Here is a 72,089-nt window from a genome sequence, read left to right as displayed (position 1 = left end):
ATGGTGACCATCCCAACAAGTTCTGCTAAAATTATGGAAAATAGGAGAAAAACATTTCAGAGGATATTGCTTTGACATTGACATATGATTCAATTTTTTTTCTGGATGGCATAGACCTTTAAGTCAAGCTCATTACCCCTTTCCAACAGGCTTTTTCGATTTAATACGAAAAAAATCCAATGGGAGATAATGTGTGGTCTAAGACTGCTTCGATCTTCTTAATTACTGTGGTTTCATTAATTTTCGTGGGTATCAATTTTCGTGTATTTTCTTAGACCCACAGTTTCAAGGATACATAATTTTGTGGCCAATGATCCAATCAATACAAAATGTTTAACTTCAAAGAACATTTAATTTCGTGGATCAACTTAACAACGAAATCCACGAAAATTGGTATTTAACAAATATTGATGAAACCACATTATTACAAGTAACTTGGTACATGTATAAGGTCGCTGCCAACCCTTTACTTCAATGCTTCGTTTTTGTTAAGTATGACAAAGATTGGCAAGAGAGGGAGGGGAAAATTTCATCGAGAAAAAAAACTGCATTGTTTGATTTGACCTTGACCTACAAACATCATTTAGTTAAGTATGAGCCAGATTTAATCAAGGGGAGATAATATATGATCCGGGCAAGGATTTTTCTGATGAATCTGCTATGACGTTAATCTTAGTCTTAGAAACGTGGTTAAAGAGCAATGCATACCTGGAGTTTATCGGATGGACAGTTGGACGGACGGACAGACATCACAATATGATGCTTCCTAAAATTTGTGACGATATATGTTGAAGTTCTACAAAAGATAACTCTTCTTTCCCAGACCCCAATTTAATATGAATTTAGTTTACATTTTCTTACAGTTTGTTTATTTCCAGACTTGGCTGAAATACATGAATAGTGTAAAAATACCCTTTCTGGGCCAGATACTTTAATACACCGAGACATGTCTCTACCTGTGATATTTAAACATGTTTTTACCTGTAGTATTTCGGTCGAGAAAATCTCCATTTAAATGCTTTTTCACTGACACTTTTTTTCCCTTTGTTGTATACACCTTTTATCGATTAAACGAAAGGGCTTTACTGTTAACGTCATGGAAAACTCTCATTAGGGGCTGCAAGAATCCCCTTTAGACATATTTAAGTGATAATTGTTTAAACAAACAAAAGACTGTGGGAGGGGGGTGGCACCAAAAGAACAGAAAGTTAAGAAGGCAGGATTAAAAAATAGAACAAACTTGATTGGATGCAATAAACACGGGTCAATGGATGAAAATATACGTGCTTTAGAATTCCCCTTTCTTTAAAATCTACGCAAGAAAGACCACACGTAATGTTTGGTTCTAAATACACTCCGCTTCCCCAGGAGGTAAACTGTTTTCACCTAAAAATTAAATACCACCTAACTAAAATGTGCAATATATTTAAATGCTGCCATTAACGGTAGGTTTTTTTAGCTTATGACAACACGGATGCATTGTGTATAAACGACTGATTTGATCTGTCGTTTTAAATCCTTTCATAATAAATGCATGTAACAAGCTATACAGATGGGTTTTAAATATAGTTATGATGAGTTAGGCATTTAAAAGAAAATGCCTAACTGGAGGGATCATAGTTAAAAATAGAACCAACCAAACAGAAAATAGCGAAACATTAGATTTAACCTATCGGACCATAGTTACAAGAAGATAGAGACATATTTTGATTTCTTTCAACGTCTGTGAAAGTAAAGTAAGTACTTACTGAGAAACAGAGCTATATGCAGTTACATGTAACATGGTCTTTGCTTTTAAAACAAAGATTATAATGACAATTTATGAAACTCATATGTTAATGTTCCTCACCAACTTCCGACGGAACTTATCAGAGTTTAAATTGCTTGTGTAAACGCCACAGTTAAAACGTTCAGAAAAACACAGCAAACAACATAGAAGTATCAATGGTTTTTAGCTAATTACATTGTATGTTTCAAAGAATCAATTGCATACAATCACAGGCATCTGACGTTATAAATTGATCTCATAGTAAAAATAAATACCCTTTATCTAATGATAATATTAGCTGCAAGTTTTAATTGAAACTCATCGGTCAAATTATTTTGCGATCCTCCCCATCTCCCGTTCAATCATTCAACATCTAAAGTGAGTTTTAAGCAAAATGTCCATCTTATGTGAGGGTTTGAAATAATTCCAATACAGTGGCAATGGTTACGTTGTGTAATGGTCGATTTAGGGTATTTACATGTATTATTATTATAAGAAAAATATCTAACGTCAGGTGCCTGTGCACAAAAGGATGAAAAACAAATTCATTAATTAATTTCCATTGTTTTTACCTTCCCGGAAACGTCCATTGATGCGTGTTTTGACATGCTGTCTTCTCTAAATAAATTTTTTTTAAAGTTTTAAATTACGCTGGTTTGATATCAGGACACCCCGTTGCTGTAACATTAAAACAAGACTGTTTTTTTTACAGTTTCATATAAAAACAACTTATGAACAGATAAACAATGAATACATACTAACTCTGTTATGTGTATCACTAGCATATTCCAGTCCTGTCTGATAGTCCATCAATACGCGACCATTGTCCAGAGTTTTCATATCACTTTGGAATACACTGATTATCTTACTGATATAAATAGAGCAAGTAAATTGCTCACGCTCTCTATAAACTTCAAATATAATTAACCTCCATGGACACTGAATTACAAGCTTAAAGAAACGTCTGCTACCCAAGACAAACCTGGCATCTCATTAGCAACTATTGGTCAACTGACCAGAGCAATGGGGTTCCGTATAGGAGTGTATTTAAAACCAATTATCAACATATCATAACATTTAAAGATAGAAAAAATAACGTCGACATTGATTGTAACACTTCAGAAACCAATAAATAAATAAACAAATGGATTTATTAGGTATATATTTTTTTTTATTGATTTCCATCATGAGAGTTTCACATTAGCCCTTGATAATATATATGATATCAAAAATATTTTTAAGACAAGAGGCCCATAGGCCACATCGCTCACCTGAGGAACAATAGGTATGATAAAATCAGCTCAATGGAGTCATAATACAAACTATCTGGACAATGTACAATAATTCATGTAAATCCTGTATAAGTAAATTCCATTTTCCCCTGGATATTCTTATGTTTATAATCATTAGTCCCTTTCTAACAGGATGATTTTATAGTCATATCATATGTTGAGTATTGCAGTTCAAAAAAAGATCCCTAACAATAGTTTATATATGGGATATAAACGTACATCAAACTCTGAACCTTCTCGTGAGGCCAAAGAATTGTCCTGGGGCCAAAGTCTTAACAATTATAAAGAATCATCTGGCTGATTAGTTTCTGAGAAGATTTTTAAAGATTAACCCTATATATTCCTTTGTTAAACTTTGACCCCCCCCCCCCCCATTGTGGCCCACCCTACCCCTGGGGATCATTATTTTCACAACTTTGAATCTACACTACCTGAGGATGCTTTCACACAAGTTTCAGCTTTCCTGGCTGATTAGTTTCTGAGAAGAAGATTTTTAAAGAATAACTCTGTTTATTCCTATGTAAAACATCGACCTCCCATTGTGGCCCAAACCTACCCCCAGGGGTCATGATTTTCACAAATGTGAATCTACACTACCTGAGGATGCTTCCACACAAGTTCCAGCTTTGCCGGCGAATTAGTTTCAGAGAATAAGATTTTAAAAGATTTACTGTATATATTCCTGTTAAACTTCGATCCCCCATTGTGGCCCCATCCTACCCCCGATGGTCATGATTTTCACAACTTTGAATTAACACTACCTGAGGATGCTTCCACACAAGTTCCAGCTTTGCCGGCGAATTAGTTTCAGAGAATAAGATTTTAAAAGATTTACTGTATATATTCCTGTTAAACTTCGATCCCCCATTGTGGCCCCATCCTACCCCCGATGGTCATGATTTTCACAACTTTGAATTAACACTACCTGAGGATGCATCCACACAAGTGTAAGCTTTCCTGGCTGATTAGTGTCTGAGAAGAAGATTTTTAAAGATTTACTGTATATATTCCTATGTAAAACGTCGATCCCCCATTGTGGCCCCACCCTACCCCCGGGGGTCATGATTTTCACAAATTTGAATCTTCACTACCTAAGGATGCATCTATACAAGTGTCAGCTTTCCTGGCCGATTAGTTTCTGAGAAGAAGATTTTTAAAGATTTACTTTTTATATTCATATGTTAAACTTCGACCCCCCCATTGTGGCCCCACCCTACCCCCGGGGGTCATGATTTTCACAAATTTGAATCTTCACTACCTAAGGATGCATCCACACAAGTGTCAGTTTTCCTGGCTGATTAGTTTCTGAGAATAAGATGTTTAAAGATTTACTTTTTATATTCATATGTTCAACCTCGACCCTCCATTGTGGCCCTACCCTCAGGCGAGCTAAAAAGGTTAAGTTTACAATTCAATAAGTTGGTTTCTGGAAGAACAGATTTTGAAAATTTTCGTAATAAATATTGACATTTTATTTTACTTTTTTAATCTTTAGCTTTTAAGATCTGTGTACAAACATAGAATTGTGAGCAAATCTCTGTACCTTGCTTATAATTCGAAGCTTAACACTCAAATATGGTTAGTAAATAGAAATTGTAAACAATTAAACACAAGAAACATGCACTACATGTATAACAAATAAAGAACACAATTTATTTTTTCGAAATGAATCATATATATATACATGTACATGTATATACCTACATATTTCCGTAAGCGATATCAAACTCTATTTAAACTGAATAAACTAGAGAAAATGCCGAGCATCTCAACAAAACCTATTGCATTAATCTACCATTACGCAAAAGATAATGCCGAATTACCGATAGAATGAATTGTATTTCAGTACCCCTACATCAGATTTTGCTTAATGTGCGCAGGTAAACAGTTAAGGTAACTGTTTGATTTACCGAAGTCTCTGTGTGATTTGATACGTAAAAATCACGAAATACAGACGATAGTTTCCAGGTTACAAAGCATAAATAATGAAAACGAAACGAAAATCAAAACAAGCTAACACCAACGTCATGTGTGAAAACTGTCAACGCATTGAAATATTTAGCCTCAATTTACTTCACAAAATCGGCACCAATATATTTTTCATGTTTCAAAATTTCCCTTCATACGCGAACAGTTGCACAACAAGCAAATTCATCATAGTCAGATCGACCCTTTTTCGTATAATGTCAGGGCTGCTTTAAACAAAGAACCTCGTTTTAGAAGTATGGAATACGAGTCTAGGTAAAATGGGTATGCAAACCCGGGCCGTGGCAAAATAAATGCCGGGGCAGATCGGCAATCGTCAATTCCAAATACGCATTATTTTGCAGCAATATCTACAGCGAATACAAATATACTAGTCCATCAAATATCCTGAAATTTTAATGAGATTGGCAGATTAATAACTGCCAATCTTTTGTTTTGCCCAGGCCAAGTCTTGCATACCCATTTTACCGGATGCCGAGCCCGAAGCTATTAAACTGATTGAAACACGCCTTTCCTTTATTATTATTTTCGTAATAACTTAGATTTGAAACAAAATTACCCCTTAATTATTGCAATTTATATTTTCCTTCCCATAAGGATAATTTATGCTAAACTACGTTGAATTTGTCTCGGTAGTTCTTGAGAAGAAGATTTTTGAAAATGCACCCCCCTTTTTCTGCAGTTTCAAGGTTTTCTCCGCTTTGAATACAGATCGGACTTTTTTTTTTTTGCAATTTATATTCGCCCTTCCATAAGGATGCTTTGTGGCAAATTTGGTTGAAATTGGATAAGCAGTTTTAGAGTAGAAGTTCAAAATGTAAAAAGTTTACAGACGGACAGACAGACGGACGACGGACAAAATGTGATCAGAATAGCTCACTTGAGCTTTCAGCTCAGGTGAGCTAAAAAAGGAAGCATTTTAGGAAACATAAAATATTATGATATTTTAATGGTGTAGTTATCGGACCTATTTTTGTTTTCTTATGAAGCAGAATTTCTTCAAAAACATGTACGTGAGAAAAATAAATCACTCGCTATGGCCTTCAGCTCAACATTCAGGTACTGTAGACGTACTTTTGTCCGCGTGGTATTAATTTACGCTATGAACGCGCACAAATTTTCCGCGGAATTTTTTCCCAGTGTACTTAAAGTGCATTTTGGAATGAAATTTGAAATTGCATTACATGAATAAGGATAATCGGAAGTTACTTCGTTATATTAAACTTGCATATACGTGTACCCAATGTATATCATTTTTATCTATGCAAGCTGTCAAACAAATTTGTATTGAGAATTTACATAATAAATAATTTAATCTCCTAAAGATTTGAATTTTCTGTAAATTTACTTGTATAAAATTTAAACTTTTCCCAGCTTGAGATAACGGCACGTGTCAGACGCGCCAAGCGGCTCTGTCTTTCAATGACCCAATTAACTACACGCTAAGACCCGTGTTTTTACTGCAATTTTTAGATCCCTTTGTGCTCTGACTTATAATTAATAAAACTGATCAACTCATAATTTAAACGACATGTGAACCCCTAGATTGACAGTTAATGAAGATCACAAGACGATTTTAGCCAGCGTCGGAACATCTTGACGGCTAACTAATGACTACCGACCAGTGCACAACCGATAATTCCTGTTCTCTGTGAACAGTTCTTACAATTTAAGTCCAAAGTTGGACAAATTCTAGGTAATGAAAATCGCTCAGAACTAAATTTAATAATAATTATTCAAATGATTTTTTTTTCATTCAAAGAATCCGCGTAAATTTTTACCCGCGGATTGAATTGATATTGTGATTCTGCGGAATTATGACCCCGTGGAAAAAAATACGTCTACAGTATATCGACGACGTATTATTAATTAACAATTGTTTTTTCCTTACTTACGTACATCGACTCGATATATCCCAGCGAACTTGAAATAAAAGATGCCACAGATTCTGCGTCTCCTGTTTCATATTTGGATATTTTACTGGAAATTGACATTGATGGTAACCTAACAACAAAATTTAATGATAAACCCGATGATATCATTTTTCTTTAGTCAACGTTCCTTACTTATGTAGCAATATACATTCATCACGAGTTTTTTTTTTTTTTTTTTTTTATAATTTATTCACAAACTATGCATGTACAATCGTAACAAAAAGATGAATGAAATTTGAAACTCAAGTAACTAATATTTTTGAGATGATCCGCCAACTATCCTTGACCTCATTTTCTTTTCGTATGTTCAATGAATGGGAAGAGTAGATGTCAACATATCTAAAACATTTAATATATTCGAACAGTGATTTTGTAGAGGGTAAAATATATTTACATCTGTTAATATAAATAAACCTTTTTGCTAACAATATCAATAGATTAAGTGCTCTATACAATACAGGTATGGCATGTTTACATCCAAAAATTACTGTTTGTTCATTAAAACACACATCGATATTGCACAGGTTCTTTAGTTTTTCCTGTATTGTAATCCAAATGTTTCGTGCATGCAGACAACCATAAAAAAAAATGACTTATTGACTCCTTAGTTTCATGGCAAAATGAACTAATTTCGGTATCTAATATTTTGAATATAAATAAACGAGAGTTAGTGCACAGAATTCTATGTAAAATTTGGAATTGGAAACTTATCAATTTTGTGTTCATTGTGACATTATGAGGAATCATAAAATATTGCTCCCACTCGTTTTCTACAATATCTATAGACATTCTTTCTTCCCATTTGTGTTTTACATTTACAGGGGTTTCGGCGACAGATGATAAAAATATAGGGTAAAAAAGTTGTGATACCTTTTGCGCCTTTCTTAATTTTTCTATATTGCAATCAGATATTTCTTCTCTCGGGGCATTCTTTATCAATTCTTTCCAATGTTTTGGGATGGCTGATATTAACCCATTATAAGTTAAAAAATTAGTATGAACATTGAATTTGTCTTGAAAGTTTTCGAGAGAAAGAAAACTGCCGTTGTCATTGATAAGATCATTGATAAAGAATATCCCCTTTTTGATCCAGTGAGATTTACAAACACGTTGTTTATTAATTAATATTTCATTATTGTGCCATAGTAGCTGGCGTAGTATTTCTGATGGGGCTGTGGTAGGATGCTGCATAATTTCGCTCCAGGCTTGCATTACGCTTTGCCAAAAATTATTAAAAACTTGCATGGCAGTCGACAAGCCTTCTCTCCGAAGTCGCCATATATTTGAGTATCCCCACTTCTCAAGTTTATCCGCTTTTAAAATTTTCCACGAGGATTTACATTGTGGATCCAAGCATTTTTTGACCCACGTAAGTTTAAGACTTTTTGGGAAAGAAAGAATATGTGGAACTTTCAACCCCCCCTTATGTTTGTCACTAATCATAATATTTCGGCGGATTTTATCAATTTTACCGTCCCAGATAAAATTAAAAATAATTGTTTGGATTTCTTCAAATTGTTTTGATTTTGGGTCCGGTAGGACAGATAAACACTGTACTAATATCGGTAATGCAAGTGTTTTGACAACAGTAATCTTACCAAAAATTGTTAGGTTTCTAAAAGCCCAGTCATGCAGCAGCTTTTTCATAGAGCTGATTTTTTCTGTAAGATTATCTTCAGTAAAATCAACTTTTCGTAAATCATATATGATACCTAGCAGCTTAAATTTTCCTTCGTGATTCCAATATAGCTGATGGTTAGTTTGGTATTCCTCTCCACAGCCCCTTTTTACCCCAATCCATAATGCTTGTGTTTTATTAAAATTTGCTCTAAGACCTGAACATTGCGCAAAAGAATCTATACAGTCAAGAGCGGCATTTAAACTATCTGGATCATCAGCCAACGTTAATGCTGAGTCATCTGCGTATTGGCTGATTAAATATTCGGTGTTATTTATATTTATCCCTTTTATGTTAGTGTTGTTTTTAATTGAAGCGCTGAGGAGTTCCACCATTAAAATAAAAATATAGGGCGAAAGTGGGTCCCCTTGGCGAACTCCTCTGCTAATCTTAAAAAAATCAGTAAAAAAGCCATTATTTAAGACTGTGGATGATATATCCGTGTATAATATAGTGAACCAATGAATAAATGATGGACCAAATCCAAAAAATTCTAATGTATTTACGATGAAATTCCACTCTAAAGAATCGAACGCTTTCTCAAAGTCTAAGAGAATAAGTAATCCGGGTATATTATCGGCGTTCGCTCGTTCAATTAAATCGTAAATAAATCTGGTGTTTTCTCCTATGGAACGGCCTTTTAAAAAACCGGTTTGCGTTTCGCTTATAAGTTTATCTAGAATGTGTTTCATTCTATTTGCTAAACACGCAGATGCAATTTTATAATCAACATTTAAAAGTGAAATCGGACGCCAATTTTTTATAAACTCTTTTTGTTTTCCCTCTTTCGGTAAGCATGTTATTACACCTTGTCTCTGGGTAATCGAGAAAGATCCAGACTGATATGCAAAATTTAGAGAGTTAAGTAAAAACGGGTGCAAGTCTGACCAAAAAAATTTATAAAACTCCGCGGTGTACCCATCAAGTCCTGGCGATTTTCCGTTTTTGAGATTTCGAAGCGCTGATAAGCATTCATCTTTCGTGATTATTCCCTCGAGATTCATCACGAGTTAATTCGATAAGCAAGGGCATGCTCTTCATATATAAACAGTTTCTAAGGCGAAGTAAGCTACTGGCAAACAAGTTGATAAAACATGACTATAAAAAGTATCGTTTGAAGTCATCTTTTTGTAAGTTCTATGGTCGATTCGACGACCTTGTCAGCAAATACAATCTTCAACTGGGTCACACGCTGACTGACGTTTTTCATACTAATGGTTAGACCATAATTAATCACCTAGTTATCTACCATAATTAATCACCTAATTGTTTCCCCGATTACGACAAAGAACACACGGCGGTTGTGACCGGTCAGCAGAGGAAGCTCACTCCTCCTAGGCACCTGATCCTACCTTTATCTTTTTGGAGATCCGTGTTGTTCTGCTTTTAATTTGTATTTCGTTCCATGGATTTGTAAGCTGGTTGAAAGTTTGTTAAATTGTTATTGGTATTTTTTTTTATTCTAAACACAAAAAGTATTTATGAAATGTTTTATAATTGACATAACATTCAATATTTCTACTATATTGTGGAATTAGGCTCAAACGAAAATAGACTTTAAGCCAAAGAGAGGACATTCAAACTAAATATTTCAGATTTTGTTTTCCGCTAAAACATTTTTGGCAGTACTTTAATATCATAAGTTAAGATTTGATATTTTTGTCTATATAATTTTGCATATTTTCTGTTGGTTTTACCTTACTTGTTCATTGAAATATTCGTATGGCACGAGTTGCAAAAATATTGAAAAATGCTTTAAAACGATAAAAGACACCATACCGGTAACACCAAATTTTGATCATTAACCTCATATAATTTTTCCAGGCCGAACATTGTGATAGCTAATGATAAACCCAATTTCACTGGTTAATATTCCTGATGGTCAAATCAGAATCATTTTTTCTCGAAGACCTCAATATGGCTGGCCCTGCAAGGAGTCAATGTAGTTGCAGAATTGAGAGTATTTAAGGAATTTTATCGGAGTTTTTGTGTGTAAGTAGTGTGTGTTTGATGTGAGTGTGTAAGTCGTGTGTGTTTGATGTGAGGATTAAAACAATTTGTGCGAATGTTTCTCCATTTGTCGAGATACTGTTGCTGTCTTAGACAAAAAATCATAGGGAGCTCTTGGCCGTGTAATGTCCAAGTAAAAATAAACTAGCGACGTATAAGTGTATATCAGAAATCACTTTTTTGAAAACTACATGCTATATATATTGCAAATATTTTTAATCAAAGTACTGAAGAACTGACGGGAGTTGATTTTGTCGATGTTTATTTATTTTAAAATCATTGATATGTTATTTTGCAAGACAAGTACATGTATACGTAGTTTCTAATTTGAATTACGCATATTTTTATTATATGAATTTTTTCGACTAGAATGCCGAGAAACCTCCATATGAATCATGTTAAATAATATTTAAAGATAAAATTAATTTAAATCAAACTATGTATCAGTGGTAGAAATATTTCTCGAAAATTGTATGGATCCAAGCAATATTGGACTCTAGTCTCGTTCAATCAAACGCTCGGCTGACACCGTAAATCTCCAACAAGGGTTTACAGAGACAGCCGAGCGTCGAGTTGAACGAGACTATATTGAACTCTAGCGTAGGAATACAAACGACTAAAAAAATATTTAAATTGTTCGTACCATTTAAAATCTGACTATTTTTAAGGTATTTGTCAATAAGTTTCCTTGAAAAACAATGCTTTAGCATACATTACATCGAATTCATCAATTATTTTCAAGAAATAAGTCTTGTCAGGAGCAATGATTTGTGCTGAGGTCCAAACACTGTTTCACTTTCGGTTTGTCCGAGTGACTGCATAGGAGAGTTGATTAAAAATCAACTCCCAAAAATTATTTATTTTTAGGCTTTTGAAGCGAGCTGGTAATTATTAATTTTTTTTTTATCTGGGTCAGAGTTCGACCCCATTCCTTATTTATGGTTACATTGAAATTTATGTTAAAACGGGCTTTGTCCCTGTGGTTTATCGTTTGCTTTCTTATCTATGGCATATCTGAGTTTGTTAAAATGTCGATTAGGGAGGGACTTCTACAGGGGTTGGAAGTATAAAATCGAATTCAGTAGTACATGTAAATAACGCCTTAATGATTCTTTCGAATAAGTTAACATTTTAGGGGGTAGTTTTTAGATGGAAGCTTGTATACAACTGTATAACTGTATACAAATATAGTTAGTACAAATATTGTTTTATGTTTAATGCATTAAGTATAGAGCTACAGATATTTAGTGTTGATTTAACATCTGCTAGATTAGGAATCTGATAAGATATACACAGGTTATGAAAAAGGGAACAATACTCACTTCTTAGTTATTTTTAAAGATGACATTCAAATAAAAAATGATGTTTATCCTCAACGAAAGTATGACAGTTAATACAGTATTTTTCATCTCTTGGTATAAAAAAAAATACTAAATTTACCATCCTTTTTCTGTAATTTCTAGGTACTTATTCTAAATTGAGTAAAAAAAAAACAACGCATTTTGCACTTGGAAAAAAATTAAGTAGTGGTGAATTATTTTAAGTTTTTTTTTTTTTTTCAGATTTTGTGCACTTATTAATTGGCCGTTGAATTTCAATTTTCCCTTTTGTTTGTTTAAAAATATTATTAATGTATCGGAAAAAAAAAATTCAAAATACTTTTTTAAAATTATATGTATTTTTTAAAATCAATAATAGATACTGTATCATCATATGAACCAACAATATCGTTAAGTATTCTTCGTACATACTGGTTTTTACCATTTCCTGCAAGTTTTTTATCCTAAAATTTATTGTAAAAGCAAGTTTGAGGTTATGAATGAAAAAAAAAAACCCAATGACAAACAGTCAACCATCTCAAAAATCTATAAAACGAAATACAAATTCAAACCAAAGCAACAAGGACCTCCATTACATTGAAAGTAGGATCAGGTGCCTAGGAGGAGTGAGCATCCTCTGCTGATTGGTCATAAGTTATATATCCTGAAAATAATGATTTTTGGTATTTATCGTAATCAACAATGTACTCTTAAATATTTAAGATTATAAAAGCTGTGATGTCATGTATGTGAACTATTTTGTTGTTTGTCTTATGCGTTTAGTTGTTTTATTAATTTGAACATATTTCAATAACAAAATCAATGGGATTTGATAAAAAAAATATAACTTATTGATTTTTCTCCAGCAATTTGGTTGTTTAGTTCTATACGTTAATAGAATTTTTTTAAAAATGTGACACTAGGGTGAAATGTTATGTCAACAAAGTTGCAGATAAAATATAAAACTCAAAGAAACAAAATAAAAAGAGAAAAATTTCAAAATTAGGATCCCAGTTGTCTTAATATGAAGAATGTTTTTGATCGGAAATTCACTTGAATAACAAGTTGCTTGCAATATAAGTTTATTTCAGATCAATGTTTACTACTCAAAACTGACAGTTTCTTTACATTTAGTAATATATAATTATCGATTGAATTTAGACTAGTTTTATGTTATTTCTTGTGAAATGAATGATAGAACACGTTTTGTTTTATGATTTAGAATAAAAGGACTGTGCTACGGAATAAACTAAGATAAAGATGGCATCATCATTGTCAAACAAGCAGCTGAATTTCGCTCGCTTAGCCATCGCGTGTTTGGATGTTATTAAACTGCCACTAATAGACATATTACATTTAAATGTCAAGGCCGACGAATTGTCAGACAAAATTAAAAATAATCAAACTCTAAAGAAGGGAAGATTTAGACTTAATTCAAAAGAAAAAGCGAAATGCTGCATTCAGCCACCCGATATACCTGATTATAGTCAGTTTGACGTAACCTTACTATGCAAACTGATTAGTCATCTTTGCCCTTCCATACAACCACGACAGGGGTGGGGTGTAGAGCCAAGCGATGATGACGAAGGACTTGGCGATGACATTGTGCGAATTAGAGTGCTCAGAAACGAAGTTTTCGCACATGCTGCCTCAGCAGAAATCGATGACGAAAAGTTTGAGAAAATCTGCGATGATATAGAGCGGGTGCTTACAAGAATTCAAACATCTATACCTGATTGCAAATCAGTTGATTATGTGGTGAAATTGCAAACAGTCAAAGGACTGCCAAAAGACAGCGAAGAATGCGCAACTATTAAACCAAGATTGAGAGGTAAATAAATGTATTTGAAAATAAATGATAAATTATTAAAAATTTCACACAAAAAAATTAAATTTTGACCATCGTTTAAAAGTTAAACAAACAATAAGCTGTGTTCAATTCGTTTCACTTCACTTTCACGTTATTTTAACTTTGATCAATAACGATATAAAACGGGGTTCATATTCCAAAAACTACCTAACGACAACGGGAGAACATATCAAAATTTAATCATAGAAATATTGGTTGATCTTTCTTTTCTTTACAGAGGAATTACAAAGGATAGCAGAGGATATTACTATTGAGGTCAAAGGTAAATACAAACCCGATATGTTTCAATTTTTTAAACAAAAAACTTTATCAAAGAATTTAAGTTGAAGATCAATATGGCCAAATATGAAATGGGGTTCATTTAAGAAATAGACAACGTTATTTAGTGAACATGGCGTTATGAATAGCAATTGCTCTGTTGGCATATTCCATGATGCGCGCTAGCGCATCATGGAAAATATGCCAGCAGAGCAGTTGCTATTCATAACGCCATGTTCACTAAATAATCGTTGTTTATTACTTATATTTGCATTTTACCACTCGCAAATACCCTGTATTAGCCTAGCCCTTGACATTTAGCTATTACATCAAAAGTAAACATTCAGACTGTAATGTATCTTTTTAATTCACATAGATTTGTTTACAGAATCAATGATATGTTATAACAGTAATTCGATCCTTTAAAATGTTATCAACAACATGTTTTAATATTACATGTAAATACGTCAATTTTAATGGAGTTGGAGAAAAACACATGATGTATCGTATAGTGGTTTAAATCTATAACGTCATGGAAAAGTATATATAACGTTACACCTTTATGACGTCATAGTATACTGACAGAGCAATTGCGATTATAGAGAAATAATTGCAGCTCCTCTGTATGGGCTTACAGTGGGAAAGAACAATGGAAATGCAAATATACTCAAATACTTATCTTACAGCAGAAAAATATATAAAATTTTATTTATTATTCAAAGAGCGGTGTATACAAATTCTTTGTTTTGTACAGGAAAATTAAGAAGGATGAAAAGGGATCTTACCACGGCTGTCAGAGGTAAAGTCAAACCTACAGGAAAATTAAAAAGGATGAAAAGGGATCTTACCACGGCTGTCAGAGGTAAAGTCAAACCTATCAAAAAATTACAGTTAAATATTAACGTAACGAACAAATACTTAGTTGTAGCAAATATGTTTATTACTGTAAAAAATACTTTATATGAGCCCATATCTTGTTATGCATGTATCACTTGACTTTCAAACACGTTGACCTAAAAATAATAGGATTTTTTTTCAATAATATATATTCTTTATAATTTTATTGCTTTGTGATATATTATTATTTAATCATATACCAAATACTAAATTTTTTTTTCGGAAATAAGTTTTAAAATTACGTCGTTTAATTAAATTTATTTTATTTGCCTTCATACCAGACCTTTAAAATCATTATAGTTAATGGTTTCAAGATAAACATTTGACATGACAGAAGATAAGTAGTTATGAAATTTTCACCAAAAAATCTGTTTGTCGAAAATTAAACATTAAAACTTTTAGATTATGTTTTTGTTTTTTTAATGAAGTATATGTTAACAATCTAATTATATTTTTTACTAGACGGATCACGGAAGATAAGAGATAAACGGGATTATCTGGATAATTAAGGTAGTTTAACACGGCTTTTATCTCATCAACAACAAAGTTTCTTTAGAGGTTACTCTAGTGACCTATTGTCGTTGGTCTTCCGCCGTCGTTGTGCGTCGTCCCTCAACAGTTTTACAATTTTAAATTAATTTCTTAAAGATTGTTACTATTGTTTGTTTTAAAAATCTTCAAAATAAAAACAAAACTTAATGTTTAAAGGTATTACATTATCATCCTGAGGCATCAAAGGCAGAATATGAGAAAAAAATCAAATTCTTAAAAATCTTAGCAGAGCCAAATGACCATTAAGTGGAAATGTACCAATCTTGTTTTTCCTCTCTATATGTACTTCTACAGTAGTGGGGATAACTAAATGCATGATTTAGAGGCTCAAGAAGCATTATATCAATACCTATTTTCTAAGTCGTTATAGTGTGATCTAATATATAATTTCTTTTGTTTTCCTACTTATAAACAGACTTTGCATTTAATATACTCAAGCATGTTTGTTTTAATTTTGAAAACTTTTATTTTACTCACTGACAAGTGACCATTAAAGACGTGCATGTCTTTTTGGGCAAACAGTTTATATTGTTTTACCCATTGTTCTAGTGTATGATATTTCTCCTACTCTTGTGTCTTGCTTTATAAATTGGAGTTTGAAAACTTCAAATGATAAAAGTGGGGGTAACAGTCAACGGAGTTTGGGTTTTAACTTCAAAATGAAGCTTAAAATACAAACATTACACTCCCTATAAGTACCATCTACAAACTGTAGTACTCAGGTGATCGGCAAGGTCTGTGGGCCCCTTGTTTATGTCCCCGCCATTAAATGATCCGGGCACATAGAGTTGCATTGTTCCTCCATTCCTTCATCGTTCACATTTCTATCATTATCTTAATAACCGTTGCACACTTCAAATGTGATATATAGATGTGTTATATGAATACATAGGTTAAGGTCGAATTTGGTTCTGTTTCACTGATTTTTTTTTTTTTTTTTACAAAGTTCTGCCTCCTGAACCTATAAAAAATGATTAATTCACTTTCCGATCACTTTCTCAACAAACGTTGCACACATTTAATTCAAATTTGATATATAGTTGTATCATATATAGGTTGAGTTTGAATTTGATTCCCCGCTCCAATGGGTAATTCTTTGTTTCCGCTTTCTAAACTTTGAAAAAATGAATGTATATTGTAAAACCGACTTACAATTCATAGGAGAATGATAACATATTTTCATTGCGATTTTTCTTAATTCAAGTTCTTCAGACATATGAGAGGACTCCAGAAGAATCTAAACTAGAGGAAGTTAGCAAGTATATTGGGCCAAGCTTCCCTTGGAGCAGGTTTGGGGTTGCAAAATATCCAGTGTTTTGTGATGTCATGCTTTTTTGTAAGACTTTGAATTCTTTCAAATTTGTACAAGATAGTTTAATATATTTCATGTGAATAGAATCACGTAGAAGTGAGTAGAATTACTGTTTAGTTCAAGATATTTTCGCAGCTTGATTTTATTCTTAATTTCCAATTTTTTATACATTATATCTATGCTAAAGGGAAATAACACTTTTCTGACTTTTCTCTCAGTTCTCTCTCTAAATGATATAGTGTTTCTTATCCCAACAATTAATTTTAAAATATGTTTATAGATTAAGTTTTCTGATAAAGTTGACAATAAAATAAAACAAGATAAACAAATTTCTGCCTACAAAAGTTTTACTTTTAACAAAAAATACGGTTTTCTGATGTTTGAATATGCTTTAGTTTACGTTTATCTGACTTCTAAAAAAGTGTGATGACATGTATATTTTTTCTTACAATTGATGAAATTTAAGTCTATTAAGTTGAAATCAGTACAGTTTTCCGACTTTCATCAGAGAATTTTACGAGTATGGAGTTACCTTTAACATGATTACATATTTTCACTAACATTTCACGTTATCACAAATTAAAATGTTCATATTTCTGTACATTTATGAACACATTTCTAAAATTAGGAAAAAATACACTAAACTCAAGATTTATTAAAAAAGCGTTGCCATAAAACACCTAACTGTTAAGCGACAAGAAACGTGTATTCAATAAATAAAATTAATCATTGGAAAGGTAGTATATTCACAATGGCATACTATAGAGCATGTTACAGAAAAAAAATTAATCGCACAAAAGATATTTTCTATCAAAACAAAAAAGACAATGTTTAAACACAATTTATAAACGTATATATCTGTATATGTTGGAAATGTTCTTTGGTCAGTTTTACCTCATTGTGAAAAATATACTTGTTGAGCAAATGCACATGATGCTATTAAATATTTTGAGAAATGACAATAAAATAAAATTTGTCCAGAACTCCAAAATATAAAAAACAGTATCTTTTTCAAATAAATCTCGTCGTTGATGGCAAAGCTTAGATCCTATTTATCAACGAAAATGAGCACACTCCAATTTATTTTAGTAAACCATATGCCAAAAGTAAAAGAAACAAAAGAAGGCTATTGTCGAGCGACCAATTTTAACATAAGGAAAAGTGGCTCTGTATGTATACAGTGTATATTAGAAAAGAATAATATTACAAGTTTTTCATTTTACTAGTAGCATTTTGAACACCCAATTTAAAGTTACATGAAAAAAATTATCCACTGACAACAATGTTGATGTATTCATGTTGTGATGTCTGTCGTCATTAATATTAGGGGAAAAGAATGTATGTATATGTACCTGTGTATGAGGGAAGTACTCATGTGTATAAAGTGTTTAATAACTTTATTTATTAACCAAAAGACACCAATGAATTAAAGAAAAAAAAAGATCAGGGAGAAATCTTCCCGCAAAGGGTGATACCAAGGTATAATATAATCGGATTGTTAAAATGTATTTTTTTTTCAAAAATGTTTATGATATGACTAACACAGATTTTTATTTTTCAAAATAAGCATCAAAAGCAATTTCAAGACAAAATGTACATTTATGCTGTCATATTTTATTCAAGGCTACATATTGTGATTCTTACTGTACTATCTCCATCGAGTGCCATGGAAATGGACATGAAATATATTGTAGTATCTGGAAATGGATATGAAATTATTGTAATTGTAATCATATGTTATTATATTATGCTTGAATTTAGAATAAAAACCTCAAGAATTTGATATGTTGTGTTTATAATATTTTCAAATTATTAAAGTGATGATATACACTGATGTAATGTATCAAAATGGCCAATGACTTAATCTTTAAATTAAGTTCCGATTTGATCTGCATTTTGAGTAAATCCTATTATTCCCTACCCAATAATTAAACTAATTATGATTTATACAAAATGCTCCGTTACAATATTGTGGATTAATTGTGTAACATAACATCAAAATACAATGCGAAATTCTAATAACAATACATTATGAACGTTTCAACATTGATTTGAAGTACAATCAAAGTACTGAAGTACTGACAGGAGTTTATTTTATCGATTATCATTAATTTTAAAATCTACTTATCTTGCAAGGCAATTAGTTTCTATTCTGTATTTGAATTAAGCACTTTTTTATTATATGAATTTTTAGACTTTTCCGACAAGAATTTCGAAAAACCCCATATGAATCATGTTGTGTAATATTTATAGATAGATTTCAAACTTGGCATTAGGAATGGAAACAATTCTAAAAATCGTATGGATCAAAGCACTATTGATATCGAACTCTAGTCTCGTTCAACCAGACGCTCGACTGTCTCCGTTAATCTCCCGACAAGCAAGACTCTCTGTTTGTCGGAGATTTACGGAGACAGCCAAGCGTCTGGTTGAACGAGACTTTATTAAACTCTGTCGTAGGAACACACGAGACTACAAAAACATTTAAATTGTTCGTATTATATTAAATCTGACTATTTTCAAAGTGTGTATAGATAAGTTTCATTGAAAAACAATGCTTCAGCATACATTACATCGAATTTTTCTATTATTTTCAAGAACTAAGTCTTGTCAGCGGTGATGATTTGTGCTTAGGTCCAAACACTGTTTCACTTTCGGTTTGCCAGAGTAGCTGCATAGGAGAGTTGATTAAAATCAACTCCCAAAAAGTCGATGGAATTAATGAAAATGCCTCAAAAAGCAATATAAAGACAATATTTATGTTTATGCCATCATATTGTTTGAAGGTTATATAGTTTGATTCTTATTGTAGTATTCCTGTTGAATGCCTTAATAATGGTCATGATGTTATTATAATCAAATTTTGAATAAAAACACTTTTCAAAATTTGACATGTTGTTTTTAAATAATATTTTTAAGTTTATAAAGAGATGAGATACGTGTAAACTGTAAATTTACTTTCCGACTGTGAAGCTGGATTTAAACAGTTATATGTCCGAAATGTTGGTACACCTTGAGAATTGTTGAGTCATTCGGTTTCAAAATTAGAACGTAACTTTTCCTCTGCTTAAATTACATGGTGCAAAGTTAGTGTAAGTTCTTTCCATGTTTAAAAATTCAGAATACTTTGAAATTGAGAGTTCCAGGGAGAAACTGTTGTTTTGTTCACGGTCCCAAAGAAACACACGGTCGGTAATGTGTTCATTTTCCATCGATATTAATCGGGTTTTTTGGGCAGCATTTAAAACTAAGCCATCCGCTTTCCCCTTAAACATTTACGAGTTAGCAGCGGGGTAAACTGATGAACACCGAGAAAATATTGTAAGGCTAGATTTTGTTTCATTTTAATACAGTGATGCTTATTAAGTCCCCATTACCTTGCTGTAATGAAGGACTGGGCCGAAACAACTATAACAAAAATGTCGAAGGATCGGAATCCAACCGATTTAATTGTATTGGCGATTAACATGACCAGGTCACATTTGAATATACATTAAATAATTCTTAATTTGGTGCTCAATAAAAATTGTCGACGTAGATATAAAAAGAATTCGACATTTATATGTAGGCCTACATGTACAGATTTTCTCTCAAAATCCCTTAAGACATCCTTCAAAAATCATTTAACCGATGTACATTGTAAAGGCGTTGATCGAAATTAGGTACATTTTCACCAAAACATTTTTTTAACAATTTTGCTACAAATAGACATATATATATACATCCTGCTTTGTAAAGTGAAGCATAAATATGTTTGTCACGTCATTGGAATCATATTGAAGTTTTTATGTTTAGTTTTTTTTTCTTTTTACAGCAGTATGCATTCGTCCTCATGTGTCTTCACATGTACATGTTGAAAGTACACAAAACAAATAACGACTACATTTTTACTTATTGGAATATTGTACAACTATCTTTTCGACTAGGAACCACCTTTAAATTAAATATTGACATGGCAAAACCCATAAAAATGAGAAACTATTATAAATACATAATAATATTTAAACAAAAATGCAACGCACCTACGTTTAATTCTTTCTAACTTTAGGCCCACAAATTAAGCAGTTGATGTAACTTGTAAGTGGGGCGAATTGTTAGGGTTTCCATTATCTTTAAAAAGAGGGATATGCTAATAAAGGACCTTATTTGCCTCGGTAAGTAGTTGACTTACTGACCGCGGCTTTTCTCTGTGTTCTCCCTCTTGGTTTTCAGTTGTTTGTTAGTTTATAATCCCATGCTTTGTTTCTTTCCATATTAATGAACCACAGGGATAAGCTCGTAAAACCATATCACCCTACATAAAGGTATGCAAAGTATCTCGACTGAGGAGTACTTAATACGAAGCGCACAACGCAAACAAAAACACGCCCGCTATGCTGATGAACTTCATCACACGGTGAAAATACCCACAATTATTTTGCATGTAAATGTACAGCGTTTAATTTGATAACAGAAATTATTTAAAAAAAATATTCAAAACGAGCCAAAATGCGTTTCCTATATCATTACTGTGTTAGACCAGTATTCCTTTTAAAGGAATGATCGGCAATAATGATATATAGTTAGCTAGAAGCAACCAGCATGATCAGTTTGATGTAAAATAATTTTTAAATACTGTATTTTTACAAAATATAGAATATTTTGAATCTGTACACCATAATTTCATCATTTTAAACTTTTAAACATTTGATTTTGAAATAGATTTGGAAAAAGCCGTTCGTAAACCCCTTGTCTAGTTTTAATACTTTTAACGTAATTATTAAAGGTTAATGTATCTTCTTCAGAATACTAGGTAGCTAGGGCTCTTCAAAGAGCATTAACACGTATACAAAGAAAGAGTTGTAATAAAATGATTTAATGCGACTTAAAAAACAATGAATGTCATCATAACTTGCAATTGAGGTCGCATTATAACGTAACCTTGTTATAAATCAAGACGTCTCCCTAGCTACTATTATGCAACATCAATAGATCGAGGTCAGTTCAAGGAGCATCTTCTTATGATCGAGGTCAGTTCATCGAGGTCAACTGCATTACTGAATAAATCTCACGCGTAAGACAAAAAGTACATAATTGAATTAACATGTCGAACTGTACTTAATGTATGTTTGCATCTCTTAAGGTAAATGAATTGAAAAAAAAAAACTGAGTAAAATATTATATTCATACTAAACAAAGCTTCAAGTTTTTATAAGAACTATTTGTGCAAGCGGAATGTGTGCGCACGTGGAAGCATTTGCCGGATGCCTCATATGGACACAACAGTGATCGGCCGAAGCCGATCACAATAATCAAGAACGTTAATCACACGATAAGAATTAAATAGTGCTAAGAAAGAAAGTAGGTGGCCTTATGTTTTATACAGCCTTGCTAGATTTTAGTAATGCTTAAGTACTTTTTAATCGATTGAAATCTGAAGGGGAACAGAAAGGAATTGTGGGTTTTAAAATAATAAACTTTCTTTCAAGGTACTCAAAGAATTTTTCTACATATATACCTGCCTTAAATCTACAAAAAAAGACCGTTCGTAATGCTACCTGTTTTTGGTTATAAATTCACTTCTCTTCCCTACAGGAGGTAAACATAGTTTCACTTGATTAAAATTAAAACCCACCTAAATAATACCTGTAGCCTATGTACAAAATATTTAAATGCTGCCATTGATTGTATTTATTTTAGCTTATACATGTTTCAATACGGATCAATAATGAATTACCAGCTATTTGGTTGGTCGTTTTAAAAATGCTTTTAAATATAGTAATGATGAGTTCGGCATTTAAAAGAAAATGCCTAACTGGAAGGATCATAATTAAAAATAGAACTAACCGAATTCAAATAGAAAATGGTGAGACAGCAGAATTAACCTAACGGACGATAGGCAAAAGAAAAAGTTGATTTAACATCATTAAAAATAAAGTAAGTACTTATTGATTTATGCAACAGTTTTAAAGTAATAATTAAAGCTATATTTAGATACTTCTAACATGTTCCTTGCTTAAACCCCCCCCCCCCCCCTAAAGATAAAGGCTAATTATGAATTGCATACTGTAAATCAATTTTATTCGCGATGACTTTCTTTCGCGATTTAAATTTACTTCCGATAAACTTGTTAGTGACCACTAATGTTCGCGACCAAGACTCATTCATACGACAACAACTGGTCCGCGGCGAGAAATATTCGCGACTACGAGGCTCTCGCGAAATTTGCCAAAAAGTCGAACTTAAAAGAGTTTATATTGCTTGTTTAAACGTCACAGTTAAAGCTTTCAGAAAAACCATAAAAACAACATATATTAAGAAGTGTGAATGATTTTGAACTAATGGTATTCTAATTTACTCTGCTTAATATATATACAATATTTATCTTACTCCATTTTGGGAGTTGGTTTTAATCAACTCTCCTATGCAGTTACTCTGGAAAACCGGAAGTGAAACATTGTTTAGACCTAATCAACACCGCTTACTAGACAGTACTTGAAAATAACCGATAAATTAGATGTATTAAGAAGCATAATTTGTTTCTTAAGGAAACTTTTTCAAAAATACAGTGAAAATAGTCAGGTTTTAAATGGCACAGAGAAAATAGATATCTTTTGTAGTCGTATGTATCTCACGCTAATATTGCTTGAGTAAAATTTTCAGAATTATTTTGATTACTGATATATTTTGCACAGTAGGGTTTAAGGGCATCAAGGAAACGTATTTATAAATACCTTGAAAATTTTAAGATTTTAAATGGTACAATTTTAATTTTTTTTTTTTAGTCGTATGTATTCCTACGCCAGAGATCAATATAGTCTCGTTCAACTCGACGCTCGGCTGTCTCCGTAAATCCTTGTCGGAGATTTACGGTTTTAGCCGAGCGTTTGGTTGAGCGAGACTAGAGTTTAATATTGCTAGGACCCATACAATTTTTGAAAAATATATCTATCACTGATAGTTGATTGACATTATTTTATCTTTAAATATCATTTAACATTATTTATATAGGGGTTTCTCATATTCATATTATAAAAATGTGCATAATTCAAATTAGAAACTACATGTACTTGTCATGCAAAATAACATATCATTGATTTTGAAATAAATAAACATCGAAAAAATCAACTCCCGTCAGTTCTTCAGTACTTTGATTTTGAAATATGGGACCCAAACAGAAATGATAATTTTTCTGAAATTATTGCTTAAATTTGGCATTGTAATTGATTATTGGAAGAAACCTAACAATTATTTATAGTCTGAAATATCATTCAGTTATGATTTCAATACAGTATGAAGTTGAACACATGCAGTGACTATAAAAGTCAAATCCAAGTCAAAGTTTAAAAAACCTTGCTTTACTAATGGCTTCAAATGCCAGTACATAATGAATACAACAGAAAATGAAATGATTTTCGAGTAATCAAATAATAACGCAAAATAAAAAAGACATAATATTAACGCCAACTTTCCAAAACTTTGATACAAATAGACATACATTTATTGTCTCATATAAAAGTAAAAGAGTAGGGGTCACATCTCAAAAAATTGAGATATGACATGAAATAAACTTATTTTAGGAAAAAATGGAGGTAAACTTTCCTTGAAATTTTAATGAAATGTACGCTAAATATGCCAAATATGTCGATAGACAAATTCTTGTTCAAAAATGTTTTTAAGAACAACATGAATATATCGTATTACACAAACTATAAGGAAATTTAGTTTGCGCTAAAAATTAGGAGGCCAAAGTAACAGTAATCTTTAACTATTGAGTTATGAAAATTGTTCATTTTCTTCTTAAAAGCCTTCCGCTATAAAATATAGTCCCTTACGAAACTCTGTAAATATATGATTTTCTTTTAACAATTTTATTCAATATGTTTTTTTAGCATTGTAAAAGAAAGATATACAAATAGAATCGATATATGATGCACACTTTTAGATAAGAGGTGACATAAAGTAGTTTCCGAAAAAGAGAGGAGCGAACCTCTTTAAATACTAGTTTTAAACAATATGATTCTGATGGGGTTTTCCGTCTATAGCCTGGAATATTAGTAAAAAAATGTACGCAATTATTTAAATACAGTTAAAAAATTCATTGCCATAGGAAATCATATATCGTTGTTTTTAAGATTAGTAAACAATAAAATCAGAGCCCATCAGTACTTCGTTACTTTGGTTCGATTTGCTGTAAAATGTTGTAAATAAAGTTGTGTTTCAAACTTTCCACAGCTGACTTCCTGTGTTTAAATATAGTTAGTCACAAGTAAAAGCTTGAAAGTGGAAGATTAAACAAATTTAAATTGTCTTTGCTATATTGAGATGCAATATCAAAGGCATTTCTGTCCTTTCAAACAATAGGAAAGTAAAAAGAAAGATTATTCAGGCATAAAACATCATTTTGTAAGGTGGATGGGGCATCTTTATCCAAAATAATCTTTACAAGCAATAAAAATAAAAGGTTCTCAAAATCATAAAAATCTAGATCCGGGCAAGAAAAAAGATATTTATTGAGAACTTATGATAATTTTACATATCTTTAAACTTTAATCTTAATTAAATAATGTAAAAAATGATCATAGAAACATAAATACCCATTTGTGAAATGAAAACCCACAGCCGGTGATCAGAATAAATTTCAATGAAAGATGTACATGGACACTCGCTGCGGTGAACACTATACCACATAATGGCGCAAAATACAATAAACTGGTTTGACCAGGTGTAATTTCTGGGTAAATACGTAATACTATTGTTTAAATCACGTGATCAGAAAACTCCTTATATTTTTAGATATCGATCCACAGGTATTCAATAATCAGAGAGAGATAACTCTTTTGGGAAAACAGTAAAAATTGAAATGGAAGTAATTACGTTCTAGGTATTTGACAAATAAATATATATGAAAATATGACCCCTATTACATTAACACAACCACCAAGGATCTAGATTTTTATGATCCTTGGTGGTTGTGGTAAGGGGGTAGGGGGAGTGTGAGTAATTTTCATTAGATATCTTTTTTCTTGTCCGGTGTGAGACAGCAGTGGGAGATTTTTCTCACACCCGTAATAATGAATGATTCTATTAATTTCCAGTTCCATTTTTTACATGCTCCGACAAAAGGGAGGAGGGAACTTAACAGAATTTATGTTTCCTATAAGTATATATTTAAGAAAAGTGTATGTTGCGAAGAAAACACCTCTCCACTCCGATGCTACGTACTGTGATACAGCTCCAAGTGTATTCTGAAGTATTCTCATGACCCTAATTTGGACTCGTCCACTAATCGGCGTGCCAAAAAATATGACTGAGACATTATGGCGCTGTCAGTTTTCGGATAGCAAAGTGTTTTCGGTCCATTCCGCTCCCCACAAAAAGGTTTGTGAGGAAGGGTGCGGATCAGAAACCCTTGACTTGGTAAGATGCTCGAAGTCCTGCTTTATCATTCACGCGCAGATTTCCGATGCTTTGAATGAACTCATCTATAAATCCATGGGGAGGGGCAAAATGAATATTTTGACATTTGTTTTGTAACAACTACAATATTATACTAATACTTTGGATTGAATATAATAGAAAAAATCTACAGAATCAACTTACACACTTTACTACTAAACGTTTAATGTAAAATTTGTAAAACGCGTGTTATACCATTTTCAAAACAAATGAAATCGCCCACTTGATCAATAATCAGGTCACACCACGCCTCGGCAATTTAGATCCGCCGGAGCCAGTTACCTTTCCAGCTAAATATAATATATATTAGTTTTCATTCGAACTAATAATTATTTGTTGATGATGATATTCCAACCCAAATTATTACTTACATTGTACCGTAATAGACAATAATATGTAAGAACGTGTTGCCGTGACACCTCCCTTTTCACTGTTCAAATATGACTAATCTATTTTTTAATCCGAATTACACACGTGCATGATAAAAGTTTTTTTTACTTGAAAACTCTTGCTCACTGTAGCTTATATCATCCCATATAACATTTTCATGAATTGCAAATGTAAATGTTGACACAATTTATCTTTATTATGAAAAATCATGATGTCGCTTGCTCCCATTAAATGCACTGTTTCGTCATGACGTCAGGCATTTATGGTGATAAGTTCGGCGAATAATAAAAACCAAAGTACTGAAGAACTGACGGGAGTGGATTTTGTTGATGTTTATTTATTTTAAAATCAATGATATGTTATTTTGCATGACAAGTACATATATAGTTACGCACATTTTTAAAATATGAATTTTTGGACTTTTTCGACAAGAATGTCGAGGAACCCCCATATGAATCATGTTCAATAATATTTAAAGATAACATTAATTCAATCAAACTATGTATCAGTAATGAAAATATTTCTCGAACATTGTATGAATCCAAGCAATATTGAACTCTAGGAAAACGCTCGACTGACACCGTAAATCTCCGACAAGGATTTACGGAGACAGCCGAGCGTCGAGTTGAACGAAACTATATTGAACTCTGGCGTAGGAATACATAGGACTAAAAAAAATATTTAAATTGTTCGTACCATTTAAAATCTGACTATTTACAAGGTATTTATAAATAAGTTTCCTTGAAAAACAATGCTTTAGCAAACATTACATCAAATTTATCAATTATTTTCAAGAACTAAGTCTTGTCAGCAGCAATGATTTGTGGTGAGGTCCAAACACTGTTTCACTTTCGGGTTGTCTGATTAACTGCATAGGAGAGTTGATTAAAATCAACTCCCAAAAATCCTAACAGGATAGATAATAGTTAAACAGTAGAAGTATGTATCGTCACACGAAGTGTTTAATGGGATTAATCAAATATTTCATTTCCATGCAGCGTACTAGATCGAACGAGGAAAATACTAGTTTTCACAAAAATGAACTTAAGAAAAACAATTCTATTTATTCATTACACAACAAATTGTGATTGAAAGTATTTGTTACGTGAATGTTAAATAGTAACGTTCAAGCAGCATTGATTGCAATCATTTTAACAATTGAATGCGTTATATGGTTTATTATGCGGGATATGAAGGTAGCAACGTTGCAAACAAAATACCTAATCTATGTCCTTTATTCTGCAGTGATCGCTACCTTAATAGCACGCATAAATCATCAAAAAATCATTTTATTGCGAAGACCCTGATGTCCACGCAGAAAATATATAAACGAGCTAGTCTGATTCCTGCGCGTTATTATGGGTAGCTAAGGAACAAGGCTAGCACACAGAATCTGAATCAAGATCGGGATTCTATAACATATGGACATGATCAAAGGCGCTATAATTTTAAAACTGCAAGTGAACAGTACAAAATCAAAGCACTGGCCGATTTAACCCTAACACAAAAACTGATTTTACATTTTTTCTATAGGTCATATATATACATATATTTGTAAAATTTTGATCACAAAAAGGGGTTGTTATCTATTGATCTTTTACAGTGTAATACATCAAGTCTAGCTGGAATAGGTCATAAAAGTGTCATAAAGACCATAAAAACCTGGGGAGCCTCCGAGGGGGGGGGGGCACCAGGGCTTTTTCCTGGACCCGCTAGGAACCTCATAGCGTCTCGCATCTCCAGCCGCTTCGGCTTTCCGTTTCAAAAAATCCCGAATCCGCCACTGCAAAGTATTCCTTTTAAAAACAAATGATCGACATCTGACATGAACTGTCAGCATCGTGGAATACGTTAAATATTATGCCAAAACTACAATATGCATCAAATAGCATAAATCGCCATGTTTTGTTGTATTCCAAATTAGATTACCTATACATTCAGTAGAAGAGGCTTGTGTACTTTCCGATTAAAATTCTAATACATTTAAGCATGATTAAAGGGGCATGGTCACGATTTTGGTCAAATTTTCTTTTTTAAGGTCTTCCGTTTCCAACGGAAGACCTTATTGTTTTCGTTAGGTTTCTTTTGACCTATTATTAGGGTCTTCCGTTTTCCAACGGAAGACCCTTTTGTTTTTCTTCGGTTTCTTTTTATTATTAAGGTCTTCCGTTTCCAACGGAAGACCTTATTGTTTTTCTTCGTTTTTTTTTCTCATTCTTCTCCTTTTTCTTTCTTATCGATTTTGTGTCAGCGATTACTCGGAAACTGTTTGATCGATTTTAATAAAATTTGCAGATCTTATTGACATTAGTTTAAACTTGATCGGAACATTTTTTGGTTGATGACGTCATTTCCGTTTTTGAAATATCGACGTTTTCTTGATTTTCAGAGTGTCGGCTTGTCCAAGAGAGTTATCAAAAACTATAAAAGATATTACGTTCAAAATTTCAGGAATGATAGACAAAAGATTGTAGATATGTAATAAGGCATTAATAAATTTTAGGCACAAAAGGCGCTAAAGCTCGGTAGGGCTCGAAAAATGAGATTAAAAAAGCGTTGTGATTTTGCCTGGTTTTCTTAGATTATCTTTTTTTCTCACAAATATTTTGTTAAGACATGTAGAAGAACAAAAATTTATATTTACAAGATCTTTTGTTTGACACCTAGAAAAAGGGACTGGCCCCTCAAATTAAGGACCTAGAACCCTTCAAAGTTTTTACTCTATAACTCAAGAGCGGTTAAGATTTCGATATGGCTGTCGCTGCAAAAGTTGTTTATTATGATCTTATTAATGTCGTAACAATAATATTTTGTTCAGGTATTGCGTAATATGAGTGTAAAAAGCCAGACTTGTTACCATGTATTTGTGTTTTATTTGGCAAATAAACGGGGTATTTGTGCGTATAACTGACATAAAGGGTACCGGTTTACACAAGGAAAGTGATTAAACATTATAGTTATTTTCTAGTGAAACACATTATGGATAAAAGAACTGTTTCTATGCAATTCATTTGAGTCGCATTTAAAATCTAGCTGTATACCGAACTGTGTATGTGAACAATTACGTAACCGATCCCTTGCCGCAGCCGAGGAAATAGGTCATGAATGGACTAGCGAGCGGTCTGCCGTTATCTAATACAAAAGATTTGCGTCTTGCTGTAATGCACACATGGTTTTTTTTTTATGTAGCTGCAAACACAAAACTTCCTATTTTAATGATTTTAATAATAAATAAAAAAGATTATACCATTACCTACTACCATAGACAGTGTACTACTTGCATTCGGAAAGTGTTTAAACATGCAGTTTAATTTTTTCTAGGGAAATATATTATGTGTATAAGAATTGCTTCTAGGCAATGTATTTGAGTCGCATTTAAAATCTTGCTAGCTGTATTCCGAGCTTCATGTATGTAAACAATTATACGTATCCGATCCTTGCCCGCGGCCGAGAAAATGGGTCGCGGCTGGACTAGCGAGCGGTCTGCCGTTATCCAATACACAAGATATGCGCCTTGTTGTAATGCACACACGGGTTTATTTATGTAGCTGCAAACACAATGAATTCAGATTTTAACGATATTAAAGAGTAAATGAAAAAAGACTATATTATTACCTACGAAGTATTGCTGTTTTGCTCTCCTATTTTAAAAAAAAAAATAGATAGTATGGCTGTCATTGAAAAAAAGGCGTTCTTTGTGATCTTGTCTATGTCATGAAATAGTTTTATTGTTGGAAAATAAAATTCAGTTATCAAATTGCAAACGTTAACATTTCAAACCCACCACGTTGAGTGTACATTTTCATAACACGGGCCGAGGAGATGCCGCGCTAGTGGACAGCCGATTCAATGTAGGACACATGCTTCTCGTGTTTATACGTTATCACACATTCCAATGCCCATTGATCATTTCCAGTTATATTGGTTAACGATGCATCAAACCATTGATTTAAATCGTAGTTCGTATAATAAAGGGAAAAAAGCTGCCATCAATGAATATAATACGTTTTACAGTCGTACGATTTGAAATGTAAATAAATTCACTTGTGTCCGTTTGTGACATTTTGCTGCTGAGAATTAAATGCATTACACTACCAATTTCAACAAAATAAAGGCGATATTCACATAAGTATCTGTAATCTATGATATAGTGATACTTCATTTGGCTAACAAAATATTAGAATGTTTATGAGTTATGAGAGAGAGAGAGAGAGAGAGAGAGAGAGAGAGAGAGAGAGAGAGAGAGAGAGAGAGAGTTAAGCAGGATGTAGTAAGTAAAAGTTGAAATATATTTAAAAAGCGTTCGAGATAAGTCAGCTTAAGAAGTACAATGTTACATGCTTGCGGTTGGTTCGGGGACGATAACACAAACCATTTTTAAACAAGTTGAAGTTTTATTAACATTCAGGCAGTAAAATAATAAGGGTCACAATATTGGTATAACCTCTTTTCAATGGTAGTCAGATTCATTAAAAAGCAAACTCATTGCTGATTTTATTCATTTATAAATTAATTTTTTTTTGGATTCTGAAAGAATATGTGAGTTTTAAAAATTTAATGTACATGTACATTCATTGTAAAAGTGTTGATTGTATTCGGACAGTTGAAGATCGAGTAGCGAACACTTAGTAGATTAATTGTCTAATACAAATCGAATTGGCTTTAAAATTTGCATATTCAAGCACACTTAAATATATTATTCATAAATTATATATAATTATATTAATAAAAACGTCTGTATGCTGTATTATGTATTTGCTGTCTGATTAGGACTGTTCTTCCCCAAAAAGAAGCGCTCGGCGATCGCGTAAAATTGTAGATGTCATGGAGTCAAAAGGCAAATTAAATTCGCCAATCAGGCAATATCAGTTATCTAATGCCTATGACTGATAATTTTACAAGGTAAATTAATACATGTAAATATGAGTTTTAAAGCACTCCCTGCTCCCGTGTTAAAAGCTCCCGTTACCTGCATTCTTTTATGAACGATTTTGTGCACACATTTATTCGGAAATGGCTCAAATTTGTTACACGGGCCCGATAAGAAGATGAAAGGATGACCCCTAAAATTTCTTTCCCAAATATTTCAAGAACGGTCTCAAATTTCAAACACTGGTTGAATTACTTAAAACTTATTTTGTACAAATTTTTTGTGCATGAACGACAATGTTCCTGTAACTTAACAAAAAATGACACTTTTTGAAATGTAAAAGTTTCTGAATTCATCATTAAAATTAATTATGTTAGACGGCCCATGCAGCAAGTTTTTCTAGTCGAGTATTTCGTTCATCAGCGCATCGATTGTGAACATTTCAGCGGGGTTTACAACAAGAGGGTGAAACGACCACGAATTTTGACAGATTTAGCTACAAAGAGTTTAAAAGAGATGGATACAAAACACAGGTGCGATTATATCTTGTAAGAGATAAAAAATGATTAATCTGTTTGCCATAAATACCAATTTTTATCATAAGAATATTTTAACATTTGGATCCGCCGAATACTTCCATTTCCCTTCATTGTTTGGTGCCTGATTTGAAATAACGTTTCGAGGTATAATAAGTTGAGAAATTTCTTCAAGCTTTATGTTCCGATTTGTCGGCCATTATAGTATCAAATAATTTTCCTTGCAAACCAAATGAATGATCTTACAAAGTTATAGACGTATTTTAACGGAAGTGCTCTCCTTTCAACGTTAGAAATATTCAAAGTAAATAAAAATAAATTTTGGGCATACAACAAAAACTCCCAAAATACATCATTGGAATGTTTAAAAAAGGAAACCGTTGGGTTTCATCCTCCGAATGATTGGGTTTATTCATCCTGCATGTTTTGCAATGATTATAAACAACGTAAACATCAAAACTATTAATGGACAAATGTACACTGCTTTATTTTTGTTTAAATAGTCATGCTGTATATTTTATTTGTTATAATAGATTATATAAAAAAAAACAGATTTCAAAGTCGTAATACAATCATACTAGCTTCGACGTAAGGGGCCAGTTTAAACACGCGGCGAAATAACGCAAAACCCTTTTATGTCGATTATTTTGCGAATACACAACAAAACTTGTCTAATCCGGCGGAGGGTGGTTCTGAAAAAAAAATGGCCGGATTAGGCAACATTCGGTTTAGAGGATATTGTTGCAAATTAAATTTAGTATTTAATGCAGTAGGTCGTGATCGTGTATTCTTGCAAAATTTTCAATTGTTCTGAATTTTATTAGATTTCATCGATCTTATTTACGGTACAAATTTTCATTTTAAATATTCTTTTTTAACCAATAAATCCATAACGGAATACATACGATGGAAATACTTTTTGAATTAAATCATCGTTATTGATAATTTTTCAAACATCCGATTTACCTGAAAAGTGCATGCTTAACCGTAAATTGTTAAACAAAACATTAACAAGTCAACAGGTGGCTGAAATACCTGATGGCGAGAACTGTTTTGATGCAGGGAAACAATAGATAAACATTAATATAAATGAGAATTTTATATAAAAAAATTGAGCATTTTGACAGAATAATATGCAACTCTGTACGTGAAGCCATCCAACGGGGATAACAAACGATATCGGCAGTCTTACTCCCGCAGTATCCTGAATCATGGCCTGAAAAAAAATTGGGTGAACTATAATCTAATTATCTAATTGCAATTCATAACAAGACTTAACGGTATTAACTGAAATAAGTTGCATACTTTGGATCTAAATTAACAGTTGTTTAAATCAATAGCAACGACAGAAAAAAGCATTAATATCTCGCAGAAGGCCGATCGATCGATAAGTGGACGGACTACGGGAGATAACTCTCACTAATAATAAGCAGTAGGCTTTTTCATTGCGCCGGTTAACAGAATAGATAGGATCCGGATTGCACAATTTTTTTTTTAAAACAAAAATGATGGGAAAATGTCAAGGGGCTGAATAATGTCGCCGGATTGGGCAGCATGCCGTAATACACAACATCCGGATTCAACGAGTTTCAACATCTACATAATTTTTTCATTGAAATATGGCTTAATTGACCGGGAAAACTACTTCAACGTATATTATTGCACGCAGCATAACCATCGTTTAAAAGCGCATCCAATTGTTTTATTGAAAATCGGACCAAGCAGCTTTAACATTAAGATTTACATGTGTAAGACACTTTATTTGTCATGTGCATGATCATGTGCATTAATTATTTTCAATACCTGCTAATTCTCCACAATGATCTCCAATTCCATTCACAACTGTTGTCATTCAAAATCACATGAATTAAACAAAATTTTAAATTTTGTGTCGATCTCAACTGTTATGTATCCAAGAAATCTATTGATTTTATCATGTGTTACGTAATTAGGTAATAACGTTTTTAGGGGTCAAACTTCATTTACAAATTACCATTTTTCCTTCGTAAACATTCACAGGATCGAAAACAGATTTCCTACGGAGATTTATGATGGGGAATGTTTACATCTGTTCTCAATTCGGAAGTCTTTCGGAATATCTAGCACAATTTTTTAAAGTTATCATCCGGGCTTTATAATGGCTGATGCAATGCAAAATCCCTGTAGTCATTCTTTTTTAGCCGTGTATTGAAACCTGACAAGCTAGAGGGGGCGTTTCAAAAGGGAAATCTTGGGATTTTTTCATATTATCGAATGAACATCGTCTGAATCAAGAGATATTTACAAATATCGAATAATTTAAGAAAATGTGTGGCAAAAATATCTTGGGACAGACTTTAGGTATAATACGTTTATATATCTTTACAATATAATGATTTTCTCATGCGTTACCTAACTAGGGATATTAGGGGCCAGAGGTAAAAAAGTTTAATCTTGTCTATTTCAATTGAAAGAAATGCAAGTATTTCAAAAAGCAACGTAAGAGAACTTATAAAAAGCATTACAGGTAAGCATTAGTACTTCACTCCTATATTCATATCATGTTCTGTTGTCGAAAATTAAAGTCGATGACGTGATTTACCTTCTAACAATCGGACGGAAGACCTCCTCGTTGCTCGCAACGAGATCGTGTCTAGTTAAGGTCTTCCGTTTTCCAACGGAAGACCTTATTGTTTTCGTTCGGTTTCTTTTTCCCTATTATTATTATTAGGGTCTTCCGTTTTCAACGGAAGACCCTTTTGATTTCTACGGTTTCTTTTTTAGGGTCTTCCGTTTTCAACGGAAGACCCTCTTGTTATTCTATTGTTTTTTTAGGGTCTTCCGTTTTTGAACGGAAGACCCTCTTGTTATTCTATTGTTTCTTTTTATTATTATTATTTTTCTTTTTCTTTATTTTTCTGACTTTTTTAAAGCTTAATATCTCAAAAAGTTTTCAACGGATTTACACGAAACTTTCAGGGATTATGTAGCATTATCGTGCCTTAAAGATGTTAAATTTTAAATCACAATGTCACTTCCGTTTTTACGTAACGTCAATTTTTAAATTTAAAAAAAGTGATTTTGTCCAGGGCGTTTTTCAAAAACGCTTCAAGATAGAGACTTGGAATTTTCTGTGTTGAAGCATTGATCGTTTTTATTTGGACATAAGGCTGGAATGTAGTTCCCGTCACTTCCGGTCCAAACCGGAAGTGTTTTAAAATTTTCGAATTTTCGATTTTTTCGTTTCAATTTAAAATGTTTACGAGGTTTGTAGAGTTGGTCATGCTGAATACGAAACTGAAATCCGTTTGAAAATCGGACGATGCATTACAGAGATATCGGGGTTTGAAAATTGATTTTTCCGGAAATTTTGATTCCGCGTCCTTGGTTTAAAAAATAGCGTAATGTTCAAAGTAAAATTAACTCGTACCAAAAATAATTGCTAAGTCGTACTTGAACACATTCGGATTTTTTTTGTTAAGTCGTTCTTGAAATCGGGGTTTTTGTTTATTCGTACTTAAAATCATTCGGATTTTGTTAAGTCGTACCAGGAATAATTCGATTTTTTCATCTTTTTATTTTACTTTCTCTTGTTATTGGTAAAAGAGCTCTGCTTCTTACAGGAACTTCCAGCTTTACTTCCGACATTAACGGAAGACCCACTCGTTGCTTTGCAACGAGCTTTACTCTAGTTTTATTATTATTATTCTTCTTGTTTTTCCTTCTGACTTCTTTTTTGCTTTATATCTCAAAAACTATTCAACCGATTTGCAAGAAATTTTCAGGGATTATGTTAAATACTTGTCCCTTGAAGCTTTTAAACTTTCAGTCATTATGTCACTTCCGTTTTCTAGTTACGTCATTTTAAAAATTTTCAAAAAGTGATTTTGTCCAGGACTTTTCTCCTAAACGGTTGTTTATAAAGACTTGAAATTTTCTGTGATTGTAAATCTGCGGATTTACTTATGGCATTTATACAAAAAAAATTTTTTGGTCACTTCCGGTAGAAACCGGAAGTGATTTTAATTTTTCGAAAAATTGATTTTTTTGATCGAATCAAAAACGAATATGTGTTTTGTAGAGCATTTTAAGTTGAACCTAACACTGAAAACCGTTTAAAAATCGGACGATGCATTACAGAGAAATTTGGCTTTAAAAATTGATTTTTCCGGAAATTTTGATTCCGCTTATTTGGTTAAAAAAGTAGTATCAACTACTTGGTTAAATTAACTTGTACTTAAAAATTAATTGTTAAGTCGTACTGTAACACAGTCGGATTTTTTTTTGTTAAGTCGTTCTTGAAATCGGAAAGGTTTTTGTTAAGTCGTACTTAAAATCATTCGGATTTGTTAAGTCGTACCAGGAATAATTCGATTTTTTAAATCTTTTTATTTTAGTTTCTCTTGTTATTGGTTTAAGAGCTCTGCTTCTTACAGGAACTTCCAGCTTTACTTCCGCAATGAACGGAAGACCCACTCGTTGCTTTGCAACGAGCTTTGCTCTAGTTTTCTTATTCTTATTATTATTATTCTTTTTATTTTTTTTCCAACTCAAATATTTCAAAAACGCTTGCATCGATTGTTTTGAAATTTACAGGTGTAATGTGTATCTAAAAGATCTCTATGATATGAAAAAATTATTTGATGACGTCATCAATTTCGTCAGATATTGACGTTTTTCACGTTTTAAAAAGTGATTTTGTCCGGAGCTTTTCTCATTTTTGATTTAAGATAAAGCTATGAGATTTACAGAGAAGATAGAACAATCGTTTTACTTATGACATAAGGCTGGAAACTCAATTCGGACACTTCCGGTCGAAACCGGAAGCAAAACCAATTTTTTTGAATTTTCATGTTTTTCAATTTTAAAAATTTTACGTACGTATCTTACAGTAATTTTCATGCTGAGTTCAAAACTGAAAACCGTTTTTGAATCGGACGATGCATTACAGAGATATCGGGGTTTAAAAATTGATTTTTCCGGAAATTTTGATTCCGCGTCCTTGGTTTAAAAAATAGCGTTTTGTTTAAAGTGATATTAACTCGTACCAAAAATAATTGCTAAGTCGTACTTAAACACATTCGGATTTTTTTGTTAAGTCGTTCTTGAAATCAGAAAGGTTTTTGTTAAGTCGTACTTAAAATGATTCGGATATTGTTAAGTCGTACCAGGAATAATTCGATTGTTTTCATCTTTTTATTTTAGTTACTTTTGTTATTGGTTTAGGAGCTCTGCTTCTTACAGGAACTTCCAGCTTTACATCCGACATTAACGGAAGACCCACTCGTTGCTTTGCAACGAGCTTTGCTCTAGTTATTTTAATTTTTTTTCTTACAATTTTTGTGCACGCGATTTCTCGGTTACGGCTCGACCGATTTTCATGAAACTTTCAGCTCTGATAGATAATGATCTAAACCTTATAGATTTTTTATTATATTGATGACGTCACTTCCTTTTTTGAGAAATTGACGTTTTAGCGATTTTTAGAGGGGTCGCTTGTCCCTCTACGTTCTCCTAAACTATAATATATATTGAGTTAAAACTTTCAGGGATAGTAGACAAAAGATTGTAGATTTGCAATTTTATTTTCATTTTGATCTGACTTGAAAGGCGCCAAAGCTCGCCTGGACCCGATAATTGAGATGGAAAAAACGTCATAATTTTTTTCTGGTTTTCTTTGATTATCTCTTTTCTAAAAAATATTTTGTTAAGACATGTAATGTAAAAAAAGTTTCTATTAACAAAACCTTTTCTTTGAAATCAAGAAAAAGGGGCTGACCCCTCAAATTAAGGAGCCAAAGGGCTCTAAAGTCTTTAATCTGTAGTTCTTTATTGTGAGATATTTTGTGAAATGTTATAGAAGCAAAAATGTCTATCTTACAGTTATGTATCCAAGCAATGTAATGATTTTATTATGTGTTACGTAATTAAGGGTATTTAGGGGCCAAAAGTCCAAAACTTTGATCACCCATATCTCAGAAAGAAAAAATATTTTGTAATGCAGTACAGAAGAAAAGTTGTTCAAAATGATATTCTTAACAATATGCAAACTTCAAAATTCGTTAAACGGCCCCTTAAAGGAGATACAGGATCGGCCCCTAAAAGCTTCTTTCTCATATATCTCCAGAACGGTAACAAATTTCTAAACACTTGTTGAACAAAATGTGTTTAGAATTAGGTGACCTTTTATTTGATATCAAAAAAAAGTGCTGGCCCCTTAAATTAGGGAACGAAAGGGCTCCAAAGTCTTTTATCTATAGCCCTTAACTGAGGGATATTTTGTAGAATGTTATAGAAGCAAATATGTTCATCTCACAGTTATGTATCCAAGCAATGTAATGATTTTATCATATGTTATGTAATTAGGGTGTTTAGGGGCCAAAAGTCCAAAACTCTGATCATTCATATCTCTGAAAGTAAAATTATTTTGAAATGTAGTATAGAAAAAAAGTTGTTCATAATGATGTTGTTAACATTATGCAACCTTCAGCACTTCTTTAAACAGCCCCTATAAGGATATAAGGGATCGACCCCTAAAACCTTCTTTCTCATATATCTCCAGAATGGTAACACATTTCTAAACACTTGTTGAACAAAATGTGTTTAGAATTAAGTGACCTTTTATTTGATATCAAGAAAAAGGGGCTGGCCCCTTAAATTAGGCCTAGGGAACGAAAGGGCTCTAAAGTGTTTTATCTATAGCCCTTTACTGACGGATATTTTGTAAAATGTTATAGAAGCCAATATGTTCATCTCACAGTTATGTATCCAAGCAATGTAATGATTATATCATGTGTTATGTAATTAGGGGTCTTTACGAGACAAAACTCCAAAATTTTAATCACCAATATTTCAGAAAGGAAAAATATTTTCAAATGCAGTACAGAAGAAAAGGTGTTCAAAATGATGTTCTTAACAATATGCAACCTTCAAAACTTCGTTCAACGGCCCCTATTAGGAGATAAGGGATTGGCCCCTAAAACCTTCTATCCCATATATCTCAAGAACGGTTACGAATTTCCAAACATTTGTTGACAAAATGTGTTCAGAATTAAATGACCTTCCATTTGATTTCAAGAAAAAAGGGCTGGTCCCTTAAATTAGGGGATCAAAGGGCTCTAAAGTCCTTAATCTATAGCGTTTTACAAGGAGCTATTTTGTGAAAGGTTATTTAAGCTGAATCAGGTATAATACGTTTATATATCCTAATGATATAATGATTTTCCTTTGCGTTACCTAATTAGGGTTTTAAGGAGCCAGAGGTAAACAAGTTTAATCTTTTTTATCTCAATTTGGAGAAATGCAAGTATTTAAAAAAGCAATATAAGAGAAGTTTTAAAATGCAATACAAAAAAGCAGAAGTTCTTCACACCTTTTTCCAAATCATGTTTTTTTTGTTGAAAAACAAAGTCGAATATGTCATATTTCCTTCTAAAAATCGGACGGAAGACCTCCTCGTTGCTCGCAACGAGATCGTGTCTAATTATTATACTTTTTCTTTTTTTCTGACTCCTTTTTTGCTTCATAACTCAAAAAGTTTTCAACCGATTTCAATAAAACTTCCAGAGATTTTAGCAAGTTATCGTCCCTCAAAGATCTTAAAGTTTTAAAGACAACGTCACTTCCGTTTTGGCGTGACGTCATTTTTAAAATTTTAAAAAAGTCATTTTGTCCGGGACTTTTCTCAAAAACGCTTTAGGATAGAGGCTTGAAATTTTCAATGGTTATGATTTGGTCAATTTACCTCTGTAATGAAGCTATATAATAAAAATCTGTCACTTGCGGGCGAAACTGGAAGCGAATCAAATTTTTTGAAAAAATGAATTTTTTGATCAAACAAAAAACGTATGCGTATTTTGTAGAGCTTTTTAAGCTGAGTCTAATGCTGAAAATCGTTTAAAATTTGGAGGATGCATTACAGAGATATCGGGGTTTAAAAACTGATTTTCCCGGAAATTTTGATGCCGCGTTCTTGGTTTCAAAAACAGTGCAAAATTCACACTGAAAGTATCTTCTACTGTAACAATTCGTACTGATCATAAAACTTTATAAAAAACATAAAATTATAAGCATACTGTATAGTTTGCAAAGCTAAATACAAAACTTCAATTCGTTTTAAAATCGGATACTGCATTGCGGAGATAGCGGTGTGTCAGAAGAATGGCCTGCAAGACGGCGATAGTGGAAATTTCAGCTCAACTAACGCATGACAGATTATAAAGGTATGTTTCAATACAGGATATGTCGTATTGACTTTTTCTTTTCAAAGTGTTTGTGCACTTTTCAATCTAATCCGACATTCCTCTGACTCTAACCTCCGCTTTTGACGTGCGTAACAATATAAAAGCGGGCATTTGAGTCAGAGAAATCTCGGGATATTATCTGTCCAATGTATTTTCACGTACTCTTTTGAATTTCTATTTATTATTATGTACATGTATATGTATGTCTTATTTTGTATTGAACAACACACCACACACTGTAAAACAGTGCAATTAAAAGAGGTGGGGGTCCAAAGGCACACAAGAGTAGAATGTTGTAATTAGAGTGCATGTTTGCATGATGATAACTTTACCCTAAATATTTGAAAATAGCAGATCTTTACCATATTATCTCCACTTAATTAATGAATTAAAGAACTCAGACAGGCTTGTGCTTAATTAAATAAATATATTTGACATGGTAAATATTTAGTCTAATTAAAATTAGAACTTTTGTCTGGCTCGCCGTTATATATGATTATGGCCTGTGAAAGAGCATGTAAATCAGAGTGCAAGATGAAAAGAACTTTAAGTTCAGATTTTAGGTTAATGTTCCCTGATATCTATAAAACATTCTTCTCAAGATTTGATTATTTCACAGAACATTGTAAATTCTTTGAGATTAGTTTATCTATACCGGTATATTGAATTTTATTGATTCATTTTAGGTAAACTTTACATGCAGAACACATCTACATTGTAAACAGTTTTTACAGTAAGACAAATGTATGTAATAATTTTTACTACATGTGCCTCAGATCTCTCTCTCTCTCTCTCTCTCTCTCTCTCTCTCTCTCTCTCTCTCTCTCTCTCTCTCATGCTTTTAATCTTGGCAAAGCATCACAGAGCAACATCATTTTGTGCATATCTCTATCTAGGAAAAGAAATCAACAATGCTTTAAATTTCAAAATGAGCATGTATTATCATGCAATCCCTCATTTTTTCATTGTACAACTAAAATCCAAAGCTTTGTAAAATTGTTTATGGAATTTTATACATACTAAACATAATATTGTATTTAAAACCTGTCATTAATAAGAAAAGAGAAAAAAATCCTCGCTAAATTTATTTGCAAAAAAAAAAAACCCAGTAGAATTCATTTTTAAAAAATGGTATAGCAGAAAATTATACTTTGAGGCTGTTCGGATGAAATACTGTAAGTCGTTTTAATTCCACCGTGTTAAATTTTCATGATTTTTACTAAAGTATCAATTGCGATGGTTTTAATTTCACGCTGGTTAAAAATTCAATTGATCAGAATAGAAGCATTTAAATTTCATAATATTTGGTTAAAGTGTTCAAACTAATGCTTCTAAGGAAAATCAAAAAATAGGGGGATGGTATACATGTAAGGGTATTTCTAAGTGATGTGATGCTTTTGTCATGATAATATCATGTATATGTATGTAGTTTTGAATAAGGTTTCTTATTTAGGGAGGTTGAACAACAGTTGACCTCTAAAAGATTAGGTAAAGATGCTTTATTTATGGAGAGCCCTATAAATCTGTGTTAAATAGAAGAAAGTGGAAATGCTGGGTTCACTTAAATGGCCATATTTTTCTTAATCCTTAATGGAATTGGCATAATGAGGTATACTTTTTCTCAGAATAGCATAAGCTTTGTAAGTTTAAGACAAGATGACTTTTCAGAGAATGTTAGTGTAAGTTTCAAGACTACATGGTATTTTCAGATTTCTCATTTAACTGTAATTTTGAGTGGATTTTGTACCAAAAGTAGTCTATTTTGGGAAAATGGATGATTTTGTTGGTTATACATTGTATATGTCATTACATGATTTATTAGCTATAATATACACGGGAAGTAAATGCCTTTTAAATGTGTAGAATGACCACCACTAGAGTAAATTGGCTTAGAAAGTAGGTATTTCCTATCCTGATGACAATTAATAGGCTTAAGTTAATTACCGAGATAAGAATTAATACTGCACAGTAAAAGAGTTTTGATCAATTGAATTATTTAAATTATAAATTTGCAGCAATTTTGCTGTCTGATTTCATGAAATAACATTAAGCAACCTGACTTATATAACTCAATTTTTTTAAAACAGCATATTTTTCTTTCAAATAAAATTCACATGTAGACAAATGCAGTTATCAAAGTATACAATATGTCAAAAAATTCAAGTTTTTGCTCCTTCCTATCCAAAAGTGATATTTTAGATATATTTACAGAATTCAAAAAGCCATCCCCCCCCCCCCCCCTTTCCAATTGTCTCCATTACCATTACATGTTGGATATGTAAATGTACATTTGACCTTGAAATAACATCTGCTATAATAATTACTCTCGAAATGATCAAGAAACAACAAATGTTTACCCTTTTATTGTATATATGCATCAAAAATGTAGGAAAACATGTAAAATTTGAACATTTATCATGGAATTCTCATCCGTCCCCAGGTACCCGGTTGTGTTTGAATTTCATTTTAATTAAGAGCAGACATCACACTGGTAGGTCTTACTATTTTAGCAAAGTTAAAAGGAGACTAGAAACAAAAATAGATAAGATATTCACTAAATATGATTATAAGCTTACTGTTTCATGAAAACAAGAAATCACATGTATGGCGGCATGCCTTTTTGTGAATAAGAATGTTACATTTCATCCATTTACCAAGAAAAAATCAATTTTCAATATCAGTGATGGTTGTTTTTAAATATGTGTGAGAAATGACTTAAGGGAATTGCCACAAGTTTCATAATATTAAGGTTAAAGTGTTCAAACTAATGCTTCTTAGGAAAATCAAAAAATAGGGGGAGGGTATACATGTAAGGGTATTTCTAAGTGATGTGATGCTTTTGTCATGATAATATCATGTATATGTATGTAGTTTTGAATAAGGTTTCTTATTTAGGGAGGTTAAAAATAGTTGACCTCTATAAGATGAGGTAAAGATGCTTTATTTATGGAGAGCCCAATGAATCTTTGTTAAATAGAAGAAAGTGGAAATGCTGGGTTCACTTAAATGGCTATATTTTTCTTAATCCTTAATGGAATTGGCAAAATGAGGTATACTTTTTCTCAAAATAGCATAAGCTTTGTAAGTTTAAGACAAGATGACCTTTCAGAGAATGTTAGTGTAAGTTAAAGGTAGCAAGGGACAGTTTCGGATAAAGTACCCGTCAATATTTTTGTAAAATTGAGAGTTGCTGTACTTAAAGGCTTATGAGTGTTGCTAAAATTCATGAAATGATTTTTAATGATTATCATTACTTACAGGGATGTCTCTTGTTGAAATTGATATTCAATATGTAGGCCCCATATGTTAGGTACATGAGATTCAGAAGTAAAATGTGAAACCTGCGGCTATGACTGTTGTGTTGACTTTAGACAGTGAAAATGCAAGTTACAGACGGGAGGGTAAATAACACGAAAAGTAGGTGGATGGGGCATTATAAACTATACACCGGTAAGTTTCTGACATGTGATGGTGCAACATGCACATGGTACGTAAGGTCAACCCTTTGCAGGGAATTGGCTGGGGGAGGTCTAAAAAGCTGAAAAATCATGAAAAATTAGCAAAATATGGAAGGGTCAAAATCTCATAAAAACCAGTATGTAGAAAATTTTACAGGTTTTGACTAGTAATTTTCTTCAAAAATTGGTGTTTGGCCTTATAAAAAGTGAATTAAGGTCAGACGACACGTTCCTCAATTTTATATAACTTTTTCCAGGAATTTGTTGATGGTTTACTACTATTTTGACAAGCTTTCTTGCAAAAAATTAGGGTACCTTACCAGGCATTTCTGCAAAATACTAGAGTATGCAATTTCCTATATAATCTTCTTGAAAATACACTTGAAGAGCTGATATAAAAATAAATACATATACAGCACAGCAAAATTCACTCTATAGGAACTCTGTCTCTGCCGGAGCGGGGATTTAAACTCACGACCTCTAGAACATATACGCTTCTGGCGGTGAGCGGCCACGGTTCTGACCACTCGGCCATCTAGACACATAACCACATCTAATTAAATTTTAATCATTTTTAAAATAATTATAAAATCAATATTTTTTATTGGAACTCTCTATAACGAGGAGATACAAAAAAGATTCTCGAGGAACGTGTCGTCTGACCTTAAAGGTATTTGTGCTGAATGGGAACTGAGGAAATTCTAGTTACAGGGTTCCGAAGACACACGTCCCCAGGCTACAATGAAACGTATCAACAAAACTGTCCTGTGCCATCTAATGTCACGTATCGAGATATGTCATACTAATAACACGGCATGGTCAGTGTACTTTTTTTCAGAAATACTATGCATATGTTAATGTAAACACAGCTATTATTAGTACCGGTACAAGTATTAACACAGCTTATTGATTTTTTTAATTTCAGCTATTGGTGGCCACATGGTTTTTACCTGTTGATTCTTTTCAGCTCTTGAGGTTAACCTGTCATCTCTACCCACATGCATATTCCTTAATGTGTTCTACAGACTATTTACCAGTAAAAATTAAATCGGATAATTCATGAACAGTTACTGTAATGCAACTTTAAGAAAGCATCATGCCTTGTTGTGGTTTGTGTTTGATACGAAATTATAACAAACAAAATTATGGCTGTTTAAAGTAATTTACAATTGTTAGCTGTGAAAATTTGTTTTTCAATAAAAGTATGCAATTATGTTTCTTTTATTTTGTTTTTAGCTCACCTGAGCAAAAGGCTCAAGTGAGCTTTTCTGATCACAATTTGTTGTTGTTGTAAACTTTTCATATTTTCATCTTTTTTTCAAGATTTCAACCAAATTTTGCACTAAGCACCACCACTAGGTGACGGGGATTCAAGTTTGTTCAAATGAAGGGCCACGCCCTCTTTAAAGGGGAGATAATTGAGAATTATTGAAAATTTGTTGGTATTTTTCAAAAATCTTCTTCTCAAAAACTATTCGGCCTGAAAAGCTTTAACTTGTGTGGAGGCATCCTCAGGTAGTGTAGATTCAAGTTTGTTCAAATCATGGTCCCCAGGGGTAGGGAGGGGCCATAAGAGGGGGATCAAGTTTTACATAGTTTCAGCTTTTACATGGTAAAGACCTAGTAAGTTGTCAGAACTTGTATGTATACAATAAAATATGTTAAAATCAAATCAAGTTTTACATAGGAATATATAGAGAAAATCTTTGAAAATCTTCTTCTCAAAAACTATTAGGCCAGAAAAGCACAAATTAAAGTGGAAGCATCCTCAGGTAGTGTAGGTTCAAGTTTGTTCAAATTATAGTCCCAGGTGGTATGGTGGGGTCACAATGGGGGAATTGATTTTTACATAGGAATATATAGAGAAAATCTTTAAAAATCTTTTTCTCAGAAACTAATAAGCCAGGAAAGCTGAAACTTATGTGGAAGCATCCTCAGGTAGTGTAGATACACAGTTGTGAAAATCATGACCCCGGGGATAGGTTTGGGCCACAATGGGGGGGGGGGGTCAAAGTTTAACATAGGAATATATAGAGTAAATATTTAAAAATCTTCTTCTCAGAAACTATTCAGCTAGATGATTCTTTATAATTGTTAAGACTTTGGCCCCAGGACAGTTCTTTGGCCTCACAAGAAGGTTCAGAGTTTCATGTAGGTTTATATCCCATATATAAACTATTGTTAAGGATCTTTTTGAGAACTGCAATACTCAACATGCGATATGACTATAAAATCAATATAAAATCATCCTTTTAGAAAAGGAACTAATGATTATAAACATAAGAATATTTAGGGGGGAAAATGGATTTTATTTATACAGGATCTACATGTATTATTGTACATTGTCCAGGTAGTTTGCATTGTGACTCCATTAAGCTGATTTTATCATACCTATTGTTCCTCAGGTGAGCGATGTGGCCCATTTGCCTCTTGTTTTAGTTTTTCATTGTTTTTCAATTTTAAAAATTAAACATATGTAACCTACGGTAATTTTCATGATGAGTACAAAACTTGAATCCGCTTTTAAATCGGACGATGCATAACAGATATCGGGGTTTAAAAATTGATTTTTCAGAAATTTAGATCCTGTTTTTTTTGTTTCAAAAATAGCGTGAAGTACAAACTCGTACCAAAAATAATTCGAAGTTTGTTAAGTACTTTGACACCTTCGGTGGCAGGGGATAGTTTTTTTGGTCGAGGAAATGTGAGGCAGATAGTGCTCATATATGTGATTTAATTTTTCAGTGGATTTTTTAAATTTGCTAAAATTGGTTTGCATGCAGGGGACACATGGTCCCGACTCTTAATTGAGAATTTTTAAACATTTCAGAATAAAATAAGTACAACTTACATATAGCACTATAAAGAATAGCCAGGGACAGTCTCAAAATTTTCTAAAAAAAGGCCCTTTTTTCGCATTTTCACGGGTCCAGAACCACGCTCCAGTCCCGAGCAACTGCCATAAACTACCATAGGATTGGTAGCTTAATGTATACCCATGCAAATAATCACCAATTGATGGGGGGTCAATCACCTTCTTTTCGAGTGACATTTCGTGTTCTGAACCCACCCTACTTTTCAAGCACAAAACCGAAAGTGAAAATTTTGGCCACAGTTTCGCATTTTCATTCCATATCGGATGAAAAGTGCTACCAATAATAAAGTGTCATATATCAATGAAATTGACATGAGCTCCTCTATCCACAAAATGAATGCAATAAATATTCTACCAATTTATACCCCTCAAATAACCAGCCAAACCCCAGGTTCTCCCTTTATTTCAAAATTTTGACCGGGTCTTTCCTTCGAAACTATCCCCTGCCACCTTCGGAATTATTTTTTTGTTAAGTCGTTCTTAGAATCGTTAAGGTTTTTGTTAATTCGTACATAGTATCATTCGTATTTATTTTTATCGTTTACTTTAAGTTGCTCGTTATTGATTTAAACACTCTGCTTCTTGCAGGAACATCAAGCTTTACTCTTGACATTAACGGAAGACCCACTCGTTGCTTTGCAACGAGCTTTGCTCTAGTTTTTCTTGTTTTTTTTTCCCTGCACCAAATTTTTTAAAACCGAATATTTCAAAAACGATTCGACGGATTTTCTCGAAAATTTCACAGATAGAAGACAGTAACTATAGCTATGCATACGTATCTTTTCGAATATGACATCACATCCGTTCGTCAACGTCGTTAAGTTTACTTTTTTTTAAAGTTCATTTTGTCCAGCGAATATTTAAATAATGGTTGAAGATAGAAACTTGAAATTTTCAGCGATGATAGATCTATCTTTGGAAGGATGCCCTTAGGTTAAATGGTTAACGTCCGTCACTTCCGGTCGTCACCGGAAGGAAAGACAAAAATCGATTTTTTCAACTTTTTCCTTTTTTGATATTTTTCTGTAGGGTTAATAGTGACCCTTTCACTGATTCAGAATATGTAATTTGTTTTAAAATCGATCAAGGCATTCTCGAGAAACTAAGCGTCAAAGTTCTGAAGCGAGAGTCTGAGTAGCTCAGTCGATAGAGTCGTGGACATGGCCCAGGCGACCCGGGTTCAAGCCCCGAGTGCCGCATTTTTTTTTTACTATTTTTCGCTTAGGTCTACGATTTTATCTTTGAATCAATAAGTTTGATCTAATCTATTAAAAAATCGGACGGAAGACCCATTCGTTGCTCGCAACGAGATCGTGTCTAGTTTCTTTTTATTATTTGCAATGCTTTAGGAATGCATTTTAATGGTCAAATGAAATCTGGGTCCCAGTCGTTGAGTTTTAAGTAAGATACAGGGCTTACAATTCTTCGTCATGTAAACAAGGCTCTTGCCCTGTTTTTGTTTACATAGGTTCAATATACCACTAAAAATCTTTTTAAAGCTGATTTGTCTATCTTATTATTCATGTTAAGGATAAATAAACAGTTCCTAACTATAAACACATTCATTTTAGGTCTAAAACTGGCATTTTCACTTCAACATTCAAAATGTTGTTATCTATTGATCTTTTACAGTGTAATACATCAAGTCTAGCTGGAATGGGTCATAAAAGTGTCATAAAAGACCAAAAACCTGGGAGCTTCCGGGGGGGGGGCACCAGTGCTTTTTCCTGGACCCGCTAGGAACCTCATAGCGTCTCACATCTCCAGCCGCTTCGGCTTTCCGTTTCAAACAATCCCGAATCCGCCACTGCAAAGTATTCCTTTAAAAACAAATGATCGACATCTGACATGAACTGTCAGCATCGTGGAATACGTTAATTATTATGCCAAAACTACAATATGCATCAAATAGCATAAATCGCCATGTTTTGTTGTATTCCAAAATAACTTACCTATACATTCAGTAGAAGAGGCTTGTGTACTTTCCGATTAAAATTCTAATGCATTTAAGCATGATTTAAGGGGCATGGTCACGATTTTGGTCAAATTTTCTTTTTTTCTTTTTATTATTTGCAATGCTTTAGGAATGCATTTTAATGATCAAATGAAATCTGGGTCCCAGTCGTTGAGTTTTAAGCAAGATACAGGGTTTACAATTCTTCGTCATGTAAACAAGGCTCTTGCCCTGTTTTGTTTACATAGGTTCAATATACCACTAAAAATCTTTTTAAAGCTGATTTGTCTATCTTATTATTCATGTTAAGGATAAATAAACAGTTCCTAACTATAAACACATTCATTTTAGGTCTAAAACTGGCATTTTCACTTCAACATTCAAAATGTAAACAAAAGCTTTGTTTACATAGTGAAGAATTGTAAGCTATGTAACTCGCTTATTAATCATCAAATGACACTCAAATCTTGGCTGACTATTAAAATGCCTTACTGAAGCATTGTAAACATTAAAATCGAAAACATAATTTTTGCCCTTTTAAATGATTATGTAACTTTATATAATTCATGGTTGAATAATAATTTTAATGTATAAAAATTCATTTTTTAAGAAATGTGCACCAAAATATGAAATAAATTTACACAAAGCTGCATAGTTAACAAAATAGTGTGAGGCGTAATGTGTGTGCAATATGTGTGCAAATAATGACTTCGCTGAATGCTAGATACTATACATAAAATTTTCATTAATAAAGTTTATAAAAAATGTTTAATTCTGAGGTAAAAGGTCAGTGCTTTACGTGATATAAATCTAGTGGTTAAATGCAGTAAATCCACTATAATATGCATCATAACACTTTTGCAATTAGAAATCTCCTCTGCAGATGTCTTCATATCAAAGCAAGGGGCTAGAGTCGGTGGAATCTATGAAAATTGTAAGGCTTTCACGTCTTCATTAGAAACTCATGCAAATGGTCCACGTATTGCAGTCCTGTTATAAAGGACAGCAACTTGTTGCTTAAATTTACATTTCTCTTGTATGAGAGGATAAGGCGTGTAAAATGCCTATACATGGATGGGTAATATACTGAAAAAATAAGATATCAATAAATCTGGGTTTTTTTTAAAAATTATTCAAAACAAGATATTTTTAACATATCAGCGATTTTTAAACATTAATTGTGTTCAATATACTTTTAACATGTGACTAAAACAGGCGTATACGTATCAAAATCACCTCCAAATAGTGTCATTGTTTAGAACTTAAAGGCCCTTTATTTCATTGAGTGCGTCTGTGCTCCATGTTTCACTCATAGGTTAAATAAGGTATCATAGAAAACAAACCGATTTCAATCAACAAAAACGTGGAGAGATGACCCACTATACATTAAAAATATCATTTTGTCATCCCATAATTGTGCAATACGTGATTTTGCTTAGATTGACAAATGTTTCAGCCAATCGATAAATGGGGTGTGTAGATTTCAGTCTTATCAGTTTCTATCGGGCTATGAATAGCAATCAATTTTCGTAGGAAATAGAGGGAATCATACGCGTTCTATTGTGTTGTTATTCGCGTTCTTTGTCAAGCTTTCATGACTCCTTCTATCTCTCTGATAAAATTAAACTCGGCTGTTTGTTTTCTTAGTCCCCTTTCGGTTTTCACCGGAGGGGACTATATAGCTTTCCTCTGTGTTCGTCAGTTTGTCTGTCTGTCTGTCCATCCGTCCGTCCGTCCGTCCGTCCGTCCGTCCGTCCGTCCGTCTGTCTGTCTGTCTGTCTGTCCGTCCGTCTGTCTGTCCCACTTCAGTTTTCCACACTTGTTTTCTTTATGTGTTTGAGGAAAAATGTGAAATTTTTTGAACAGCTTCAAAATGTCAAACTACAGATCAAGTTTACACTTTTGTAGCGTCTGGTTGACGTATTTCCTAGAAAATTAATTTTTTATATTTCAATTTTCTAAAGTTTGGGTTCGTTATCAGGTGCGATGTGTATTGAATAAACGAGGAAAGAATGTAGTCAGTAATTATATCGTGCATTACTTGAACCATTCCTTTTTTGTTTCTAACAAACAAATAAGTTCTGTAAAATAGTGTCAAGCATTATGTTGTAAATTTAATCGACGGTTTTTTTTAATTAATATGTTTTACGGTGCTACCGTTCTGGCGAGCACAGCAAGAATTACACATATCTTGCATCATTGTCAACCTAGTGTTATTTAGGTATCAACGAACGTCAAAGAATTTTTGAGAGATTATTTCTCTACAATAAGTATGCTGGGGCAAATGTATTAATTTTAATGGTAATGATACATACAGCGCAACCCCCTACCCCTCTTCAGAGAGAGAGAGAGAGAGAGAGAGAGAGAGAGAGAGAGAGAGAGAGAGAGAGAGAGAGAGAGAGAGAGAGAGAAAGAGAGAGTTTCCGGTTCCTGTTTGTAGGTGTGTAATTTTCCACTTTTAAGTTTAATGGTTTGACTATATGCAATATCTACATAAATTCTTACTTTTTATTTAGTTCAAAATATCCTATTGTTTATTTCCTCCCTACTCATATACTTACCTGCCCACTGTACATGCATGCACAATTAGCTTAAAAATGAATCGATATGACAGTAAAGTATGGCTCTTGCTAGTATATATTTAAATAATCTCTATATTAAAAAAAAAATCATATGTCAATGAGACAGGTATCGCAGTCTATACTGAAATAGCTAGTACACGCATATAACGGATGTTTGATCCACCTCTAAATTTATCGCGGGAAATATAGCGCGAGAGCACTGTGACGTCATCCATAACTTTGTTCGTCTTTGTTTTCGTATATCGACTCAATACGAAGGAATGGAAGCAACTAACAAATCCCTTGAGTCTCGCCAAAGCATATGCAGTACTCTAAACGTGTCTTCAAACCTTAAGAAACCGTAAATTACGAGTTAAAAGTCGGCCATTTTTAGCATAGCACCACGGGTGAAAACATTAGAGAGCATTATGAGACGTAGACAAAAAAAATTTGTTTGATGAATCGAAGGTTTAGCTTGTTCTTTTTCCCGCGCACACTGGTTCTTAGAGCTCGCTTCGCTCGCAGGCGCTGCGATTACAATCGGGTTCGTTATCGAGTTGGTCTGTTGAAATGATATTCTGCATAACAGTGCATTGTTTTCACTTTTCACAAATTTCTACAAATTTGGTAGGGGACGTGTATTGCTTATGCAATGCTCTCAGAATGCTTGTTTAAATAGACACTACTTATTTGACTAGTTATTTCTGATTTACCGATAAGTAGGACTAGAATGGTATGCTTTTCCCAATTTTAATTATATATTATTGTATTCTGTAGCATTCAATATGTCGAACCTATTTTCACATGCAACAAGACTTTAAATATCTTCCTGAGTAAACATATTGCAAAATCAATTTTATCCACAATAAACTTTTGTATTAAGTTAATTTTGTAATAAATTAGGGGAAATTGTGTGCTTTTAAATTAATGAGGATTTTTTGGCATGTCATACATAGGTTCACACGGAAATAAAATCTTTCCTGCTTTATAGACTTTGTTGAAAGAACAATTAAAATGCTATGGTAATTGTTGGCTCACTACGCTTTTAAATAAAGTCATTTGTGATATAGAAGGTCATGACAAATGATTTATTCTTTTTAACATAAAAATTGAGCTTTGCTAGAGAGGTACTGAAATGTGAAATTGCATTGGTTGTTTTTCGGGTTTTATATAAAAAAAAAAGAAGGTGCAATCTTGGTGTCCAATACAACAAAACCTGTTGCTGTATCATTTCAACTGTACACGACCAGGATGCTATAAAACTAAAACAGATACAGTACAAATAGGCAAAATAACTAGATCTCGATTGCATATTTTTTTTAAAAGAAACCTTCTCTTGGATCTAATCAAGCGCATCTTAGGAATAAAAACAAGATCAGAAAAAAAATATTATTAACGTAGATGCTAGTAAACGAAGGCTTTAACTGCTAGTAAGAGGATCAATTTCTTGCTTGACCAATGGTTGAATTTATATGTTACTGTGATGTTACCTTGACCAATGGTTGAGTATATGTGTTACCGTGATGTTACCTTGACCAATGGTTGAGTAAATATGTTACCTGATGTTACCTTGACCAATGGTTGAATATATATTTTACTGTGATATTACCTTGACCAATGGTTGAGTATATATGTTACCGTGATGTTACTTTGACCAATGGTTGAGTAAATGTGTTACCGTGATGTTACCTTGACCAATGGTTGAGTAAATGTGTTACCTGATGTTACCTTGACCAATGGTTGAGTATATATGTTACCGTGATGTTACCTTGACCAATGGTTGAGTATATATGTTACCGTGATGTAAACTTGACCAATGGTTGAATATATATGTTACCGTGATGTTACCTTGACCAAAGGTTGAATATATATGTTACTGTGATATTCCCTTGACCAATGGTTGAGTATATATGTTACCATGATGTTACCTTGACCAATGGCTGAATATATATGTTACCGTGATGTTACCTTAACCAATGGTTGAGTATATATGTTACTATGATGTAAACTTGACCAATGGTTGAATATATATGTTACCGTGATGTTACCTTGACCAATGGTTGAATATATATGTTACTGTGATATTACCTTGAGCTGAGTATATATGATACTGTGATGTTACCTTGTCCAATGGTTAAGTATATATGTTACCTTGTCCAATGGTTAAGTATATATGTTACCGTGATGTTACCTTGACCAATGGTTGAGTATATATGTTACCGTGATGTAAACTTGACCAATGGTTGAATATATATGTTACCATGATGCTACCTTGACCAATTGTTGAGTATAAATGTTACCATGATGTTACCTTGACCAATGGTTGAATATATATGTTACCGTGATGTTACCTTGTATTTATATTTTTGTTTTAGAAAAATAATAGTACGTCAAGTGATTCAAGCAAAAGGATATATTTGTTTTGCTAATACTTTACTCATTAACATGATAATGTAATTGTTAGTATTTTAGGTATGTAAATATATAAACAATTCAAGATATGCTTATTTAAATACATGTATTCTACATTTAAAGTAGTATAAAAAAAAAGAATGTATTTTTGACATTTTAAATCATTCATAATTTGTTATTTTCATTTGGTTTTCAGAATTCTTTGGACTGTACCATTTTATGACGAAGCATGTCTAATTCAAAGTTCCAACTAACTGGAGAGAACACTAATCTGGCCCGTGTGGCCCAGATGATATTGGGTCCATGCACTAACGTACTACGTGATGTTCTAAGGAAGGAGATCTCCCCGTCCGATTTGGAGAAAAAAGTCAGAGCTTATATTTCTATGAAAAAGAAATCTCTCATCAACAAACACCAGGAGGCACTTGTATACGGTCACGATTACTCAAAATTTGATGTTACATTGCTGTACTTCCTATTACGGAATATGTGCTCAATTCAACCGCATTCAAACAAATGGGGAAAGAACCCAAGAGCGGGAGATGGAAGTGTGTCAGCAAACATTGAACGAATTCGACTGTTAAGAAATGAATATGGACACAATTCGGAAACATCTATCTCCGACACAGACTTTATAAAAAACTACCAATATATTAAGGACACTGTTCAGGAGTTGGAGATGTACTTAGGTACCTCCACTAAATACCAGGACGAGGTGAAGGAACTGGAAACTTGTCCCATGGATCCTACACAAAGCGAGAAAAATATAAAAGAACTACTTGACCTCCATGAAAAATTCAAAGATATTTCAGGTATTTTTCTTTGCAATGTTAAAAAAGCAAGAGGGATTCCTGTCGAGATATAAAACAGCACTAATAATAAATACATAATTGTATTTTACAGAAGATGTCAAAGAAATGAAGAACACAGTTCTTCCTTGGAATATAAAAGGTAAAGAGTGTCTCCAAAGTAAACGATACTAAATTTATTTGAATTAAATTGAAATTGAAAATAGTAAAAAAAAAAGATGTTAGATTATATATAACCAACCTAATGGGAAAAAAATTGAAAAAAGCATTCCACTAGAAAAGATATGTTATTAGGAGAAATTACCTTGCTGTGTAAAATACAAGACAACCTAAACAATGTACTTTCTTTAGAGATGATAAAAAATAGATATCCTCATTGTTTACAAAAATTATTGTAAACATAAAATGTGTTGCAATCTGCATGTCTGCTAAAAATATGTAGAAAAACAAAACAAATGTGTTCATTTTAATGCAATGTTTCAATTCAGTTTAAAGTCATGTAGCAGCACCCCTTCTCCCAACCCCACATATATTTGGAAGTATGCTAAAAACAGAAAATAGCTACAAAAACCCCACAACAACAACAACAGAACAACTTTATGGTACCATGCATTCCCCACGGATAAAATTTTGAAGATGAGAAGGTGGCATTTCATGAATATTATGACTGTTACTAACACTTTTTTTTCGATTAATAGAAATATGATGCATAGTGGGTTTTTTTTTTTACATTCTTAGGTAGCTGAGTCACTTTTTCTATATGATTTTCTCTGTCGATGTACTTCGTGCTCTTGTTTATGTGGAGATAGTATGGTTGTATATTGGAAATGTATTTAATGAAAAGAAATCTTCTGTATTAGTTGGGGATAAACTGAACCAATGATCATAATGTCCATTACAGTAATTTGTAAATGCATGGTCTTAAAGCTTCAGTGTCATCAATACTTTCAAATCCCTCAACTCATTCCTCAACTCAAACTCTTAGAAATTTAAAGATAATACTCAGACTTGAGGCTGAGGGTTGACTTTAGGAAAGTAGTTCTTAGATTGGGCAATGCTCCTAAGGAAACCAATATACAATGTACGGCATTTGACGACAGTCTACAGAAAGGATATGCCATAAATGTAAAAGCTGGTAGAGTGGTGCAAGGGCATACAATTAGAACTTTAAATTACAGACAATTATAAAATGTAAGAGTAAGATAAATAATGTTATCGTTTCACAAGTCCTTAACAAAGGTTAATTTATTCAGAGAATCGACAGAAATATACTGACCCATGTATTATTTCTTTACTATCAAGATTTACGAATTAATCTTGCAAACTCCCCACATCTTTGCACTCACATGATCGATGTTAGGAATAGATACGTTATATTTATCAATATTTGAAAAATCTCATTCTCACAATTTGTAAGACAATCTGCAAATTGTGTTGTAGCATCCTTAGGTATTGTAGATTAAACTTTGTTCAAATCAGGATTTTTGGGTAAGGATGGGATTTTACAAGTACTCAATCAGAATACCCAGGTATTTTTAGATTGTGCATAATTAAGTTTGCTTAAATCAAGATTCAAGGGGCAGATTTGAAAAAAAATGGTGGTGGGGAAGGGAATGATTTATACAGAAAATCAGTTTAATTATTTTTAAAAAAAATATTCTAATCATGTAAGCAACTTTACATTTGTTTATCCGCAATTGTTTTGACTATGATCTCTCGACAATACTTTTGCTCATATGTGTAGCAAAATTTGATGTAAGTTTTTATCTATGCGAAAAGTTGTTTAAGATCATCTTGAGAATTAAACTGTTCAATATGAAACACAAAAAAGGACTCAATGTTTAACAAAAAGAACATCTGGATAATATTTTGAAAATATTGTTATACAAGATATATACTTTACCACATTTTCACAATACTTTGTATATGATTCCTTAAAACTAGTTTTATGATGTTGCTCAAGTTAAAGATGTGACACATTCAACGAACCTAGATAAAACCCACAGTTTAAATCAAATTTACAAATAAAAATCATTAGATAATTAAACAAGTAGAAATGTAGAATGTAATCACAAAACAATTACAATCTCACCGCGATTTTTGCTTTTTCTGGTTATTGACAAAAAAATGTTTTAATAAATTTTTGTCAATTTTGATATGTTATTATTACAAAACATTAAGTCTAGATACTGCGGTTATCTACTGAAATCAGCAAATATTGTACGTTTTAACAGTTATCACTTGATTGTTTATTTTTTCAGTTATATATGGAAACGACGTCCTTAAATGGAAAGAGGACGACAGGTCCTTTGTGGAAACTCACAACTTTCATGCAATGATAAACAAAGTTAGACAACAGTCGTTCGTGATGTTTGTTGGTGTCCCTGGCTCAGGAAAAACGGCTTCAGTCCGCCATACCGCCCTTCTACTGCAAGAGAAAGATGGGTATGAAATATTACCAACCAAAGATATAAAGGACATTGAAACGTATTGTGACCCTCGCAATCCACAGGTGTTTGTTATTGATGATGTCCTAGGTGTGTTTGGGTTTGACATGAAGGAACTTGAGAAGCTCACCATGTATAAAGATAGATTAAATGAACCTACAATGCCAGAGACCAAGGTTCTTATGACATGCCGGGAGGTAGTTTTCAAACATGAAGCTTTATCAGGATCCTTTCTGTCAAATGAAAAACATGTAGTTCAGTTACACAGTAAAGAAAATGCTTTAAATGACCAAGATAAATATGATTTATTTGCAAAATACTACTTAGATACAGATTTGTTATCAACAGACACTATGTCAAAAATATCGAAAAGTTTTCCTTATCTATGCAAATTGTTTTCAAGAAAGGAAGAGTTAAGACATTATGGACCACAGTTTTTTATTTCACCTGTTCCATGTTACATGGAGCTTCTGGACAACATGAAAATAAGAAACAAGGTTCATTATGCTTCATTAGTTTTATTAATGACCAATCAAAATTCATTGTCAGAAAAAGATTTTAACAACGAAAGCTCAAAGCATTTTGATGAAATGAAGTTCAAGGTTTTAAAGAGATGCAAAGTTGACCCTGTGACCTGTAGGTTTTTGTTTACTGATGCATTGACTGAAATGGTAGGGACTTACACCGAGCAACGTCAAAGTAAGTTTAAATTTATTCACGATTCCATGCTTGAAATAGTTGCCTATCATTTTGGTCGCCACTCTCCAGAGCTAATTTTGCAATATATGGATAGTGATTACATTGCTAATTATATCAAACCAGACAAATACAAATGTAGGAAACGTAAAGGCGAAGAAGAAGAAGATAATTTAGAACAAACAGTCAATGCGAAGGAAGACAGTAATACCGTTGCCGAAAATAAAAATGTGCATGATTTGTGTATAAAACTGCAAGAGTCCCAGTACCATTTACTTGCTGATCGTTTGTTTAAAGATATACATAAAGGCGAGTTGTTTAATGTTTTTGAAAACGAAGCATTAAAACATCCGTTGGTACTTCAGAACTTTTTAGATGTGATGAAATGTAAGCCTTATTCGGAGTTGTTCACAGTATTTCTGTCAGAGTTAAAGGAAGAACACATTAAACAAGCAAAAACATCTAAAAAACATTTTTTCTCCAGCAAAAGCTATAATCTGCTCATGAATTCAAGATGGATTGGCGAAGATGATTTTCCTTATACGTGTGCTCGTGCGATTGACTGGGTTATATTTTATGGACACAATCAAATTTTACAGTTCATCATAGATCAGATCATTAAACACACAGAAACGGTCAATGACCTATTTCAAACTCCCTTTAACATTCGATCGGATGATTGTTGTACTTCTGTAGATAATACAGATTGTATCAAAAGAAATGAGTCAGATATCAATGAAAATAGTGCAAGAAGATGTGATGTGTCAGATGATGATTCTTGGTCCGATTTATGCTCCGAAACAGATGTCATGGACAAATATTTTGGGACCGAAGACGTCATTGTTGAGCAACGCCGCCTACTAAATCTTAGTTGTTATAGTGGTGACCTTCTTACTTTCCAAAATTTACTTCCATATTATGATAAAAATGTTCTTTTTTCTGAATCATGGCGGGTACCCGAACTGTTACACGATGATGATAATGATGATTGGAATATTTTTGACCCCCCAATGGTTGTTGCAAGTAAAACAGGACATTTGAATATACTTCTGGAACTGTTAAACCTTGGTGCATATGCCAATGACAACAGTTATTGTGATAAATCACTGGTTGTTGCATGTTCAAAAGGATATTTAGATTTAGTAATTGAATTGTTAAAACATAAAGCAAATGTCAATATTACAAATTCTAATATGACACCACTCATTGTGGCGTGTTTATACGGGTATTCTGATATAGTACTTGAATTGATAAAACACGGAGCAGATGTCAACATTACAGTTTTTGGTAATTCACCCCTTATTGCTGCTTGTTCAGGCGGAAATATAGTTGTTGTACTTGAATTGATAAAACAAGGAGCAGATGTCAATATCACAGTTTCTGATTGTTCACCACTTATAATTGCATGTTCAGAAGGACATTTTGATATTGTTCTTGAATTGTTAAAACATGGAGCAGATGCCAATATCACAGTTTCTGATAATTCACCCCTTGTTGCTGCGTGTTCGATACATTTTTTTTTTCAAGGGGAAGAATTTGTTACGACAAGGTACAGGTGTCGATACCGGATGTTTCTTGGATGAATCCAAATATGATGCATGCTCTAAAGTTCAGTCAGATATGATACACGAACTCTTAAAAAATGGAGCAGATGTCAATATCAATATCTTTCAAACTTCCGCTCTAATTGCTGCTTGTTTAAATAGATATATAAATATAGCTACTGTTCAGGAATTGTTAAAACATGGAGCAGATGTCAATTTCACAGTTACTGATAGGTCCCCACTCATCGCTGCATGTACAGGAGGACGTTATGATGTAGTACTTGAATTGTTAAAACATAAAGCTGATGTCAAGCTCACAGTATTTCCTTATTCCCCACTTATTGCTGCATGTGCAAATAAGTCTAAGAGTATAGATATCATATCCGAACTGTTACAACATGGAGCAGATGTCAATTCCATAGTTTCTGACAGATTACCACTTATTGTTGCATGTGCAGAAGGACATTTAGATAAAGTACTTGAATTGTTAAAATATGGAGCACATGTCAATATAACAGTTTCTAATAACTCTCCACTTCTTGAAGCATGTTCAAAAGGACATTTAAATATAGTCCATGAACTGTTAAAACATGGCGCGGATGCAAATATTACAGTTTTTGATGATTCCCCACTCATTGCTGCGTGTTCAAATGGGTATTTTGATGTAATAAATGAACTCTTAAACCATGGAGCAGATGTCAATATCACAGCTTTGGGTAAGTCACCACTTACTGCCTCATGTTTCGTTCAATACGATGAAATAAGACGTCTGTATTTTCAAGGAAAATATGCCAAAATCGTTAATTTAAGGAAAACACTGGATTTATGTTCAAAAGTACATTTAGATACAATACGCGTTCTGATTAAACACGGAGCAGATGTTAATGGCAAAAATTGTACCGACTCGCCTCTTACAGCTTCTTGCATAGAGGGTCATTTGAAAATAGTTGATGAATTATTGAAACATGGAGCAGATATTAACATCACAGTTTCTGACAATTCACCTCTTATCGCTGCTTGTTCAAAAGGTCATTTGAATATTGTAAATGAATTGTTAAAATTTGGAGCAGATGTTAATATCACAGTTGCTGATAGTTCACCTCTTATTGTTGCTTGTTCAAAAGGACATTGGAATATTGCAAATGAATTGTTAAAACATATAGCAGATATTAACCTCACAGCTTTGGACAATTCACCACTTATCGCTGCTTGTTCACAAGGTCATTTGAGTGTTGTAAATGAATTGTTAAAACATGGAGCAGATATCAACATCACAGTTTCTGGCAATTCACCCCTTATTGCTGCATGTTCATCAGGTTATTCAGATATAATAAGTAGACTATTAAAACATGGAGCAGAAGTCAACGTAGTTTCGGGTAGATCACCACTTCTTGCTGCATGTCTAATACAATATTTTGCTATGCAATATAATTTGTCAAACAAATCGGCATATGCAAATACAATTTCTGATGAAACATTATTTCGTTTGTCATGTTCAAAAGTTCATTTAGCTATAATACGTCAACTATTAAAACATGGAGCAGATGTCAATGTCAGACACTGCAAAGACTCACCTTTGAATGCGTCTTGTTCACAAGGACATTTAAAGATAGTTCGTGAACTCCTTAAACACGGAGCAGATGTCAATACCATAGTTAATGATAAGTCACCACTTATCACAGCTTGTCAAGAAGGACACTTCGATATAGTGGATGAATTGATCAAACATGGAGCGAACGTCAATATCAAAGTTTCAAATAATTCACCCCTTATTGCTGCATGTTCAGAAGGACATTTGGAAATAGTATATGAATTATTGATACATGGAGCAGATGTCCATATGAGAGTTTCTGACATCTCGCCGCTTATTGCAGCGCGTTCTAAGAAACATTTAGATATAGTAAGTGAACTGTTAAAACATGGGCCAGATGATGTCAATAGCATTGATTGTGATAACTCGCAAGTATTGGAGTCAGCATCAGGTTTAACATCATGAAGTGTAAATGAATTGTTAGAACGTAAGGTAGATGTAAACAAAACAGGTTATTCACATCCTATAAAACTGATGTCAACCAGAGTTATACATTAATGTATAACTGGAGACGACGCCAACTAATTGTGTTGATGGAAATGTAGACCATATAAACGTTAAACATTCTTAATACATTGTGATCATTTAAACTTGAGAGGTGATATCAAGTTACATTAAAGAAAACTAGACTTTGAATTTAAATTATATGAAATGATACTAGAACTCAGAAACAAAAATAAACCGACGAAAAAAAACTCCGGAATGAAGTATAGCAGAAGTATAGCAGGACAATTAGCTAATAATAATTTAGATGAAAATTACAATGAATAATATAGAGAAAAAACCCACATCTGAGGAATAATACAAAGAACATAAGTGAGCAAGTCGCTGGGTGAGCCGATGGGTGATGCCAATGTTATAAAAAAGCTGTCTAAATCAATGCCTCACGCAGTTGTATGTTATATTTGGCATTAAAAAACATTGCTTAGAAAAGGGGAAAAATATTGATGTTTACTAAAGAAGAAAAGTTTTTGTAAGTTATCTCAAAGCTGTCATTATTATGATGTGGGGAAAAAATAAAAGATCTAAAAGCTGAGAGAGAGAGAGAGAGAGAGAGAGAGAGAGAGAGAGAGAGAGAATGAGAGAGAGAGAGATTTGTAAATAATTTTTCGTTTGTAGACATTGAAATACTAATGTAAGGTTTTTTTTAATTTGATGAACACTTGCTCAGCATGTTGACAATAATGTAGTCATACAATGGAGATAAAAAGGTGTAATACTATTAGATAAGTTATATTAGATAGTTATATTAGATAGTTAGATAAGATGAATATAGCTAAATGTAGTTGATTAAATGTTGGCTGATATTTTCAATTGTGTGATTTTATTCATTCTTATCATATTACACATACAAATTAAAAATACGACAATGGTCAAAGTACCAAAATTAGTTTAAATTATAATCATAAATATTCACATAAAATAATTTATTTCTTTGGAATTTGTTTTAATGATTTTTTTATATCATCAAAATCGGTGCCATGAATCTACCGACAATGCATTGTTTAAACTTGCAATAAAAAAAAGTGTATAGAATATGGTAGTATAGATACATAAACAGATAAAATGAATTTAGCTAAATCTGATTGATTTATTTAAAAAAAAGAATGTTTGAATCATGCGTTAAAATAAACTATTGTATTAAAAATCAAAACAATGGTTGATTGTAATTTTATACCTCGATAAAAGAGATGAAACGAAATTAAAAAACAAAAACAAAACAACGGTACGAAATCAATCAAAGTTTAAATATGTCACTAGATATTACATGTGTATGTTTATCTCTTATTGGTGTCAGTATTATCGCTACCTAACAGTCTGTAGCTTTCAGTCTTAGAAAAAAAATCAAAAGCTTGCGATAGCAAACGTGTTTTGAACAATGTATTATAGACACATAAGAAAATAAGATGAAGTTACCTAAATCCGATTGATTTATAAAAAAAATCAGAAGGGCTACCGCCATGCCAATCCGATTTCTTTTTGTAGACCGGGAGCTAAAGACCTGCAGCTTTATTATTACAATATTATAATTGTTATTTTTATCATTTCTAATTCTAGTGTTTCATTTGTAGTTTAGAAATCTTTTTCTTGATATCTTGAGTATATATCTATCTAATTGATGCATTTATTTTATATCAATTGTTCTTTTTGTTATAAAAGTATTTTTCTTGGTGATGTTTTTGACATTGCATGATTTTTTAGTATGTTTTGAATATTGTTGTTAAGCAAAAAACATTCACTTCAAATATGTGTTATTTTAATACAATCTGATGCATTAAATATCTTCATTGTTTGCTTTTATGGTTTTTCTTTGGATAAATTATTATTGTTTGTTTAACAATATGAGCAGGAAATATCAAGCAGATAAATGAAAAAACAAAAAAAAATAAAAACAGACAAAAAACATTACTTCAAACTACATGTAGAAAATTACGGCTCTTCATTAAAAGTTCAATTAAAAATACTATCTATTGAAAGGTAGTTGTTTTGCGTTCAACATCTAATGCAATATATCTTTCTTTTCACTGTAGCAAGTGAGGTAGTGGGTTAAGATAAGTGATGTATTGTTTAGATCTTTGAATTTGGTCGGTAGATATACTTTCCTTATGTTATTTTTCCGTTGTTCTCCGAATAAAAAAAGTAAAGGGAAAGTTCGTTTGAAAGATATATTTCTATATTTGATGTCTAAAAAATAGTTGGTTATCAGTTTTTGTCCCCTAAATTGTAACACCATTTATTTCTGTGTAACAGGTAGGTGAGGAGAAATAACTAAAACACCAGTCATCCATTAGCTCTAAATAGACAAACGTAGAATGTTTTCCAAAAATAAGAATCCTTATGCCTGTCATTTGCGATGCTTACTGTTTGATAAAACAAATGTTTAACACATGTTATTGATTGTAATAAAACGATGCATACCTGCTATAAGATGAAGATAACTCTTTAAAGGGGCATGATCACCATTTTGGTAAACAATTATTTCCCCAATCTTAATGTTTACAATGCTTTACTAAGGCATTTTGATAGTCATTTCAAATTTGAGTGCATATTCGTTGAGTTATAAGCGAGTTACAGAGCTCACAATTCTTTACTATGTAAACAAAGCTTTTGTTTACGTTTTGAATGTTGAAGTAAAAATTCCAGTTGTAGACCTACAATGAATGTGTTAAACCTTAGGAACTGTTTATTCATGCTTAAAATGAATAAGCAGACAGACAATTCAACTTGAAAACAAATTTGGACTGGTATATTGAACCTATGTAAATAAAAACAGGGCACAAGCCTTGTTTACATGATAAGAAATTGTGAGGCCTATATCTTCCTCATAACTCTACAACTGGCTCTCAAATTTTACTTGATCACTAGAAATGCATTCCTAAAGCATTAAAAATAATAAAAACAGAAAAATAGAATGTCACCAAAATCGTGACCATGCCTCTTTAAGTAACGGTAACTTTAATTCATGGTAAGACAGAATAGTGCCTATCGTTAGCTGATGGAACGTAAACTCAACGATTTAAGAGTGTCTGGAGCTAAGATTTGGTTTTGACAATATTCATAGTGTATTAAATTGGTCACTTCAAAGCAGCTGGACAGCAATTCTATTTTTGATTGGGTATCGATTCAACTGAAAGACAAAGGCTTCACATACCGGGGCTGAAGGGATATTGATACAAAAGCAAGGAAAGTTGACTATAGAAAAATTGAAATCATCACGTTTGTCATAAACTTTTGTTGTAAGGTTCCCATTAATGTCTTTTTCGAGTAAAATATCAGAAATGAATATAAAACAGATGAATGGAATCCCATGGTATTTTTTATTTCAAGAAGTTTACTTGGGTATATTGAGTTGACGTAATAATGGGAGTAACGATTTGACGTAATAATGGGAGTGACAATTTTTAATTGACAATGCTTCGTCGATATATCTAAATGTCAAGCTGAATGCCACAGCGAGTGATTTTCTTTCTTTTTCTTTGAATAAATTCTGCTTCATAAGAATGTAGAAATGTGTCTGCTAACAATGGTGAATTCCAACAGTACATACGACTTGATCCAGTTATCAAGCTACTGATGATTTGTATTATATACTTACAGAATTTAACTTTTTGAAAACAATTACGTTCTTTAGATTACAGATCAAACAAATAACTTTAGTTTGCCAATAATGATATACACGTACTTATTTGGGATTTGTTTTTGGAGGGTTTTTTTGGAAAGGGGGGGGGGGTTGCCATCCCTTAAAGATGAAAAAAATACCAGGAATAATATCCGTTATTGTTAATAAACGAGCATTTTTAAATCGCAAAAACATGACTGACTCAAGGTTTACACATGTTGGATGGGAAATAACTCGAATTCTCTTTTGGTTCAATATATAAAAGAAATCTGTCAGATTCGTGTCCATTGATGTTCAAAGGCCATGGTCATGTATTATAAAGTTTAACACTGTAGTGTCCCATGTACAGCGGTCTCGTCTTTCAGTCGATTCGATACGCAAAGGGCATATACTATATAGATACATTTGTACGCATGAACAATTTCTAAAACGAGACAAGCTACTGACAAATAAGTTGATCAAACAAGATTATCAAAGTTAGTATCGATTGAAGTCATCATTTCTAGTTCTGTGCAACGACCTTGTCAGCAAATACAAAATTAACCATTGGATCTATACCTTGTTAATTATTAACTATAAACTATTATTGGATAAAGAAAACAATCCATTAATTTTAACTTTAAATTAAGAATTGATTCTTTCGTTATATCTTTATACATTCATTCATTCAATATTTTATTCCTCTTTTCAGAGAGTACATGGAATGTATGTTATTGAACAAATTCAAACATGCATATTATACAACAATTATGAAATATTTATAAAGATATACAAATATATATATATATATATATATATATATATATATATATATATATATATATATATATATATATATATATATATATATATATATATATTAACTAGTGTGAAAATGTGAGTATTATAATTGAAAGGTGAAATATATCGTGCTAAATAAATTCAATGAGGTGGTTACAGAAAAAAAAAATTACAACGATAGTAATAAAAATACATATATATGTACAGGACTACTGTGTATTATTGACTGTTCTTTTATATAATGCAAATACCTTAATAAGATAGTTTCCACATAAAAGTATGAGTTCTTTTTCATTTTGTTCCGATAATGGGGTGGCTGGGATTTTACCCAATAGATATGAGTACAGTTCCTCCTCGTCAAGAGCGCAAAGTTCAGCACAAATGCCCAGATCGAAGTTAATTATATCACTCCAGAAAATGTCCCTGTTTGTGGAGAAGTACGCGCAACTACAAGCAACATGCTTAAAAATGTCTGTGTATTGAGTGTTGCATAGTTGACAGGTGCTTATATTTCTTGTAGGGGTAATAGTCCAGAGTTTTGTTATAACTTTGATTATATTACTTTGTTGTGCCGACCACGCAAATTTCCAGATTCTTGGTAAGCCCGTTCCATTATGGAGTATAATAAATCTTGTAAAGTCCGAATCATGAATTGTTCGATTAGTCCATTGGTGACTTTCGTAACGGAAGATTTCCGACTTTATCACTTTTTTCCACTCAGTTTTGCTCGGGAAGATACCTGTTTCCAAATAAGAAGTAAGATATTGTTCTAAAGAATATTTGTGAAGAATTGAGAATATATCTTTAACATATCCAAACGATTTATCTTGCTTGTCGTTCAAATATGTAAACAGTCTGAAGAGGAATATTTTTTTTACTAATATGTCATGGAAAAAATTACACAGTTTTTCAAAAAACAGTAATTTCTTTTTATCAATTTCTGATGTGATGGGTCTTAGACCTACTAGACTTTCACACATATCCGATCGTGTTGATGTTTTCAGGCCTTGAATGTCTTTGACAATAAAGTGTTGAAATTTATTTAATAATTGATAATCCTGTAGTTTAAGTTCATTCCAAATTTCACAGCCATAAAGTGTAGAGGGTAATACTACTTTTTTGTAAAGATTCACAAGAGTTACTGGGTTAGAGTTTCCAGCCGACAAATTTTTTATTGCGTAATATGAGCGCCGGCCTTTGTCGCATGCTTCTTTTGTTCTAGTAATAGATTTAAAATTGCAGTTTTGGATTATGCCAAGATGGTTATAATCTTTTTGTATAGGTATAATTTCGTTTCCAATTAACCATTGGTGCGTGAAGTTAGTTTTGGGATTTTTTCCAAACACTATTATGCATGATTTTCCAGCGTTGAAAGAGAATCTCCATTTGCAAGAATAGTAGTACGCTGTATTAAGCATGGTTTGAAGTGAGTATGGGTTTGAAGATAGACAAGCAATATCGTCTGCAAGGGCTGGGGTTGATGATATGATTCTATTGATTCCGCAGTTCTTATTTATGACTTCCAGCTCGTTAAGTAAGTCATTAATGAAAACTGTATATAGAAAACCCGATAAGACGCCTCCTTGACGAATTCCTTGTTCTACAGGAAACCATTTTGACTGTTGATAATTTACAATCACTGCACTTTTAGTATTGATGTGACAGTCGTCTATTAGCATCTATAGCTTACCTTTTATTCCTATATTATTGAGTTTGTACAGTAAACCTTTTCTCCAAACTGTGTCGAATGCTTTCCGACTGTCTAAAAAGCAGGTATATACATGAGATCCATTTTCGATGTAATGATGTATTGTTTCGTGAAGGTTGAAAGCTGCAGTTATAGAACTTAAGCCTTTACGGAAGCCCTGTTGCTGGGGGTTAGGAAATAATTCTTCGTTAGATAAAGTGTTTATAATCCTAGTGTGGATAATTTTTTCGAAAACTTTAAATAAAGTCGATAGTAATGAGATAGGTCGGTAGCTATCCGGAGATGTTTTTGGTTTATTTCCACCTTTATATATTGGGACAATAAAGCCTTGTTTCCAACCAGAGGGGATTTGGCCTAGATTTAATATACTATTAAACAAGGCACATAAGTATTTAGACAGAACTTCTTTTCCGTGTATTAGGTGTTCTGACTGTACTTTATCTGGTTCAGGAGCTTTTTTGGATTTTAATAGTGAAATAGAGTCAAGAACTTCTTTTTCCGTAATGCGGTCATCCGGACAGAAAATAGAATTTTGAGTCTCTTGGGATTTAATATTATTGTATTCATTGATGATACTGTTGTAGAAATCATTATCAAAGGTATAATTTTGTTCTGTTTGATATATTGTGGAAAAGTATTCAGCAAATACCGAAGCAACGCTTTCTGGTGTGTTACCAGTCCGATCTGCAAATTGTATTTCTGGATATATTTTTGATTGACGTGGTTTTTGACGACGAATGAGTTTCCAAAATAAGCGAATGTCGATTCCTGCAGCGTTGTCAATGTCTTCATAAGTTTGTTTTATGTATTCTTCAGAAGCGCTTTCTTGGCATTGTCGAAAATGTCTTTTTTTACGTTTATACTCGGCATAAGATGGGTGCTGCATTCCTCGAGGTTTTCCTTCCTTGACCCATTTTATTCTGGATTCCATTTCGCGTTGATGCGCCTCCTTAACTGTAGTGTTCCAGTAGGGTTTGGTATGAGGATTATAGGAACACGTTGGGATAGTTAGAGTAGTACTTTTTATTACAGCATTTACGATTGTTGTAGTGTAAAAATCTATTTCATTCAGTGACATTTCATCTTTCTCTGGTGGAAGATGTTGGTTTAACTCTGTTTGCAGTTGATTACAATATGATTTTTTTGAGTCCTTACATATCCTGTGCCATGCGGGCCACTTAGTGGTGTTTGGTAATAGGATATGGGGGTTCTCTACAATCTCAATTTTAGCGATCACAGGTAAATGGTCTGACGTGTTTGATATTACACCTTCGTGAATAATATCATAATCTACTAGGTGGTTCTTCAACGATTCACTGACAAATGTGTAGTCTAACATTGTTTTACATGGTATAAAAGTATATACATCTTTGCATTGTTCAACATTATGAAAAGGAAAAAACAGGTTGTTTTTTCTGTAAAATGTTACAAGTTCTGCTGATTTATAGGCATTTGTTCTTTCAACATCTTTTTGTTGAAGGATTCATGTCACCAGCAAAAATAACATGGCCATGATTAGAATAGATTGTATACAATTCGTGAAGTACATTTAGTTCTTCTCTATATTTATCTACATCATTTTCAGATGGTAAATACACACCAAAAATATACAATGGTACATAGTTTGGCGTTTTTAAACAAATACCAATGACTCTGTTTGAGTTTGTGTTAACCAATGATGTGTAAAATTCTAGAGATCTTTTATATAATATAGCTACACCTCCTTTGCCTTTATCCCCATTGGTTAACGATTTTTCAAATGTTGCTGTACTGATATAACTTTGATCAATACTGTTTAAAAATTTTGAACAATTTTCAGGTAGTTTGTGTTCTGAGATTACAGCGACATCACACTTTGTTAAACGTAATAAATTTGTCAAACAAACATTAGAGGACATAATACCTCTTACATTCCAATTCAAAATTGAAAACAACATGATAAACAAAAGATCAATGTGCATTGCGTACTCTTCATGTATGTTCATGGCTAAACAAAAAGTTTATTTTTTTACATCGTCTGATTCGCAACCTTGCTGTCTCTCATGGGCGTTTATCCATGGTCGGCATTTGACTCCGCGAGGCCAAAATGATCGCATATTGATAGTTTCACGGTTTTCTTCCGGAATGTGGATTTTTGCTGATAAACAGTCCGGATTATACTTTGGTTGGAATAGAGAAAGATATGTTACACGGATATCCCTGCCTCGGACATAGTTAATAATATCGTCTCTAGTGGTTTCTCGATCAATTCCTGTAAGGTAAAATTGGGCGTTTTTGCGCCTGCGATGTGTTATTCCAAGGAATACATCCCGTTTATCATTTCCTTTTTCTGTGCTTGGTTTGTTAAATTTTTTTGATTCAGTTTTCATAGGTACAATTTTCTCTCGTGAGATGTGCACCGGAATCGGAAGTTTGTTTTCGTTCATTTGTTGTTCTGGTGTGCTTTTAATTGTTTCGGGTTGTTGTTCATTGTTTTCTGTTTTTTTTCGGAGACTGCTGTAAGTCATTGACCCCCTTTACTTGCATGTTAATTTGTTTTCCCCCAGAAGAGTCCTGTACACGATGTGGGGAATTCCCCAGTGTTGTAGTATTTATACCGTTACCTGGCGTATTGTTTTCAGGTGGATTTTGTGAATGGTCAGTGGACCGCGAAGTACTGTCACTGGTCTGAAGACGGGTAGTAGGGGCCTTCGGCGGGGAAACGACAGCAGCAAATGACTTTTGGAATTTTAATTCTGATAATTGTTTTTGGTGATTTTGACAAATTTTTGATAATTTTAATAATTCGTTGTCGACTCTTTGTGATTTGGCATGTTCTTCCGTGGAATCAAGACCGTCAACACATTTGAGTCGTGAATTTGTGGTTTTACGAAATGTTTCACACGTTATTGAATGAGCTTCGAAATCATTTTTCACTTTTTCGATATCAGCTGTTAAAGCAGTGTTTTTGGACTTTAGGTCTGATATCGTTTTTTGCATATTTTTGATGACCTTGCTTGTATTGGAGACAGTTGATTCAAGTTCACGTACACGTTCTAACAAAGTTTGTGTCAGGCAGTGTAGATCTATGTTAAGTGATTTTGGCGTATCTGACGGGTCATGCTTTTTGTCAAAAACGTCAGTTAGATGGGAAGTATCACCATTACAAAACATATAAAGGGCATAGCAGTCTTTTGCATATCTTACTGAGCTTGGGTTACCTTTGGTGGTCCTGCTTTGAATGAGGTTTCCCTTTGGACACCCTTCAATGGTTTTTGCTCTTGTACACAAGAGTGCTCTATATTCAATAATTATCTGCTCATTGCTTGAGGATAATTGTAATAATTTTTCAATATAAAATTCTTTTGGTACATTTTGTAGCACATTATCAAATAAGACAAAGTCATTTGTACTAGTTGATGGTGCATCATTCAGGTAAGTGGCATCGACTTGATTGTCGTATTCGGGTTGATTTTCGTTCACTCGATTGTTCATCAATACATCCACCATTTCGGTGTTTTGTGGGCTGTATGCACAATGTACCATGTCATGATCATTGAAAACATTGTCCTTATTATCTGCTAAGTTACTTACAGAGTCTGTACTGGGACACACATTCCGTAGCTCTGTGTAGATTTTCTCAGGCGACGATTGTCGTCCGCCATCGGCGAGCGCCATTTTTTTTTTTTCAGCCCTCTTAAGGTGTAATAACACACCTGGACAGAGTCACTCAAATTAACAGGACATTGTTTGATTGTGAAAGATATAATGATAAGTAAACTGTACAAATGCCAAATAAGCGAACATTTTGCAGTTTGGTGAGAAAAAAATAAATATCTCATAAATAATTATTTCAGAAAGTAACAACTGTGGTAGATCGGGATTTTGTTTCTATTTATTATTATTAGTATTCCGATTCAGGTGTGATTTATTTTATTACTTTGGTAACGCCCACTTTACACGATAGCCAATAACTTTATTATATTTGTCTATTGTTCTGTCCCATATTTAAACCCATGTAAGTCCTTATTTGACGAGGGAGACGGCTGGTTTCGCTAGCTACTTTTCTCCAAGCAGAGAGAGGGAGGGAGACAACTGGTTTCGCTAGCTACTTTTCTCCTGAGTCCCGGCCCGTCTCGTCTGTCTATTTGAGGTCCCTGTTAGAGTTAGGTTTTAGGGTTGGGGGATTTTAAGTACTTGCTATTGACTTGTGTACTTATTTTGTTATAATACATTTATAAAGGGTTGCAAATCTTGGTTTTCATTTACTTTGAGTTTGATTTATTATATCTGGTTTATCTATATTGAGAGTAAAGTGGTTTTCATACCTTATCTATAATTTAGTAGTTTAATTCTTAATGTAGAGGTTAAATTTAGTCTCAAAACAAAAATAAACACAACGCGAAGTACTGATAAAAAACTATACGGCACTCACCTGCTACACAACAAACGCCCCTGCGGAATTCGAACTCAAGATGTACGGATCACAAGTCCGACACTTTATCCACTCGATCGGCTATGGAGTAAGTTACATGTTTCAGTTCATAGAATCCTTTTAATAAAACGAAATGTCGTTTCGATCAGCGGTAAGCCATTTTGTGTTGATGTGTTATTCAACCTTAGGTGCGATTTTTTTCCGCTCGTATTTTGCCCGAGATATATTATATTAGCAGGAGCTTTATAAAATGTCGTGTTTGTTGTGTTTTAAATATCAAATACAACCCCACCCCTCCCCCCACCCCACACAAAAAAAAACCAAAAAACGCCAAAACAAAAACAAAAACAAACCAAAACAGGTAAAATAAAAAAAAAAAAACGATATC

At 32.9% G+C, this 72,089-nt stretch overlaps 2 protein-coding genes across 4 annotated transcripts; both read left to right on the top strand.

Moving 5' to 3' along the window:
• Nucleotides 1-1,533: 1,533 nt before the first annotated feature.
• Nucleotides 1,534-18,659, top strand: LOC128172489 (uncharacterized). 3 transcript variants are annotated; one of them, XM_052838283.1, is made up of 7 exons: nucleotides 1,534-1,736; nucleotides 7,802-7,832; nucleotides 13,210-13,818; nucleotides 14,075-14,119; nucleotides 14,870-14,977; nucleotides 15,475-15,522; nucleotides 16,769-18,659. In XM_052838283.1, the coding sequence occupies exons 3-6, from the start codon at nucleotides 13,248-13,250 to the stop codon at nucleotides 15,519-15,521; spliced, it is 771 nt and encodes a 256-aa protein (XP_052694243.1). In that variant the 5' UTR covers nucleotides 1,534-1,736; nucleotides 7,802-7,832; nucleotides 13,210-13,247; the 3' UTR covers nucleotide 15,522; nucleotides 16,769-18,659. The 3 variants fall into 3 exon arrangements, with proteins under 3 accessions (XP_052694243.1, XP_052694244.1, XP_052694241.1); XM_052838284.1 differs by lacking the exon at nucleotides 7,802-7,832 and having other exon boundaries at nucleotides 14,870-14,914; XM_052838281.1 differs by lacking the exon at nucleotides 7,802-7,832 and having other exon boundaries at nucleotides 1,538-1,736.
• Nucleotides 18,660-22,554: 3,895 nt separating this feature from the next.
• LOC128172866 (uncharacterized) lies at nucleotides 22,555-59,261 on the top strand. The gene is made up of 4 exons (XM_052838576.1): nucleotides 22,555-22,792; nucleotides 53,789-54,404; nucleotides 54,496-54,543; nucleotides 56,663-59,261. The coding sequence occupies exons 2-4, from the start codon at nucleotides 53,822-53,824 to the stop codon at nucleotides 59,125-59,127; spliced, it is 3,096 nt and encodes a 1,031-aa protein (XP_052694536.1). The 5' UTR covers nucleotides 22,555-22,792; nucleotides 53,789-53,821; the 3' UTR covers nucleotides 59,128-59,261.
• Nucleotides 59,262-72,089: the final 12,828 nt, after the last annotated feature.

Source organism: Crassostrea angulata, chromosome 2, assembly GCF_025612915.1.
Source record: "Crassostrea angulata isolate pt1a10 chromosome 2, ASM2561291v2, whole genome shotgun sequence".
In the NCBI taxonomy this organism is placed as follows: Eukaryota; Metazoa; Mollusca; class Bivalvia; order Ostreida; family Ostreidae; genus Magallana; species Magallana angulata.
This window is presented reverse-complemented; position numbering and strand designations above follow the sequence as displayed.

Excerpts from the sequence above, each read along its gene's own strand:
- LOC128172489 (XM_052838283.1), top strand. The coding sequence starts at position 13,248 with ATGGCATCATCATTGTCAAACAAGCAGCTGAATTTCGCTCGCTTAGCC. Across the intron at positions 13,819-14,074 it reads TATTAAACCAAGATTGAGAG|AGGAATTACAAAGGATAGCA; the intron begins GTAAATAAATGT and ends TTTTCTTTACAG. Across the intron at positions 14,978-15,474 it reads TCTTACCACGGCTGTCAGAG|ACGGATCACGGAAGATAAGA; the intron begins GTAAAGTCAAAC and ends ATTTTTTACTAG.
- LOC128172866 (XM_052838576.1), top strand. The coding sequence starts at position 53,822 with ATGTCTAATTCAAAGTTCCAACTAACTGGAGAGAACACTAATCTGGCC. Across the intron at positions 54,405-54,495 it reads AAAATTCAAAGATATTTCAG|AAGATGTCAAAGAAATGAAG; the intron begins GTATTTTTCTTT and ends TGTATTTTACAG. Across the intron at positions 54,544-56,662 it reads TCTTCCTTGGAATATAAAAG|TTATATATGGAAACGACGTC; the intron begins GTAAAGAGTGTC and ends TTATTTTTTCAG.